We start from the raw sequence: 71,449 nt of genomic DNA, 5'->3' as shown, positions 1-71,449 counted from the left end.
CAGTTCTTTATAGGACGCTGACAGAAGCACAAGCCTGTCTACTGAGCTTCCATCTGGCAGCTTCTAAATGAACAGATTTACAATCTTGATCATGCCCTTTTGGAAACTGCATTAAAACAGTAATTCCATTAATTTAATTAATTCAATTAATCTCGCAGCACTAATTGGGACATGGTGAAACAATCTAGGACAGGCCTAAAGCAATAAAACATTTTTTGAAACTACATAATCTCATTTTACTTCTTTAGAAATGGGTCAATTGTTAGAATTGTTTTAATCAAGAAAACGTTAAAACTGTCCCAATCACACTATATTCACTCCATTGGTGGTTCTAGATGCATGGCCACAGGGGGTAAAATCTGATTTGACCCCTAAATTGCCCCTGTCCAAAATATATTTGCAACATATGCTGTTTCTTCCATTTTGATTGCCTATTTTTTTTTTTTTTTTAACTTTTGAGATACAATTAATTCATTAACACACAGAATTTACTGTGTAAGCTTTTTAAGTTACATTTAAGTGTTTAAACATGGGGTGAGAGATAAAATATCACGTGCCCTCTCTATGATTATTGTGGCCCCTGATGCACCCTGTAGCTCACCTAATGTTCATACTTAGTCAGTCTGTTTTGTTTGCAGTAACTGCAGCAGAACCTTCCAGGTTAATTTCCGTTAACCGTCAACGGAAAAAGAGCTTTATTTCTGAAGTGTTTGTGTTGTTCGTGTTTGCGACCAAAACACTTGCACAGAAATCATGTCGTACACTGGGGAGCTCTGGAGTCGTGAGTAGGGACGTGTGAGATGGACTGGAAGGATGAATCTCACCAGAACTGAGCAGAGCACTCCCAGGGCGAAGCAGGCGATGAAGGCTTTGACTCGGGTCCCCCAGCCCAGCGTGGTCGCGTCACTCGCCGCCTGGAGAGAAACAACAACGACAACAGCGGCGGCAGGGCGTTATAACGACTATATAACAACCCAACAAACACTTATTGCACAAACCCAGGCCTCACCCAGCCGCTCTGAGCTCTATAAACTAAGTAACGCGGCGCTATAGCTCGCTCTGAGAGAGAGAGAGGGAGAGAGAGAGGGAGAGGGAAAGAGAGAATAGCCGGTGATAGTTAGGCAGTTTAAGCTACAGTGACTTAACTGTTACTGAGAAAGAGAGAGTAACTTAGCTGCTTAAGAGTCATCAGTTTAAGCTACAGTACTGAGAGAGAGTCCTAGTATACTATAAATTCTGTGTGTAAGTGTGTGTATGTGTGTGTGTGAGTGTGTGTGTGTATGTGTGTGTGAGAGTAGCTGGTTTTAGTTAGCAGTTTAAGCTCCAGTACTGAGGGAGATCCGTAGTACAGTAAGTTCGTTCACCTGCAGCACGTTCAGGTCGTCGGTGCCGTTGTCCTGCCCGCTCAGAACTTTCTTTAACTTGTCCATGGGTGCAGCGATAAGAGCGATAAAAGCTATTTAAACAAGTAAAAACTACAAAACGCGCTTTTAGCTTCGCCAAAACGCCGCCTGTATCGATTCGCTCTTTTCCTGTTTCAATGTACAACAGGTGAATGTGATAACTTCCGCCAGTAGCCACGGCCAACGTGCAGGGCGACGTCACAGCGCACGTGGGGCGAAATGTTGTATTTAAAAACAAAAATATAAAATATATAAGTAAATAAATTTTAGCTTAGGTAGAATCTACAATTAAAAAAACACCAAGAAAGACTACCATCACAAATAATACTAAAAATATAAATTGTAATCATTTATTTATTTTACTTTTTAAATATTTATTGTTAATATGATATATGAACCACGACTGTGTTAGAATTTTATTTTTTTCACAATGTATTACACAACGTAATTATGCAATTTTTTTATTTATAAACATTATTTTTAATATATACAGCTCTGGAAAAAAATAAGAGACCACTTAAAAATGATGAGATTGTTCCTAATTAAAAACCTCTGAAATATAATCAAGAGGAAGATGGATAATCACAGCCATCAAACCAAAATGAACTACTTGAATTTTGCACCAAAAGTGGCATAAAGTTATCCAAAAGCAGTGTGTAAAACTGGTGGAGGAGAACATGCCAAGATGCATTGAAACTGCCAAAAAATGATTTCTGAACTTAACTTCTTCTTAACTTCTTAACTTGTTTTCTTTGAATTCTCTCATTTTCTTATTTGGAATTTGGGAATAGTCTGTAGTTTATAGAATAAAACAACAATGTTCCTTTTACTCAAACATGTACTTATAAATAGCAAAATCAGATTCAGAAACTGCAGTGGTCTCTTAATCTTTTTCAGAGCTGTATATATTGGTTTTCTTAAAACTGAAAACTATTCTGAGCAGTATGAACAAATAAGCCAGGCCTATGTCATTGAGGGGAGAATAAACAGAATAACATTACACCCATGTGATAGACTGTGTATATTCATGCAGCCAGAATAACAAAACCCCTGCCTAATATTATTATGTTGTCTTCCCTTATACAACTAAATCAGCTCTAGTCTATCATGGTGGAATGGTGGACTACACAAGACTTCTAAAGGTATATTTAAGTATAAGTAAGTGTTTCTCAATTTTGGCCCTGGTGCATTCCTTCCTTGCACATCTGAATAAGCATTTTCATTAGCTGATTAGTTTGGTCAGGTGTGTTTGAAGCAGAGAACGCAGTAAATGTGCAAGGAAGGATGCTCCTGAACCACATTTAAGAAACACTGCTTTACAGGCCTTGGCTGGTATACAGGCTTGTTGTACAGGTGATACAAAGCCCCTTTTCTCTGCAGTAAAAAAGTTATTTATATTCTGAAAACTTAGAGGGCTTTGGAGACTCCTACAGGACACTTGGAGAAACAGCCTATCCACTCTTTACTCTCCACTCCGCTGTCTATCCACTTATTAATTATAGATCAGTAAGCGGAATCAACTCAAATTCTGTAGGTTTGAAACTATACATAAAACCTGACAACCATAATAAAAATGAAAGGTTTGGACAACAGGAAACGTTTGATAAATAAAAAGCTTACTTTTGTTTTTAAAATTTATTGATCTTATTTCAGAAACTCATGAACAACTGGATTAAACATTTTATGCATACAATCATACAAGAAACAACGTAGAAAAACAAACTGTTCCATATGATGGATTAAATTCAAACGATTTGCAATAGAAGATAATGGAACTGGCTATAAAATGTTATGGTCTGATTTCTGGTTCATGAGTTAGTCAATATTTTATTTGTGATTTTGCATCTCTGATCTGCATCATTTTCACTACTATAGGCTACTAAATTCCAAAGTAATCCCATTACAACAGGAAGATGCAGAAATATCCACATGTGTACTGGACAGTCAGTGATCGGCACAAACACTAGTGTGTAAAAGTAATCAAAAGTTGACAAAGTTTCTTTAAAATCCAAATTTCTCCATGTCTATGAAATCTCAGATGGGTAAAAAAATTCAGTGACTGTGATGGATCAGGGCACTTTGACGCGAGTGGATGTCCAGTACAGAGGTTCTGGCATGGCCACTTGTTTGCGACACGTAGGGCAGGTCTGCTTTGTCCACAGCCATTCCTCTATGCACTGAAACACAGAAAACACAATGCACTCAGTACTTCTTATAGAACATTTTGTACAAGTCTATATGAAAATTAAACAACAAAGATTAAAGGTCTCATTCTATTGTTTTTTTCATCCATTTTAAAAAGTCTAGTTGTATGATAGGATCTGGGCTCTTGCTCATGAATATTCATACAGACATATCGCCTCTGATTGGCTAACAGCACTGTGAGGCAGCGAGACAGTCTGAAATGTTTTAAAATAAAGACATTTTTACACTAACAACAGTCTAATGCCCTGCTAAGTACAGTTCAGCCATTGACCTAGTCTTAGAGTCTCTGTAAAATGCAAAATCTATTTTTACTTGATTTTTACTTTTAACTAGTGTAAACAGAACTATTTAAAAAATATACCTACTTATCTCAGTTGTACTTAGTGGTGTTCCACAAACAAATTCTAACCATTTGTTTCTTAGCTCTGAATTACTGGGCAAAGCATATAACACTGATGTGTTATTTGCACAAATAAAACAGGAACTAACGGCCATGCTGTTCCTAGAGCTGTTAGCTCCTGTCTGACGAGACAACGTCGCTGCAGCTCTGCCTGTAGGCGGTCACAAGCCAAGGTGGGGGAGGCCATGAATACTAATTCACGGGTTGACGTAGACATGGGTGTTTTTTTCCTGATCAACTCGTTTTTTCTGAATGTTTTCTTTTACTAGCTACTGCAGACAATGGAGGCTGAGGAACAGTTTCATATTGTCCTCCTATTGTGCTTTACAAAGAACAAGAAAAAGAGTTAAAAATTGTAATTCTGCTGAAGTGTAGCATAATACAGGAGTTTTAGTTTAGTTCTACAAAACAGAGTCTCAAGACTGGAGCATTAATAGCATTACCCGCTAACAGCGCTAGCTCTTTTGCCTTTCAGAGGTGAGTATTATCGGCCTGTACCCTGCTGCTAACCCCGGCTAGCACTGCTGGATCAGCATTAGCATTATCCACTTAACGTGCTAAGAGCAAGCACTTTAACGTTCATAGGTGGGTATTATCAGCCCTGTAGTCTGCGCATTTACCAAGTTAAAACAAGCTATGTGGGATAAACCACTAGCTGATATCGCCCAGGCTTTACTGGAACATTCAGGATTCCATATTGTAGTTAGCGCTAGTGGAAATCTGCAAATCTAAGCTTACAGTAAATAACTCACCCATAACTCACCCAAATAAACAGTTTTCAGAAGAGAAATCTTTGTAGATTAATGTTCACCGCTCATTTGATATTAAAAGAAAATGTTGTTTTTTAAGAATTGCAGTTTAAAAGAGACCTGCTGAATTAGAGGGAAAACATGGCAACACCCATGTTCTTTACTAGTGTAATGTGGTGATGTAAGGCTTGGATGGAGCTGCTTAACTATGAAAACCCATTCCATGAATCTCACTATGCTCTACTGTTGCTGAGCTAATCTTTAGACCACATTAAGTTTGGAGGTCTGTAGTGATTGGCACTGCAGAAAGTTGGTGACCTCTGCACACTATGTGCCTTAGCATCTGCTGAACCTGCTCTGTCATTTTACATTGACAGTGTGAGAAGCTTTCCTTCCCAGTCGCTTTCACTGTATTATAATATCACTGACAGTTGACTGAGGAAAATATGTAGGAGTGAGGAAATTTCACGACTGGACTTGTTGCACAAGTGCTGCATCCTATCAGGATACCACCCTGGAATTCACTGAGCTTCTGTAGAAGCAGTCTGCATGCGTGTTTGGTTTCATACACCTGTGGCCATGGAGATGACTGGATCCTAAGTTTTGTAGTGAATATTTTTGGAAATATAGCAAATAAATTTGCGGGCACTAAGATGCTTATTTGTTTAAAAAATTGTTTGTCTTGCCCAATTCATCAGACTTTGTTAAAGGCAGTAACAAAAAGCTTCCCAGTCTGCCACAATAATTCTCACCTGCTGTGCCCATGTCAGTTGTAACCATTTTACTTATGTTGCTTATTAATTTTGACAAACAATAAATGCTGGGAGCAAACAAATCTATGATTTTTACTTAAATATAAATGATTTAAAATAAAACAGTTCTCAGTACCCAGCTGTTGCAATCTATTTGACTGAAATAGAGAAGAAAAAAAAACGAGTCAATGGATAAAAATTAACCTATATTAAACACCACCACTAGAATATGGATCAATGAGCTACAGTAAAACAGCTACACTTTATCTTCACTGCCCCTCACCCAACTCAAACCATTTTGTTATTGCAAAATAAAAGTTATACATAAATGAATTGTAACATGGAAGTTAACAGACGCAGGAAGCTTTTCAGTCTGTTACCTCAGTGTGGAAACTGTGTGAGCAGTGCAGCTCTCTGATGGATCCTCCTCCTTTGCGTAGATCATCATGGCAAATTAGACACAGACTGTCTGCATCACTCTGTAAGACAAAGCATCACATGATCAGTTACCTCACACTCAAGTATATAGTTTTAACTATTTAAATCATATTTTGTTCTTTATATCATATAAAATTATTTTTAAACATATGTATATGAATATATCATGATATATGGACAGATAATACATCAGGTGCCATATTCACAAAAGCTTTCCTAAGAAGAAACTTGCAAAAGATCTTAAGATAAAAACTAAGAAAGTTCTAAGAAAGTCTTAATTATTTTTTAAAGTTCCCCTTAAGATACTCTTAGGACATAGCATTCTGCATTTCACAGTTTCTCATAAAAATGCAATAATAATAATAATTTTATTATTAATTATTATTATTATATAATTATTATTAACAGGTCGTGCTATAAATGGTGAATTGAGATATTGCACATAGAGCACTAGAGCAGTAATAAGTATATTAAAGACAGTTTATTGAACAAAGAAAATTATATATATATATATATATATATATATATATATATATATATATATATATATATATATATATACCTTTTAGAATTTAGATGCTCTTAATCATAGTGATTTACAAAAAAGCGCTTAGCCATTCTCTTGGACATATCTAATACTAGTATGGATAGACCTCCAATTCTCAAAATATTGAGCTCAAATACTATCAGAAATTAGCCACACAAACCCTAATGCTAGTGATACAATTCCTAATGTCAGAATGCCAGAGATTACTAATCAAAAGAGTTAAAGGAACAATCAGTAATAAATGCCAGCATATATGGAAAATGGCTAAAGAGTGTTAACCTAACTGCGTGCTGTTGTGTTCTATACCTGTCAACCCTGACTGTGGAAATAATATTAGGGAAATGGCAGTTTCGGAAGGTTCGGAGACCACAACCCATACAGATTACCATGGCGTACCACACAGTTCAAATAACTAATATTTCTGCTGATAAGAAAGAGTAGCTAGTGCTTAAACTTAGCATTTCCTTAATATCTGATGATGCACCCTGATCATGTTATGAGTTACTACAGAATATACAATCCTTAATTGTCCTTTAATTAAATGGTCCATTAATGTACATACTTTGCTGAGTATAATTCTGTGTTTTTGAGTATGTAGTTTTGTTCGTTTTGTTAATTTATGGAATACTTTCAAAATATTGAAAGCAATTAAATCCAACAAACCTACTAGATCAGTCTGTTTTAGAATGCATATATTAGATATTGCAGGGACGATTTACAATGTTTCCTCACTCTCACAACTGCATGCATTAGGGGTTATCGGTTGAGCTTATAATCAGGATTATAGTTAAATTGTTTTCGCCCATTAACCTTAAACTGTGCATGAATTATGACCAAAAAGCCCACGTCTGAAAGTCATTTAGGATAATCATGCAAAGCATTCACTCGCTGACAAAATATGTCTGTTTACACTTGAAATTATTCTCTGCCAAAAAAGCAGAAAATGGGGTACAAACTAAGTCCATTTTACTACAAATGTTGCATGAGTGGTTTAGCTACGATAAAAGCTGGCATAATAAAATCATATTTTTCAGTGACTGTCCATTTAAAATGCAGTCTGTGTTAACATTTTGGACAATGGCATTTGGCAAATGGTAGTTAACAGAAGTGGAAGAGGACATGTAGAGGTCTGGAAGATCAGAAAAAATCTGGGAAAACCAGCCAGAATATTATGATGTTTCTACACTTCACTGGTCATACAGGATATGTAGTTCTATAGTTACAGACTGTATTCCTTCTGTTTCTCTGCATACTTTATTATTCTACTTTCTCCCTGTTCTTCAGGGGTCAGAACCCAACAGAGCAGCTATTTTCTTGAGTGCTGGGTCATTCTCAGCAATGCAGTGACACTGGCATGGTGGTGTATGAGGTGTTAGTGTGTGTTGTGCCGGTATAAGTGAATAAGAGAGTCCACTCTATTGGCTTCACTATCTATCTGCTGAATATTGTAGTTGTAAAGTCAGAGACAAAAGCTCATTATTTGCTGCAATGGACGCTGCCCACAGGACTGGATATTTCTTGGTTGGTGGATTATTCTCACAACAGAAGTAACATTGAGGTGCTTAAATACTCCAGTCTGATCCACTCATACCAGCAAAACACACACTAAAACACCACCACCATGCCAGACCAGTGTCACTGCAGTGCTGAGAATGACCCACTAACCAAATAACACTAGTTGCTCTGTGGTGGTTCTGTGAATTGGACTGGTACATCTCTTTTTAATAACTGAAAAATAACCTTAAAATCTAGGGAATCCAGAATAAAATTAGGCTTACAAGTGACATGACATTGCGGCTCCTGAACCGCGCCTTTCTCTCAGGTGGCTCCAGAACCTCAGGTATGGTCGGGATGGTACTGGGTCGTCTTTTATACACACGTCTGTCTTCATCCTCTTCGCCGAAATGGTCATGGTGCTCACTGCCGTCTAACCTGTGTCTAAGGTGGGCTGGGGCAGGAGCCATGGTGGCTGTGTGCAGACGGGTCAGATGGGTCAGGTGGGTCAAGTGCATCACGCTCAGCTGAGCCTTAGAGAGACAGGAAAATGTCAGGGTTTAGTACATTACTTGTAGGCATATGGAGAAATTAACATTTATTAATAATGGTGGCCCAATATGTTTTATTTATATTTTAAAAATGAACAAAGACAAGCCCAAATATTTCTTATACTTTGACTTCTGAAGATATCCTGTGGAATCTGACACCAAGATGTTATTATTATATTAGCACCCTGGATCGCTGTATGCTGCTATGTCTCAGGCAGATATTTAAATGATTACAGGTATAGTCTGATTAGACACTGGGTCTTGCCACAAGAGGGCATAAAATTGCTACCCCCACTCCCAGTTAAAACGCTTCTCAGAATCTACTTTTGGATAGAGTAATGTCCAAAAACTAGCAAGGGTCAAACTTAAACAGAAGGGCTAAGCTAAAGCATTAGTCAGTAAACAAAAAGCAGAGGTTATACACAAAAGGCAAAGAAGATAAAGAGAACACAAGGTAAAAGAGATAGAAAGTAGATTTATACTTTAATACTGGGCACAGAGAAAAGGAAATGAGGGGTATTTATACAGGGAAACAGAGGTGAGAACAGTCAGACTTATTAGTATGAAGGAGAGTTTGTGTGACGCAATGGCACGTGACTGGGAGAGACCAGGGAGAGAGCACAGCAGAATTCTGGGTACTGTAGTTCTGTGTCAATGAAAAGTTCATGGCAGGCAGACAGGAAGTGGCTGGCCTGACAGTGAATGCAAGCTCCAGCGGACCAATCATAGCTGCGGCTATCTGCATTGCGCTACACAGTGTAGTGCTTCAAGCCTGCATTTAGCTCTATCCGGATGTGATTAGTTTTCGTAGGAGGACATCTGTGAAAAATATTTCTCACTTTTTTTCAGTGATAAAACTCTTGTATCTGGACTGCACTTGAAAAACAGGAGTATTAGTGAGTTTTTTTGCTTTCTCGGTCACATGACATCGCATTCAGTAGCTCCTCCATTTCCACTCGCTGTTGTGTTTACGTGGATCTCCGTGGAAACGTGCACCCAAGGTGTATTTACGGTGTGTGGCAGTGAACAAATAATTATTTTATTAAACGCAAGGTGACGAAACTCAGAGATGTGCGTCCGGACAGGACTAAAATTACCATGGACCATGGAGGTCATCGAAAAACAGTAGGTAATTCAGCCTGTAATTTTGTACGTGGTCATTCCAGATGGAAATAAAATCGCAGAGGACCCTTCATAAAAGAGAATATTATTAGTGTTTATGCTGTGGCACCAAACACTTCCCCAACTGCTGGTGTAATGATCTGGGAAGCCATTGCATATGACAGTCGGTGACCCCTAGTAGGTATATGAAGAAGACTACCAGCTGGCATTTTTTCAGCAGGATTATGCTCACCCACAAACAGTAAGGCTTTTACAGATATGTCTTCTCCAGAGTGCAACACTTCCTTGGCCTGTCCAGTTTTTCACCAATTAGGGATGTATGGTACGAGCTCAGAGTAATTGTAATTTTTTTAAGGATCACTTTGTATAACAAAGAATAATTGAGAGAAAATAGTGCATAATTTTTTTGTTTATTTATCTTAAATTTATTTTTGTTAAATTACAGAAGTACAGATTGATCACAGCACGGGCTGATCTGAAACTATGATTGTCAAGATGCTCGCAGTCCACAGTAAAACACATTGTTTTGCATCCTACTGTGACGCAATAATACATACACCTGTGTTGCAATTACAGTTAACAAAGTGTTTATAGGTGTGTTATAAAGAATTATGGCCACTGGGCCAAAGCTGGTGATGATGTAATGATGCTACATGTAGGTGCTTCTAATACTGAGGTCAATATAGGCTATTCCTGGAAAACATGCACACAGACACACACACAGACACTACAATCTTTTTACAGCCTATAAGACCTATATTGTTTGTCTTGTGGCATTTCTGTCCATTTTAAGCATTTTTAGCACTATAAAAGAGATAACTTAGAAAAAGTGTAAAAACTTTGTAAAGAAGCACAGAGTGTCTAATAAAGGTGTTCTATTGATGGGAGACAAAAACAATTCTAAGGCACTCTTTTAGGATTAAACAGCTTTTGTAATATAATGACTATTGTCAAATAATTGAAGACTCAGCAAAATATATATATATATATATAACATATATATAAATAATATAGAAATGTATGTAAAATAATCTGAGAGAGGCACTATACATAGATCCTATATAAAGGATACATACTACTACAATTATTACATAAATCCTAAAAATAAAACTTTTAAAAATATTGTTAAACTCTAAGCACCCACACTTTAACACCGTACTCTAATTACAACATAACTTCCATATTAGTTTTACAGTAATTACTTAATAATTTTTAGCAGAAACATACTGCTATGTTTTAATTTAAACATGCTTCTGCTGTTAAAAAAGAGAACTTTGAAAAGATTATATTCCTTTTTGGAGTCATTTTGGAGAGCATTTCTACTGGACCATTAATCTTGAAATTTGGACCCAATGTATAGAACATTCACGCAAAAAAGTGAAATACATAATTCATATAGATAAGGCTTTGTAAGACAGTGACCGTATGATCAGAATGTTGCTGACCGGACATGGAAGAGAGGCCCTACGTTTGGCCAATAGTTGGCCCGGCCTGGGAATATCCAAGCTCCTCTTCCTCGCCGCCTCCTCTTCCTCTTCTTCTTCTTCCTCCTCATCCAGCTCCTCTGGGCTTTCTGGCTCTTCATCGTCAGCAGGCCAGGCTGTGAAGATCTCTTCCTCTTCTTCCTCCTTCTCCATGACTTGTCTGGGAATCCCCAGGCCTGTGGAACCGTGGAACAGGGTTCTGAGGTAGGAGGTGCTAAAGGTGATAGAAGGTAGCTCCAGGTAGCGCAGGGCAGGTAACTGGGTCCACCTGCTTCTGACCAGTCCTGGTTGTGCTGATTAAGCCTCTGTAATGAGATCCCTCAGCTGCTGCTCCTCAGCCATCTGTCTGCTCCTGCAACACCGAATCAAGTGACTGCCTGCCAATCCCTAACTAATCTTTTTATTATTGGAGAGAGAGAGAGAGAGAGAGAAAGAGAGAAAGGTGGGGAGGTGACAGTGAGACAGATGGGGGAGGGAGAGAAGGCCTGAGAAGGCCCTAAATCCCTCTGGAAGCATCCAGTTCAGGGAACATCCAGAAGTACCAACTTCAACCCAAACAATATACAGCTCTGGAACAAAAAAGGCCACTTCAAAATGATCAGTTTCTCTGATTTTACTATTCATAGGTATATACTTAAAATGAACATTGTTGTTTTTATTCTATAAACAACTGACAACATTTCTCCCAAGTTACAAATACAACAAGTATTGTCATTTAAGAGCATTTATTTGCAGAAAATCAGAAATGGCCAACATAATGAAAAAGGTACAGTGCTTTCAAACCTTAAATAATGCAAATAAAACAGGTTCATATTCATTTTAAAACAAACATGCTGATGCTTTAAGAGTTAAGAAATCAATATTTGGTGGAGTTACCCTGATTTTTAATCACAGCTGTCATGCATCTAGGCATGCTCTCCTCAAGTCTTTCACACTACTTTTGGGTGACCTTATTCCACTCCTGGCACGAAAAGCAATCAGTTCAGCTTTGTTTGATGGGTTGTGATCATCCAGCTTCCTCTTGATTACATTCCAGAGGCTTTCAATCAGGTCTGTAGATTGACCGTCAACGTATTTGAATATCAGTCAGCAAACGCAGAATGACATCAAGTGATCTATAAAAAGAATGGCAAATGGCTGCTGGGGTGAAGTGCATGGAAAGAACAGTTCGAAACAATCGCTTAGAGGCAGGACGTAAGATAGAAAAAGGACCTTCTTCAATGAGAAGCAAAAAAGTTTGCAAAATATCATAATATTTGAACTATAGAGGACTAGAGTAAGGTCATCTTCTCCAATGAGATCAAATTTTCGTCTTCTCCGATCAAATTTTCAGCTTTGCTCAACACCAGGGCTTCACATGTTTAGATGGAGACCTGTAGAGTTGTACAAATGTCTTGTACCCTCTGTAAAATGTGGTGGAGGATCTTAAAGGATCATCACCTTTCTTAGTCCACATTTGGTAGAAATGCTCTACAAGACCTGCCTGATGTTTAGGAAATGCCAACTTCAAGATCGTACTGTTATAGGCACTTGCTGCCTATCACATAGATTCTACCTCTGTTATTACCAGTTATTACCATTGGAATCAATGTTATTCACAGTGATTTTAATGTTATGGCTGATCGGTGTTAACTACAGTGAAGCGGTCTGCTAATTAGATTAGAATTAGATTAAAAGTGTGCTGTTACAGGTCATCCAAGGTATATGCTCAATAATACAGCAGCAAATAAAATAAATGATCAAAAATGAATTAAAAAAATTAAGGAACAACAATCCAAACAACATTTTAAAGCCTCATGTTTATTTACAAAACACAGAAGCCCCGACGAGCATGGGAAGCACAAGTAAACTGGATTATCACTTAAGTAGACACAGTAAGCACCTTATCCAGTGTGAAGAGAGGGGCCTAGTCTAAAATTAGACCCGTGTCCTGTCTCACATACTGCATAGAGGCTTATAGACTGCATATTGATTAAGCCTTTTATTTATTTATTTTTTTGTATGTTTTGAGTTGTTCCAGTATGTACTGGCCATTTTATCAGAAACATCAAATCCTACACGTGCACATACCTGTTTTTGTTCTTTTTATGATATTTTTATATTGTAAATTTAATATTGAAGACTATATTACAACTATATTAAGACTATACAGAAACACATGCAGAATTATTTTGTAAATAATATGTTTTATACTTTAGATTTTTCTAAGTAGCACATTTCGTTTTAATGACAGCTGTGAACACTCTTGGTATTTTAATCTCACGAGGAAGAGTCACCTGAAATAGTTTTCTCAGCGTTTTGAAGGAGTTTCTGGAGGTGCTAAACAATAGTTGCTGCTATGATGCTGTGAAGCTACAGCTCATCCCAAATCACCTCAAATTGAGGAGAGGACAAACACTACATAAATCCATATGTGTCCCTTAACTTTTAATGTATTTAATGTTGATCTACAATGTAGAAAATAAATTAAATAAAGAAATAAAGACATATTGAAAGACAATATCTCATATTGAATGAGAATGTGTGTCCAAACATTTATCTGGTACGGTATATTTCTTTATTTTTATTTCTATACATTTTTTAAAATATCTTGTAGCAAATACAGATTTCTAAAGCATTCTTTACAGCAATATTATGCATATTATTCCTTGTCCTTTTAAAACAATATGTTGGGATGGGTGGTGTATCCTAGCATCCCAAATGTTCCTAACCCTCTGGAGAGCAACACTGTCTCAATATTGTTCAGGTGGTGAACTATTCCCAGCACTGCAGAGACACGAGTGTGTCAGTGACTCAGCAGCACTGATCTTCCTTCCACACAAATTTCGTTTGCTCTCATTCTCCCCTCTAGATGGCGCCACTGACCTTTGCTTTTGAGTACTGTACTGGTTAAGCAGGGTTTTCTTTTTTTTTTTTTTTTTTTTACAATTCTGAGAGCTTTAAAAGTGTAAAACGAACACACACACAATTATATTATTAAGCACAGTGTCTTATACATTGACCTAATTGCAAAAGTAAGTTATAAAAACTACTTAGAACACAAAAAAATAGCATGTTTCCTATGGGCACTCTCTAACAATAAACTATATAAAAACTATAAACCATGAAATAAAAACATTAAAATCCTTCATCATCTAAAACATCTGGAACATTCTACAAGTCACATCTACAACAGGAAGTTACATCCGTATGGATCTTCTGAAGACCATGGGAAGACCAAAATTAAGGTCCCTCATTTATTTTTCTATATATATGATCTTATTGTAACTATGACTGAGGAGCTCAATCTCAACGCTCATTCCTGTTACCTAAATTCATTCTTAGATCTTACTTGTTTATTTTTAAAATACAAATTTTGGAAAAATCACTAGAATGTGCCCAGTGTCCACATGCTATACGTATAGTTGCCATTTAGCTATTTTTCATGCTTTTGCAAATTCCATGCTAAAAACTAATTCCTGTTACTTTTATTCCTGTTACTCAAAACATAAAAAGACAGAAATGAGTGCTAGCATCAGGAGTGTTTTTTTTTTGTAATAAATATTAATTATTTGAACATATAGTCAACATTTCTTTAAAATAAAGACTGTCTTGAAAGAAAATTAAAGCAATTAGTGGACTTGCTTTTAAACATGCTTTTTAAATGTTACACGAGTTTAGTAACCCTTCTAGTCTTCGGTGTTAGAAACCTTGTAAAAAAAATAAGTAAAGCTGCCTGAGATCACTGCCTGACCAGTACATGTTTTGAGTAGTTAAATATATGTGTTATTAGATTTAGAGTTGGAAAAAGATAAAAAAAAAAAGTTTGATTTGAAAGAGTTACAACAAGCAAATGACACCCATTTGATGGAATGGCCCAGATAGAAATCTGTAAACATACAAATCCCAGATTTAGAAACTTAACAGTGCAAACAGTCCTAGGGTCATTACTACTGTGCTTTTTGGTCTATCATAACTTTCGATCACATTTATTCAGACTACATATTTTCACATTATTTCCATTTTCATTTTTTTTGTTATAAATGAGTGCACCTATTCATGGCAGACCGCATTAAAGTGTCTGTTTAACTTCCTTAAAATAAAACAGTGTGACGGTTGTAATGTCACTGATGTCAAAGGTTTCTATTCTTAAAGGGACATGGCATAAGGCTTAAAAACACTATAAAAAAAGAAAACTATATAAAATGTGCAAAAAGTTATTTAAAGTGACGGTTAAATTTTATCTGTATTTGTAATCATTCAGAGTAAATCTTGTAATCTGTATTGTTACACAGTGTTTGTATGAAATTTAAACAACTATCCAGATTAACATATAAGGCACATTGTATTGATATATATATATATATATATATATATATATATATATATATTTATCCCCTAACAAGCTTAGTCAGTAAACTGTCTGCTGTGCAACAGTGTTCCTGCCAGCTCATAAACTGACTGGTGCTTTTATCTCTCAAAAGTCTTGTGACTGAAAGAGGAAGCACTGTCCTTTGTCATTGAAATCCATCTTAGGTGAATTCAAGAGGTGTTTTCACTGAAAAAAGTGACAGTCATAAAATGACAGTACACAGAGTAAAGACCTTAAATCTAACTGAAACCAGTTTTAGTGCCCTTTCTATGAAAAAACATATACAGTGGTATAAAGAAGTTTGGGCACCCCTTTTAATTTTCCTTCATAAATCATTGGTTGTTCAGATCAGCAACTTCAGTTAAATCTATCATATATCAAAAGAACACAGAACACAAGGAGAGGCTGTGTGGGAGAGTAATGCAGAAGAAGTCTTTTCTGTGCACACACCACAGTTAAGGATCACATGAACTCCAGTCAGTATCAGTATTGCGAACAATGTTTGAAAATTAGTGACAAAGTTGAAGTTGTGCCAGAGCTGGATACTTCAACAAGACAACGACCCTTAACATTGCTCAAAATCTACTAAAGCATTAATGCAGAGGAACAAGTACAACCTTCTGGAATTACCATTTCAGTCCCCAGACCCGAATATTATAGAAAATCTGTGGTGTGATTTAAAGCGAGCCATCACACCTGTCTGAACTGGAGATATTTTGTAAAGAAGAATGGTTCAAAATACCTTCAACCAGAATCATTGGAAACTATAGGGAGCATTTAGAAGCTGTTATTTCTGCAAAAGGAGTATCTTCTAAAAATTGAGGGTGCCCGAATGTATGCACCTGCCTAATTTTGTTTAAATAATTATTTAAATAATTCCTATAAACTTCATTTCACTTCTCAAATATCACTGTGTGGATCTGCTATATGATAAATTTAACTGAAATTGCTGCTCCATCAACCAATGATTTATAAAGGAAAATCATAAAAATGATCAGTGGTGCCCAAACCTTTTCATACCACTGTATTAACCACCTTATTTAGCTTTTGTTAGCTATTTTTATTTGGATAAAGTTAAAGGCACTTAAATAGAGTTTGGTTGAGCATGAAAGTTGCTTTTGAACCCGGGAGTAATGAGTACTGATTTGTAGTTCTCCTGAAACCAGTGCAAACACTTGTCCAAAGCTTTTGAGAAACTACACACAGAAAATTAAAGCATGTAACTGCCCAATGAATCCACGGTCCCGATTTTTTGTGCGTGAAAACAAATCAGTGACAAACAGCCCCTCCATCAAACAAGCACAGAATCTGTCATAAGTGTGGACTCAGGACAGATGTGAAAACACCCTAAATGAACAACATTGTCTTTCTAAATGTAAAAAAAAATGTCTAAATTAAAAAAAAGAGGTAAAACAATGATATATTAATGATTTTCCCAAAAGGGGAAAAGTGGTTAAAATGTGGTTATTTGTTGATTTTTTCTTTTGTGTCCATTAACTCAACAGTGTAGGCTACAGACATTAAATCATCAATGGGCAGACTGCTGTAAACTTCCCTGAGGGCTCTTCTTAAAAGAGTTTTGCATTGAGTCCAATAACCAGCTGAGTAAATTCATTTCTTGAGATCCCAACAAAGTCTGCACAGATGACATTGAAGCACGTTTTCTGGCAGCCGGGGCGCTGCTGTTTGACCCAGTCCATCAGCAGACTGTAGGCCCTGAGGGTCATGGTCTTCATAGACTGCCCGAGATGGCGAAGGACATACCTGGTATCTTCCGTGAGGTTTAGACCAGCTACAAAGAAACAACCTGTTGTGCACAAAGACATGTAAAAATAAGGGTTGTACATTGTAACTAATGCTGGGCCCTGAATGTCTCTTTTAGCTCAGGCCAATCAAGGCTACATTATAATGGGTGCCCCTGGTGGCCAATCATGGTTCTGAACCTAAAAACAAAAACATTTTATATAAAATAAAATAACAGCATTAAAAAAACATAAGCCCATGTTATAGACCATTTTCTTTGAGTTCAACCAAAAAGGGCCCAAGAAAAATGGTTGGGCATCAGGTTGAACTGTGACACTGGCTTTTTTTTTTTAATGCTATTGTTTTATTTTATATAAAATGTTTGTTTTAGTTTTTAGGTTCAGAATCATGATTGGCCACCAGGGTCTCCCATTATAATGAAGCCTATAAGAGAGACTTTCAGGGCTCCTCCTCTTTCCTAACCTGGAAAAAAATCCTGCTTAGCCAAACCCGACATCTCCATTTTGTGTTCTGTTTGTTACCTTAGTTTTGTAACAGTTATAATTTTTCTTTGGGAAAAGTAGGGGGTGAGTCTCCACTGCCCTTTTCTCCTGTTTTGCTGGGTTCTTTATTTTAGCATTGATTTTTTTTTACACTAAAACAACAGCATGCTATCTATCTGTATGCTGTAACTATTTAACAGTGCATCTAATAAACATTTATCTTTTGTTTTTACATTAAAATAATATAATATAAATACTGGTGGACTCAGTAAACTGCATTGTTTATCATGCTCCCAAAACATTATTTTTTCAGAATTAAATTGCTCACAGATAGTAATCTGTGTTGCAGGTGAAATGTTATGATGTGGACATTTTTTTATCATATATAAAACTGTTTCCAATATTGATATTTTACGATATATTATCCAGTCTGAGCCATAACATTCACCATTTATTCCCATGTGAAAACAAGTCTGAATGCCTAAAGCCTTCTAACCACACTGTTCGTAAATGATACATGTCTTTACCTGTAACCAAGAAAACAGGTCTGACTTGTTCATAGTGTTTCTAAGCACAGCACACCTGGTCTTCCCTCATTCTCTTTCCTGTCCTCCAGGTACGAAATAACCATACTGGGGTCCGAGTCGTTGGCCCACCAATAATCCCAGGCTGGCCACAGTTCCCTATGACCAGAGCCAGACGGGTCAGCATACGAGAGAATAACCTGATAGCCTCGAGTCCAGCACTTCTTCAGTGTAGGTTCTTCCTGAAGGGAAACATGAAGGATTATGAGGAAGTTATGCAAGCACATCAATAAATAAGTTGTTGCTTTAATAAAAACATATGGGAGTATAAACAGATACCCACTGTTTTGGGGCAGAGTTTCTTCTCGAATAGGCTTTTGAGAAAGTCAATGAGTTTTCTGTGCTGGGTTGGATTTACTCCTTCAAAGGCAGAGAGAGCAATCATGACCACTTCCTTAGCATGCTGTTCTAACCAGAGGCTTACGTCAGTGAGGGCCTCCTTCAAGAAGATAATTACACAGTGAATTGGCTTTCAAGCAAAAGGTAATGCAGGAATATGTACTGCTCAATGCTATTTTAAGGACGCACAGTGTGATTCATACAAGCATCAAAACAATGTCCACAGACATATTATATAACTATTGTATTATCAGTACAGTATTGTGAATATGGCTGTTCATAGGCAAGAACTTGATGATGCGGTACATTTCATTATACAGGGCTTACAATTCAATATATATCACAATATGCAGAACAGTTTAACAATATAACACGGCTATGTAGTGGGCGGAGTTTAAACACAATACAAAAATAATTACTGTCCGACATAAATTTGTGCATGTAAACTAATAATTAAATATGTATACAGTAGTGCTGGGCGGTATGCCGGTTCATACAGTATACTGGAGGGGAATTTAGAACCGGTATGCATTTTTCACATACTGCCATTCCGCTAGAGGCGCTCCGGAGCACTGTGTAGAACAACGCCACCAAAAAATCGCAGTAGCAAAGCTACAAGCTAACACACTGTAGTTTAGTTCAGCTCTAGTGGAGTTGCACACTGTCCTGCCTGGTGAAACATGAGAACAGAACTCTTCTAGCTTCTGCTGCTGCTCCTTGCAATATGAGTAACTATAGCCCTTTTAAATATATGAATACTGTACCTTAAAGGATATTAATACATACTGAACTGAATGTATTTATTTACTGGAGAACCAAGGGATAAAAGTGATAAACAGCTGCTTAAATAATTTAATGCGTCTAATGGATTAAATAATAATATATTGTACATTGATATTAAACTTGTGTCTTACTTGTGCAATAGACATTTTGAGAAATATCTGTTTAAATACTTACCATTTTAATATTTTAAGTTTGTTTATAGTTTTTATGGAACTACTTAAAATATTTAGTTTTGCAAAGGAAGTCACAAACCTATATATAAGCCAAAATAGATATAAATAATAATAAAAAATACAGTGATATACCGTAAAACTGTTATATAAATATATAGATATAGATATATAGCTCTTGCATTTAACTATGTAAAATGGGCAATAGCAGTACACACCTTCACAGTCACCAAAGAGTATATCCCATGAGCAAAGTAAAAGTTTTGATCAAAATCATTGGCCTTGTGAGCAATCCTGAGGTCGAGAAATCGAATTCCTGAATCCAGTTGGGTGGAAATAATCAGCTCCTAAACAGAAGGGTAAAGTGTATGTTATGTAAAACATAATATACATACCAGAAACATAAAACAACTTTTATCTCAATCCAGAAAAAAATAACAGCTAATGCAAGGCTAACCCAAGGCTACGAACTGTACAGTGGGCTAAAAGGGCAGCAGTCATTATCTGTCTAGACTGTAGACAGAATCTAGGTTATTTTCACCCCAAACAATGTCACATTTTTGTAGTTTATACTTAACCCTCATTTGTGTGGACATTAGCTTGGCTAATGCTTTTTGTTAGTTGTTTACATGCTTCAAAATGGAATTTTATGACTTATACACAATTTGTATATTCACAGATGATTTTGCTATAAGAACACAAGAGCCAGTTTGAGCCTGTTGAACCACATACAATTTGCATTAATATTTATATTTACTAAAGGACCATTTAGGATTATATTTTCTACAGTAACTCATAACATGATGAGTTTAAACATCGAAAACTCTTGTCAGCAGAGCTTCAGACAATATGTTCGTATTTGATCCGTGCAGGACTGTATGTCACAGAAATCTGTGTGGGCTGTAATCTCTGAATCTGCCAATCTCCATTACCCCAGTCCCATTTTTATCTACACTCAAGCACAGTAAAACTGTTATATAAATATATAGATACATATATATATCGCTCTTGCATTTAACGATGTAAAAATGGGCAAAAGCAGTACAAACCTTCTATTTTTCTGCTGAAAAGGTAATCACTGATCTTCAGTAAGATTTGATAAACTAGGTAATTTACCACCACCACTAGCATAGTAGAGACATTGCAAATGTATGTACATATATATTCACTGATTAGCTACAGAGTAAGATTCGCCATTGCTTGTCACTGTGTGTCAATCTGGCAACCTGCATGAGACTTCACACACTGGCCCTTGTTTATTACTGAATGATACTCAATCATTTTTGCTGACCTTGATATCGTCCATTGAGTTTGCTTTCATGTTTGTTTAATTAGACAAATGTTTTACCATTATTTTAGCCAGTCATGCAAAGACCAGTGAATAAAAAATGGCACCTCCATACATACAGAGTGGACTACAAAAAACATGGCTGACCATTTTGAATTTTTCATGAGGATCTTATTCTTTTTCAAACATGGATTTTGATTTTCTAAGATTACCTCAATATTTTACCATAACATTATGGACAGCTTAAGCTTTACCTCAGTTAAATATGAAGACAATATGAAAATTATTTAATCATATTAATCAGATATTTTATCTTAATTTCTGTATAATAATATATTGTAAATTGATATCAAACTTGTGTCTTACTTGTGCAAAAGACCTTTTGAGAAATATTAAGAAATACTTAATATTAATATTAAGTGTCTTTAGTACCCTGAAAAAGAAACAAATTAGTAAGTAAAATTGTGATGTCACTAATGCCAAAGGTTACTTTTTTAAGGGGCGGGGTTTTCCCAAGATGACAGGTTGCACAGAAAGTTCATCGACATGTTTAAACAACCTGATATATATATATATATATTTTATAAAAATTGCGAAATTAATCATTTAAATGACTAAATTGATAAAAAAAAGCATCTTCAAACTTCAATAAAACATATATTTTTTACCATGTGAAAAAGGTATTCAATGTAACCAAGCGGCATTGCTGACACATCAAATAAAACAATATGAAATGCACAAAAAGTACTTTAAAGTAAAGGTTAATATGCATCTATATTAATAACATAATCTTAAAAAAAATACTGTGCTGTGGACACAATAAAAGAGGTCCTTTCTTACGGTCACTGACAAGACTGTACATCAGAGGCTGACCTTAGCAGACAGCAATTATTATGTATTACTATGCGCAATAAAACTGTCTACTTTTTTACTGCTGTATTACTCTAGTATGTAATCTTCACTATGTAGCTTAGTTTTTCTAAATGTATATTTTTGTTGGAATAATATCTTTCCAACAAAAAAAATAGTATTTCTTTTTGTGAACAGTACCTCGTCTCATTCAATGTGTTTTTTTTTCTTTTTATGATTTTTTTACTTTATAAATTTAATATTAAATATATGTGCACATGTGGAATTATTTTGTAAAAAACTGAATATGTTTTCTACCTTAGATTCTTCTATGTAGCCACATTTACAGTGCCCTCCATAATTATTGGCACCCCTGGTTAAGATGTGTTCTTTAGCTTCTCATAAATTGAGTTTTGTTCAAAATAATATAGGACCACGATGGAAAAAAAGAGTAAAATACAACCTTTAACTCAAGTGAATTTATTCAGTAGGAAAAAAATCCCACGTTAAGAAATAATTATTTAACATCAAATCATGTGTGCCACAATTATTAGCACCCCTGATGTTAATACTTTGTACAACCCCCTTTTGCCAACAAAACAGCACCTAATCTTCTCCTGTAATGTTTCACAAGATGGGAGAATACAGAAAGAGGGATCTTTGACCATTCCTCTTTGCACATTCTCTCTAAATCATCCAACGACCTGGGTCCTCTCCTCTGCACTCTCCTCTTCAGCTCACCCCACAGGTTTTCAATGGGGTTGAGGTCTGGGGACTGAGATGGCCATGGGAGGAGCTTGATTCTGTGTGCGGTGAACCATTTCTGTGTAGATTTGGCCACATGTTTAGGGTCATTATCTTGCTGAAAGACCCAGTGACGACCCATCTTCAGCTTTCGGGCAGAAGCCACCAGATTTTGTTTTAAAATGTCCTGGTATTTTAGAGCATTCATGATGCCATGCACCCTAACAAGGTTCCCAGGGCCTTTAGAAGAGAAACAGGCCCACAGCATCACTGATCCCCCGCCGTATTTCACAGTGGGCATGAGGTGCTTTTCTGCATACTCAGCTCTTGTGTTACGCCAGACCCACTTAGAGCATTTGTTGCCAAAAAGCTCTATCTTTGTTTCATCTGACCAAAGCACACGGTCCCAGTTGAAGTCCCAGTACCGCTTAGCAAACTCCAAACGTTTGCATTTATGATTGTGAGTGAGAAATGGTTTCTTCCGTGCATGCCTCCCAAACAGCTTGTTGGCATGTAGATAGCGCCTGATGGTTGTTTTGGAGACTTTGTGACCTCAAGAAGCTACCATTTGTTGCAATTCTGTAACAGTGAGCTTTGGAGAACTTTTTATTTCTCTTATCATCCTCCTCACTGTGCGTGGTGGCAAAATAAACTTGCGTCCTCGTCTAGGCTTGTTTACCACTGTTCCAGTTGTTTTAAACTTCTTAATAATTCCTCTGACAGTAGATATGGACAGGTGTAGGCGAGTAGCGATTTTCTTGTAGCCATTGCCTGACTTGTGACGGTCAACACACATCTGCCTCACTTGAATGGTATGTTCCTTTGTCTTTCCCATGTTGAAGATAAATGGCCTCTGTGTCACGTCATATTTATACCCCAGGGAAACAGGAAGTTGTGAATTACTAATTAAATGTTCCTACATACTCTGATCAACTTCGTAAACTACTGTAGAAGTGACAGAAATACTTTTACTAAATTTATTTCCTAAGAATTGTTAGGGGTGCCAATAATTGTGGAACAGGTGATTTTATGAAGAATAATTATTTCTTAGTCAGGGATTTTATTTCCCCCTTAAAATTTACTTGAGTTAAAGGTTGGACTTTACTTTTTTTCCCCATCGTGGTCCTATATTATTTTGAACAAAACTCAATTTATGAGAAGCTAAAGAACACATCTTAACCAGGGGTGCCAATAATTATGGAGGGCACTGTATGTTTGAGGACAGATCTGCACAGTCTTGTGTGTCTCCATGAGGGAGAGTCATCTGGAATAGCTTTTTCAGTGTCTTTAAGGAGTTCCTGGAGGTGGTGAACAATAGTTCCAGCTCATCTCAAATCGCCATCTCAGTTGATCTCACACTTTTGTGTTTACTGCATAATTCCATATGTGTCCCTTAATTGTTTTGATGTATTTGATATTAATCTACAATGTAGATGTACATCTAGATTATATATTATTTGTATATTTCTTAACATTCTTGTGCTGCTGTAACATAGCAGATTTCCCTGCTGTTGGATTAATAAAGGATTATCTTAAAAAGCACATTTTATTGATGTTGACCCATTAGTATGTTGACCCATTAGTATATCTTAAATGTTTGTCAGATTAAACCTACTCAGGCTGCCCACCTGAGTGGTGCCCCAGTTGTTCACACAGGGGCGGATGATACAGGGCACAATGTGGTCCAGCACTTTCAGGATCCTGGGCTGGGACTGCAGAACTGAAGAATGCTGGTCCAGGCAGTAGGTCATGGTATCATGACTGCCTAAAACACACACAAGAAGACAGTTTGAACACTTTAAATCCAGTTTTAAATGTCTGTATCTGTGTAGAACACTGGCGGCTCCAGTCACAGGATGCTGTGTTCAGTCCTACCAGGGATGGCGAGATCCCACAGAGCAGCAGCGTGGAGCTGCGCAGGCAGCTGTGACATCCAGTCCGAACAGCTGGAAACACCCCAGTCCCCTGTGCAGTCCCCTAAATCATCCATAGTTTATCAGATTCAGCTGTAGTCTGAGAGAGGAGAGCTAAAATGGAGGAGGAAACAGCAGCAGCAGATACTGCAGACAGCTCCGTCATTTCCTCATTCTCTCAGGGTAATAACTAACTCTCCCACACAGACTGAGGGTCACCGCGGCACTGCTGAGACTCGGACTCGCTTCATGAACAGCTTCAGAGAAAGAGAAGCTGTAAAATATACCCGAGCTGAGACTAAACCCGAGCAGCTGCTGCAGATCAGCTGCTGTGCTGTAGTGTAGAGTTGTGGGCGGGGCTAAGAGCTCCTGCCCTTTGCTGCTGTCTTCCTGTAGAGATCCAGAGTGAAACAAGTGGGCGGGGCTAAACACTACAAATAACAGTACACATAACACTACATATAACAGTACACGTAACACTGCACATAAACGCTTCTCTCATTCTTTTATATATACTTTACTTTAGTTTTACTTTATTTCAGTAATACAGCTTAAAATTTGAAACGCATATATTACACACAGGGTGTTCTATTCTAAGCGTTCATTTCTTTTATTGTTGCCAATTATGGGTTACAGCAAATGAAACCCAAGAATCAGTGTCTCAGAAAATCAGAATATTATAAAAGTCCAACTGGTACTTTTGCCAATGTGCCAAGTCCTGCTGGAAAATGAAATCCGCAGCTCCATAAAAGTTGTCAGCAGTGCTGTAAGCTTTTCTGGGAAAACACTTAACTGAATTTAGACTTGATAGAACACAGTGGATCAACACCAGCAGATGACATGGCTCTCCAAACCATCACTGATTGTAGAAACTACACACTAGATCTCAAGCAGCTGCAACTGTGTGCCTCTCCACTCTTCCTCCAGATTCTGGTCCCCTGATTTTTAAATGAAATGCAAAGTTTACTGATGATCAGTGATGGTTTAGAGAGCCAGTTTATTTGCTGGTGTTGCTCCACTGTGTTATATCAAGTCCAAAGTCAGTGCAATGTGTAATACATCTATATAATGAGTTTCACATTTCGAACTGAATTACTGCAATAAAGTTACTTTGACAATGTCATATATTTTAGGACACAATGCAATTCAGTGTTGCTATAACAAACATAAAACAATGAATATTTATGCACACACATACCGCTCAGGTTTGGAATCATTGTAAAATGTTATTGAGCTCAATGGAAACAGACATGAGATTAGCAAATATAGCAAATAAACAGGACATGCAGACATTTTCAGAGTAAGAAATGTTGATTTCAATGAAAATGATGACTGTGCATTTCAAATTTTGCAGCAATTTTATTCATTGTTCAGTACGGCAATTCTTATATTTCCTTTGACTTTTATTTGATTGCAGACATGATAATCCACGATATGTCATGTTTTGTCTGTTTAACTTTGTTTTATTTATTAATATACATATGTCCCTGCATTTCAGGCCTACAGCACATTCCATAAAGTTGTAATGAGACTAAAGTAATAAGGTTTTAGTCATTTGGGGGTCTAAATATAATGACAAGCATGGGCTAGAAGGGTATAAACCTTCAGGGACAGTAGCACCTTGTAATAAATAGAATAAACTATTTTATAATTGCCTTGATTTTAGAAAAACAATAAAAGGATAAAGAGAAATATACTCTTCATTTTCTTAAATTTTATATTATTATTTTATTTTATTATTCTTAAGTGTTATCAAAATCCCTTTAAAAACAGCACAGTGAAAAGATCATGGCACATATGGCAAGTTACAGGCCCATAAATGAATACAATCCTACCAGTAAATCACATGACATTCACAATGTTTCTCATTCAAACCACTGACTTACATAAAACAGGAATGCAATGATAGATACAATACAATGTTTCCTTATTCCTTTCCCATGGGAACAGCTAAATATACTCTGATACACAGTTCCAGTTCTCACAGTTCACACAGTTAACAGTTCACACACTGGAAACAAAACTACACCGTGATCAAGTGTCCATTATAGAACTGTTAGTATTAATTTTTTTTTCATTTTTTAGTTACTGTAAACAATTATGCTTAAAAACAGTAATCACTAGTCATTTTTTAAGAAAAAAGAGTTTGTTTTAATATTTAATAATTAATAATTAGTAATTAATTAGTAATTAATACGCTTCCACACATGTAGCTTAAAAATATTTATTCAGTCTACCTGTATGTTTTTTCACCAAATTGATAAAAATGCTACCTGAACCGAATGATTCTATATTAGTTTGCATATATGACCCTCTCTTTTTTTTCCTTAGTGTGATCTTCAGCCAGCAAATGCGTATGGAGGAATTCCTTTCACTCCTAAACCAGAGACCTGGTGAGAAAAAGCAGACATTAATGTGTCATATATAAACCTTGTAAGTCTGTTTTTGAAACAGAAGCTGGCCTTTATATTGTTTAAATATTTCATGACATATGAAAACTAGTGCAATTATATTACATGTTCATTAATAGGGCCAATATGTATTAAATGTTTTGTACTAACTCATAAAATGATCAGGATAACATGTCAACTTTAAGCTTTGGCATTAGTTTGTTAGAGAGAAGAAATCTATTTGTGTCAATTCCCGAATGCTATTTTCACACCTGTTGTGTTCAAATTGCTTTTACTAACAAGTTATCCGTGAACAATATTGCTTAAGAGCATAGGTCTGGACCAGCTCACTTCTTCCAAGTATATGTCTGTCTTGATCGTTGATGTGCATACTATCTATTAGGCTTGCCTAGGCGACTTTTAGTGGTTGTTACTAAAATTTCCAAATTATAGAATATCATTAGAGCACCCTGGGTTGGCAGGTATGAAATACAATAGCAGGCAAACACAGCATGCTGCAGCCCCAGCATCCTTCTAAAAAGCTTCCTGATCCCAGATGAAGAACAATGTGAGTTAATATTGTCAACACAGTAGACAGCTTGAGACTGCTTAGAGCCAAGAAGAACGATAAGCTGGATATTTTTTAAACCTGAACAGGTAAATACTGAGCTACAGGGATGGATGGATGGATGGATGGATGGATGGATGGATGGATGGATGGATGGATGGATGGATGGATGGATGGATGGATGGATGGATGGATGGATGGATGGATGGATGGATGGATGGATGGATGGATGGATAGATAGATAGATAGATAGATAGATAGATAGATAGATAGATAGATAGATAGCCTCTACAAACCTAAGTGTATGGAAAGCATGGATCGCTCTCAGTAGCTGATAAGTAATAAGATGCCACCTGTGCAACAAGTTCAGTCGTGAAATTTACTCACTGCTAAATATTTCACAGTCAACTGTCTCTTGTAGTGATTGCTATAGTAGTGACTGCTACAGACATCCAAGCCTCACATGGCCTTCAGAGAGATCAGTCTCAAGAACAGTAGAGCCAAGAGAGCTTCATGGAACGAGTTTACATGGCCAAGCAGCTACACCCAAGCGTTACATCACCAAATGCATTGCAGGTGAGCGGATACTATTGGCAATACAGTCTATTTAAGATGGGTAAAGTGACCCAGGCTAGTCCTGGCTAATGAAGTCCAGGTACAAGTATACAGCTGTTTAGGTTCCAACTTCACAGTACTTGTATTCTACTATTCTACTAAACTAAACCCTGCAAAACACTAAAGTGCATACCCTAAAAATACAGCCAGCTTCAGGCTGTTGGGCTCGTGACTCCTCGTCCATGCCTTTATAAGCAGACGTGACGTAAAGGTCAGTGTAGTCTTTTCCTCCGAAACAGCATGACGTGGTTTTCGCAGCGGGCAACTTCACTGTCTGCAGTCTGGTTCCTGAGAATACAAACAGCCGAGAAAAAAAAAACAGTCTAAGAAAGTATAACAGAAGCTTATTTGAAACTGCACAGGTCTGCATGCAAATACATACCTGTTTGTGGATCAATGCGAATCACCCTTGCTCCACTGTAGCAGGCCACCCATAGTTTACCCTCTGCATCAATGCACATGCCATCAGGAATGCCTTCATCTTTCTCCAGGCGGTAAACCATCCTGCGATTGGCTTATGGGACAAACACAAAGAGAGTTTTGGGCCAATTTCCTTGATACTGATTACTGTTTAAACTTATATAACGTATATAGCAGTTTCATATCAGCTCCCAAATCGTTTGTATCAGATACGCAATAACTGAATAAGCCTGCAGTTTGGAGGTGCTGGATCCCCAACTCTGATATAACAGCTAACAGAAACCTGTGCTAACCAATATCACACCAACATCATAACTTTTTAAAACTTGCTCAATTACTACATTTAGCACCACTCCCTCTTTTGTACCCTTACCCCTTGTTTTCGAGTGTAATGGGCAAGGGGTGAAATCCTCCCCCTAAAAATTGGGAAAACCCTTCATGCACCCAATTTAGAGATATAGAAGTTGGTTAAAATTACATCCAGCAGAACCTAAACAGAGCTGGAAAACGTCCCGGTTCCAAAACCCACATAACAATCCTGACTGATTTTATTTACACCCCCAATATTTACATATGAAAAAGGCCCCATGCTACGCTAAAAGCTAATAAAAGCTAATTTCCAATTTCTACTTAAAGTGCTAATGTGCATATTATTCATAAACTCTCCATAAAAGGAAAATCTGTGTGTTCCATTCTGGGTGTAAAATAACAGGGTTTTAAATTGGCTTGTAAAACAGCATCTGGGAATTCTTCACCCCAACCAAAAGTCAATTATGTTTTATGCACATATCACATTAGCACAGCACATTATATTAATAGATCACCATTTACAGGTAACTCACATATGCCTCCAGTCTGTATGTCATAATCAAAGGCATCCACTGTGTACTTCAGACTGTCTATGTAGTAGAAGAAGCGATGGTCTGGGGACCAGTCCAGTCCATTGGAGAGGTCCACCTGGTCAAAGTGTCTGACAACAGAGTGGTCAGGATGAAGGGAGTACAGAGAGCCCTGCTTCATCTCAACCACCGCTGGGCGCACTTCAATACCCATGGTTCCTGAGGACAAAAAAAAAGCTTAATTCTAGATAAATAAAAACAACAACTTTGACAACAAGAATTATAATGATAATAAGAATAATAATACATTTAATTTATAAAGTGTCTCTAACATATATAATATTATAAAAAAACATTCTGTAATAAGAAAGTATGTGATATTCTTATAGTATTCATGGCATAATATCTTTCTTATAATTAAAAGATGTTTATTAAAAGGTGTCAATCAATAATTTTTTCATTCATTTTAAAATGTCTTGTGGTCTCTAGTATGAATAAATGCCCTGTGAGCTATTTTTTTTGTGATAAAAGTTTTCCGGCATAACACTGCTTTAATCCAGTTGAGGAGTGGGCGGGGAGAAACAATAGAATTTCAGCTCTTTTTCAAAAATATTCATACATGCAAACATATCACCTCTAATTGTCTAACAGCATTGCTAGGCAGCGAGACAGACAACTGTTAGAAACATTTAAAGATAATTTTTTTTTCCACTAATAACAGTATTTGCGATGTCATATGTTACTTTACAGCATGTGTAATGCCCTGCTAAGTGCAGTTCAGCCACTGACCTAGTCTTAGAGTCTCTGTAAAACGGCAAATCCACCGGAGATCCTATGTAAACATATAGTTACACGCAGAGGTGGGTAGTCCAGGTCCAGAAAGTAAAAAAAGGGGATTTTTACATTTAACTAGTGTAAAAAAAAAAATAGAAAAAAAAATATATACCTACCTATCTCAATTGTACTTCACTGGTGGTGTTCTATAGACAAATTCTAATCATTTGTTCCTTAGCTCTGAATTACTGAGCAAAGCATATAATAGTGATGTGTTATTTGCACAAATAACACAGCAATGAACTGCCATGCTGTTTGTAATTGTGTTAGATCCTAGGCGAGACAGTGAGTGGTCGCGAGCCAAGGTGAGCGAGGCCATGAATACTAATTCTCACAGATTGACGTAGACACGGTGCTTTTCCTGATCGACATGAGCATTTTCTTTTACTAGCTACTGCAGACAATGGAGGTTCAGAAAGAGTTTCATGTGCAGCATGCATATACAAGTCAGGGAGACCTATAGTATTTCACAAAGAACAAGAAAAATTGGATTTTAGTGGAAGGACACCTTTAGGAACTACCACATAAGACGCAATATGTGATAATGTACAAATAATTGAGCTCATTGTAATTTGCAGTTCTGAAAATTTTGATTTTGTCATTTTAGTTCTCCTCCATGTTTAAATGGTATATCCTCTGTGTGTAAGGCAAAACCGCCTACTCTTCTCTGATTGGCTAGATGAGGCACAGGGGCCATAATCATTTGCCTAAAGTTGAACTGCTGAATTTTTCACCATATGGTGAAGCAGTTCTCAACGGCATGCAACCTATAATGCACAGCAGCATGTGGCAGTGCTCTCTATTGAATTGAATACGATGCATCAAAGAATAATACAAACTAAACATGTTCCGTAAGAGCGATAAAGCTTAGTGAGAAGCAGGACCAGAAGAAAATGTAAGTGAGGAATAATATAGGCAATATTTCAGGACCACCTCACACCTGCAAAAAACCTGCCAGCAGGGTCCACCTTCCCATCGTTAAAGCGCGTGTTGCCCTTGTCCGTGTCCACGTGTTTAATGGTGGTGATGGACCTCTTCTGCCAGTCGACTGCCGCAAAGCGTGTACCCTCTCCGATTATGTAACCTCCTGACCTCCGCGGCACCACACAGCCCACATACGCCTCTACAGAAACACAGAGTAGAACCAATTACATATAATGTTTTAACCACTTTAAGCATGGTTAACACAGTAAGTAAATCATGTAAGGCTGATTAAACTTTTAGGGTCAGGGATTAAACTTCATCCTAAACAATCTTTTTCCAACTATCTATCAAAATGATCTGCAGTCCAAGACTAGGTTTAGTCCCTGTCTGGAAAACTGCCCCTATAACTGGTGGGGTACAACAGGTACATTAGAGTTGCATGATACTGGAAAAAAAACCTAACATGCAGTTTTTTCTCTGCAATATATACAGCTCTGGGAACAAATAAAAGACCACTTAAAAAATGATGAGTTTCTTTAATTTTACCAAATTGAAACGCTTCGAAATATAATCAAGAGGAAGATGGATGATCACAAGCCATCAAACCAAACTGAACTGCTTGAATTTTGGAACCAGGAGTGGCATAAAGTTATCCAAAAGCAGTGTGCATAAGAATGTGATTAAAAATCAGGGTTATTCCACCAAATATTGATTTCTGAACTCTTAAAACCTTTTGAATATGAACTTGTTTTCTTTGCATTATTTGAGGTCTGAAAGCTCTGCATCGTTTTTGTTATTTCAGCCATTTTTCATTTTCTGCAAATAAATGCTCTAAATTACAATATTTTTATTTGGAATTTGGAAGCAATGTTGTCCGTAGGTTATAAAATAAAACAACAATGTTCACTGTACCCAAACATTTACCTATAAACAGTTAAATCAGAAGAACTGATTCAGAAACTTAAGTGGTCTCCTTTTTTTTTTTAAAGCTGTATTTTACATTAACAATATATACAGGGATTTTTTTTTACCAGATTTTCCAAGATCTTACTAAATCTAACATCTTATAAATATTAATTACGCACCATCTGGACTTTTATTGGTCCATTCATAATACAATTTGGAAAAACTGGAAACAATAGACTGAAATGATTGAAACATTTAAAAACAGCCATAAATGTATTGCTTAATATAAAAACAGTATAGGTTTAGTAACAACTACAAGTATATGAGGGCAGCAGCTGTATTTTACACAGTAAGAGCAAACAGCTGGTAATGTTGGCCAGTCAGTATGGGCTTGCTGGTCTACCAGCACAATAGCGGTTATTCATACTGTTTTTTTGGCTGGGTCAGGTGGATCATGCTTAAAGACCAGCTAAACCATCAATCTCAAACAAAAACATACTGGTTAAATTCTAAGCACAACCAGTTTAACCAGCATGAGCTGGCCTTGCTGTCAGCAGCGTATGTAAAGGTGAATTTCAGTTTTATGGACTTTATGGATCACAGCAGAGAGCACACAGTACAAAAGATCATGTGATCTCTGAAACTCAGGCCATTCAGTCCCGGGGTCAGCTAATAGATGATTGGCAGATACCTGTGGGCATGCTCTCAATCTGATTGGTCAAAGAGCTCCATCTGCTGATCCTCAGGCCGTAGATGTCCACATAAAGGAGAGTGGAGTCCTTCTCCTCCCAGACTGGACTCTCTCCAATCTCACTGGGCTCCTTCACTACACACTCTACTTTAATGTTCGACATGGTGTCTGGAAAAACAAAAAGAAAGTATATTTTCCAGTATTGTACTCCATCTGCACCACCTGCATCCTGATTAATATGCAAACACTGTGGATGTGATTCTGATCCAAAAGGTTTTTACAAGATAAAATGTGAATAAACACAAATATTGGGTTAAATTTTAATATTACATGCCTTTGCATCTGCAACATCATTTCATTATTACAAATATAGAAAAATACTATTGTTCATGTTAAAGAACTTTTTTTTAAATTATGTTTTCTTGTGGGGAGTGGGTTCATTGCCATGTCGACAGTGTTGGCTGGTTAAATTAATTAGTTAAATTATTATGTGGGCAAAAATGAAAAAAAAAAGCACTTTTGGGGTTTGGCTGAGTAAGTAAAATTTGTATTTTTTGCATGTTTGTCACTTTTAAATGTTTCAGTTAAATATTTTTAGTAAAAGACACATGTACACACAAAATGCAGTTTTTAAATGAAGGTGAAAAGAATCTAAAATTACGGGTGCCGCTATCTTAAATTTAAGTCAATTGTCGATCACGAACATATAGGATAGTTGAGCAGATTGCAGAATTAATTCATTGGAAATGCATGAATTCCAGCTGTTGCTGAAAATATCTGGTTACTGTCAATATTAGAATGCAAAGAACCAACAACAAATTAAATAACATTGCTCAAAAAGTTCTACTAGTTATGCTCAACAGCTGATTATTGTGACTTAAATTGGGATGTAAACAGTGGCTTTTATTAACTTATTGTGCAGTTTTTTAAGTTCTAAAAGCCTCCTTTTAAATGTCAGGGCTCTTGTCAGGGCTCTCCGGAGTACTCCTTCAATCAAATTCATGTAGTGGGCACAACATTATATTTTTGGATAATTTAAGTTTGCAACTGGAAACTTATAAAATATCTGTTTTATTGTCAGCCATATAAACGTGCAGTAATATAAATGTGACCAGCCAGGACCCAGCCAGCATATAGTCACACTCAGCACAAAACATAGTAACTTGCTTTTGTAACCTTTAACACTGAAACCAGGCAGATAACTATTATACAACACATACAGTGTATCACAAAAGTAAGTACACCCCTCACATTTCTGCAGATATTTAAGTATACAGATATAAAAGTAGTCTGTGTGCAGCTTATATAACTGTAAATTTAATCGTCCCTTAAAATAACTCAATATACAGCCATTAATGTCTAAAACACTGACAATAAAATTGAGGACACCCCTAAGATACTACACCACTAAATGTCCAAATTCAGCACTGCTTGTCATTTTCCCTTCAAAATGTCATTTAACTCGTTAGTGTTACTAGGTCTCAGGTGTGCATAGGGAGCAGGTGAGTTCAATTTTGTAGTACAGCTCTCACACTCTCTCATACTGGTCACTGAAAGTTCCAACATGGCACCTCATGGCAAATAACTCTCTGAGGATCTTAAAAGATGAATTGTTGCAATACATAAAGATGGGCAAGTCTACAAGAAGATTTCCAACACCAAAAAATGAGCTCCAGCACAGTGGCCAAGATCATCCAGCGTTTTAAAAGAGCACGGTCCACTCAGAACAAACCTTGTGTTGGTCGTCAAAAGAAGCTGAGTGCACATGCTCAGTATCATGTCCAAATACCGTCTTTGAAAGATAGGCGCAGGAGTGCTGTCAGCAAACTATATTTTCATTGTGTCAAAATTTTATTTTGTCAATGTTGTACCATGAAAAGATATACTTAAAAATCTGCAGAAATGTAAGGGGCGTACTCACTTTTGTGATACACTGTATATAAACTCCAACAGAAGGTTGCAGCCTGTGGAGAATGACTACACATTGATGGTGAGTGAGAGGTGGGAGGACACACCCAGTATGCAAATAATCTGACCAACATCAGTTGAAAACCCTGTTTAACTAAAGAATCAAACGGAGCCTGTGCAAAGTAGTTGGCTTGGCCTCAACTAGGGTTAAACAACAATTTGTGAACAACACAGATTATTTAGTTTGACCAACTTTTAATGAGAAAATTAATACAGTTAGTTAGGATGATTAGTTTCATATAGTTTATGGTGCAATTCAATCATTTTTGTTCAGCTGACTTAAAGTTTATTTTTTTGTTACAGTGTGTGTTATTCTGTTCTGTACATTTAAAAAGTGCCATTTTAAACAGCAAAATGTGTGTCAAACAGAAAATGTGTTTAGAGAGAAGTATCTGCTGCTGTTCACTCCGGCTCACTCCGCCGTGTTTGGAAGAAGCTTGAAGTTGGCGGGGTGGGCGTGGCAGGTCTCAGGCAAGTGTTTAGGATACCTGTTTGTCCAGAATCAGGTGACCAATTACGCCTTCTTATAAGCCCCGCCCACCAGTGAAAACTGTGCCAAAACCCAGAAGCAAAAAAATGAAGAAGCAAACGAGAGATTCCAGAAGCAAAGGTTTTTATCAGCAAAATGATCCACTAAAACCCACAATAAATCCACAAAAACACAACAATCAAAAGCAAATACTGACAAAATCCAAACTCAAACAAATTTTTACCCAAGTTACCAAAATTTAAAAACAAATATTTGCTATATTTTTTTTTATTTTGAATTTGCAACATAAACTTTTCCTTTTTGATTCTTAACATTTTGATTTCAGATTTTATTTTATGTTTTATGCAAAACTCCATAGGTTTCCATTTCATTTTGGCACGTATTCTGCATGTTAGTGAGGAAAAGCAATGCATCTTGTGGTTGCATTTACTTTTTTCCCTCTCCATAGAAAAGGTTATACTATCTGTGTGTCAGTTCAAATGAATGTGCTACTCGTGTCATTTAAGTGTGTTAGCAACTGGACAGAGAGACTGTAACTATTGATACTAAGTAGTTATATAAATCAGTTATATAAATGAGGGGTTAGAGGGAAAGAGAAAGAGCTGACAAAGCAGTAAAGAAAGAGAGAGAGAGAGAGAGAGAGAGAGAGAGAGACACAATGAAGTGACAGATAAGCAGTCAGGCGTTATTTTTAAAAGAAAGCGAGATCTGCTGAAGTTAATAATATGATCTAAACCTCAGATTAAACCGGTTTCAGTTAAACTGCAGACTGATCTCTTTTTTTCTGAACTAAACTCTTCAGAGCTGAATGATCCTCTGTGTTTATGAAGAGTTAATAACGATCATGTGATTTCTTCCTGTAAACAATGCACACTTCACACGGGCTAAATTACAGCGTTAGCGGGGTTTAATCCTCACAGAACCGCTGCAGAGTAATAAAGGATCAGTGTTACCTGGATCAGAGAGACTCCCGCTGGCGCTCCGCTCCGAGCAGAACCGACTGTTTATAGGGGAGAGTAAAGTTCACCGTGATCAGAGAACAGAGCGGGGGGAGCGGAGCGGAGCGCCCCCTGCAGACTGAACTACAGAACACACACACACACACACAGACTGAAGGATCTCCCTGCACAAATCACCTCAAATTCTAGTGCATCTCAAATTTTATATAATTGAAAAGTTACTTTATTTCAGTAATTTTTAAGTCAGATCAAAACGTGAAACATCTATTTTAAGCCTTTATTTATTTTATTGTTGATGATTATGGCTCATAGTAATTAAAACCCAGTGTCTTAGTGTCTCAGAAAATTCGAAACCTATTGGTACTTTTGGCAGTATCCAAGTCCTGCTGGAAAATGAAATCTGCAACACCATAAAAGTTGTCAGCAGAGGAAAGCAGGAAGTGCTGTAAGCTTTTCTGGGAAAATACTGCACTGATTTGGACATGATATAACATCTAAACCATTAAAATTAATGAATGGTAAGAATGCCCCTAAGTTGATATCTTGCATGTTATTTTATTTTTATATTTAATTTTGGTAATGTATTTTTGTTGTTTTTTGACTGTTTTTTTGTGATCATCCACTTGTCAGTTTTATTTCAGTTTTGTTTCAAAATACTGTAATAATCTTTGTTTCTGTAAGCCTTTTCATATGTTAAAATAAAAAGTAAAAAAAAAAACTCCAAAACATCATTGATTGTGAAAACTTCACTATTTTCTTTTAAAGTCAAATGAGTGGAGAATGTTAATCTACACAGATTTCTCCTGCTGGAAAATGTAATCCACATCTTCATAACAGTTGTCAGCAGAGAGAACCAGGAAGTGCTGTAAGATTTTCTGGTAAAACACTGCACTGACTTACAGTACATGGTAACCAATCAAATGTCTTACTCCTTGATATGATATGGTACATTTACCATATATATTTAATAAACAAACATTAGCTTAATGATTTAGTTATTAATCCCGAAAACTACTGCTATTTAGTAGCACATTTATAATATATTACATAAAAAATAAACCCAAGTTAATATTCACTTATTAATCCTAAAGAGAAATTTGATTTTAGATATTTTTGTTAGACATTCATCTTATTAGATTTTGTGGAGTGCCACAAGGTTCTATTTTAGGTCATATGAAGTAATGCAACACAGTTTTAAAATAAATCAGTCAACTTATTTATCACATGTAAGGTTTAATTACACAGTTAATCAGTGTTTTACATTACACACATAAAGGCTAAAAAGCACAGAAGATTAATTTACACAGACCGTACAGTTTTTGTGATTTAGTTCAACATCAGCAAACAAGCTGAACTTCATAAAGTAAAGTAAGAAACAAGTGCAGTGTTAAAGACTTGCTGAATGTGGAAATATAAAGCATAGTGAGCAAGAGATACTTAATCCAGTTCCTTCTTTCTTTTGTTCTTTTATTTAAGTGTTAACAGAGCCGCCTAATCCACCCCACATACCCATTAAGCAGGTCCTTACAGAGTCCTCCATCAGAACACAGGTCTTGCTGAACCGTAATTCAGGTTTAACCCCCAGGAACTGCCATCAGCTGCAGTTTAACACACTGGGATCAGGGGGCGGGGTCACTGTTTGGCAGCAGCTGCTGTCCAGCTGAACAATGCATCATGTAGTGCAGGGCTTCACTTTTTGGCAGCAGTGGATTTAGCACGGTTAAGACGTTCGACCAGAGCCCGGTCTGTGGTGGGAGAACAGCGGGACAGAATGGTGCTGATCTCTCCTTCATTACGCCTTTCTATAGCAGCATCCGCAGCCCCCTCCATATCACTGAGTCAGGACAGAGAAAGAGACAAAAATACAAAGAATTACATTACTTTACTTACTTACTACATTACTTACTACATTACGTTAGCCTTGTTGTATTCAGCCACAATACAGCAAAGATATAAACGAGAAGGACTTTAACATATCCAATCATGTGGATATTTAATTCATATGACCAATACAGAGAGATGAAAGTAATATACAATAATTAAAAACATACAGTACCATTCAAATGTTTAGAGAAACTTTACATTCAGAGTTTTGTCATTATTTAAAAGTTTTTTTGCATTGTAGTGTAATACAAAACTATAAAGAAAACATAAAATTAATTAGTAAACAAAAAAATGTTAAACAAAACAGAATATATTTTATATTTCAGATTTTTCAAAGTAGCACCTCTTGCTATTAGACAGCTTTGTACATCTTGGCTGGATTTTCTCAGTCAGCCTTATGAGGTATAATCACCTGGAATAGCCTTCAGTTAACAGCTGTGCTGAACTTGTCAAGAGTTTATTGTTTTAATTTTTTGCCTCTTAATATGTTTGAGATCATCAGTTGTAAAGTTGTGAAGAGGTAGAGTTGGTGGTATACAGTCAATAGTACTCAAATAAACATGTGAACAAAGTTCTAATCCATATTATTGCAAGAAATACTCAAGTAAAGAAAAATACTTTAAGAAAAATACTTTAATGAAGGTCAGTTAATCCAAAACATTTCAAGAACTTTAAAATTATCCTTAAGTGCAGCTGCAAAAATGTTATGATGAAACTGGCTGTTATGATGGACTGCCCCAGGAAAGGAAGACCAAGGGTTTCCTCTGTTGCACAGGATGAGTTCATCAAGAGTTACCTCAGAAACTGGAAGTTAACAGCACTCCAGACAAGAGTATAAAAGTATTTTATGTATGTGTTTTTTTTTTTGTACTTTTTTGTACTTAAGATGAATTGTGGGTAACCGAGGGCCAAACAGGACAGATCAGTCGTGTCTACTACCTGTTTACAGCCTAAGCTCTGGAATGCTCCATTAGTTTGGTTTAAGCTTGATTGCTGAAGAGAGTGGATCACCATGACCAGAATGAGAAAAAAAACTGCATTTCAATTAATTACATATGACATATGTTTAGCTAAAACACACCCATCTCTCAACATTGTTCTAACATAATTGTATTTCTTTTTTTTTTACATAAATTGACTTATGGAAAAGTCATCGACTTTGACAAACAGGTTTTTCGTTTTCCGATTATATCTCAAAATGATATTTCTTATGTCCTCTAAAATTTCCCAACCACCAGATTTTAACTAAAAAATTTACACAGATTTTACCTACTACTTACTCCTCTAAAACAGTACCACATGGCTTTTATGTGATTATATTTTTCCAAGAATAATTATGCACATAATCTGTTTTTATAGGGTGTCTAATTGCTTTCACATGACTGTATGTCCATTTATGAGGCCATGGCATTTTCTTCTCTTTCAATAGTTGAAACAAAAGCAGAAATAAACAGTTCGCCATGTAGAGAATCTTCATCCTGCTACATGTAAACGAGTGAGCAAGCATCACATTTAAAAGTCCATGAGTTGCTTTTACTTTGAACAAAATAAATAAATCAATAATAATAATAATAAAAAAATTAAGACAAACTCTCACCCTACTGCTAGGTGAGCTTTGACCTTCTGCTCTGGAGTGACCCTGGACACATATTTCTTGGCCTCGTATTTGTTGTGGTGTTTCACACAAACTTCTACGAAGGGCTGCAAACAGAGACAGAAAAATAAGCAAAATCACGATGACGGGCAGCTTTTATATCAAAGACATCTAGTACAAAGTCTATGCTTCTTTTTACCAGATAGCCAATGGGAGATTTCTTGCTTTTGGCAAATTTCTCTAGCTCCTCCCAGTCTTCTTTCTCAGCTAGAGCAGTCAGCTTTAGCCACCAGAACCTAAAAAAACAACCAAACATTTACACAACTTAGACACACTACTTCACCACATAAAAATACATGCAGTACTGTTTCTATCTTATTAGTTTGTTTATTTGAAGACTTAATATCCACTTAAAAGTAACGAATACATTTTTTTATAGTTATGAGACATTTAGAGACCTACATTTCAATATTCAGATTCCATATGTAGTAAATTTATCCCAATATATACTCAATATCCTAATAATTAAACATATTAATTCAATTACACCTTTAGGTTATTTGACACAGTAAAAACAACAGTTACATGAAACATCAAAAAAATATATAGCATAAAATCTGAAGATTACAAAGTGCTAAATAAAACAAAATATTAAGTAAAAATAAATAAATAAAAGCAAATACTACTATTTCTAATGTATCTATTGTATATTTGCAGATGTATATATATATATATATATATATATAGATAGATAGATAGATAAAAAGATACACATAAATTGTAGACATACATAAATCTGAAAATATTGGGAAAATAAAATTTTATGAGTGGTATAAATACAAACCACTGAATGTGACAAAAAGAGGAGATATGAAGTAAGAATAAAAAAAAGAGTTGAAGGTGTTGTACCTCTTGTCAGGCACTTTGAAGTCCTTGTAGAGCTGCTCAGCATGTTTGTGAAGGCCTACAGCCAGCAGAGTACGGAGGGTATCGTGCAGGGAGAAGCCCACCAGAGACTCGCCTTTTTCCTCCTCCAGCTTCTTCTGGAAACGCAACAGACGCATTTCCTCTTCTGTGGCCTGTGAGAGACAGAGTGAGCAAGAGAAACAGGAAAAAAAAGTGAAAGAGAATTAATTTACACTTCACACATCTTAATTTGGCTGAACATGTTTTTTTTGTGTGTAAAATACTGTATTCGTATTTCTTACCTTGGCAGCAAACTCATTCTTTGCCTTGTTATATTCATCCACAGCACTCTGTAAATGAGCTACACGGGCCTCTAATCTCTGTTAAACAAACAAACACATGTTTTTAGTCGGTTTAAAAGAAGGAGTGTATATTTTAACAGGTGATTTTGACTTGCTATCTGGCACACCACAAACAGTCTATTTTCACCCTTTGCACCTACGCCGTTTGAATAGAAAAGATGCTTATGTATTTCTATACGCCGATAGTCATAGTAGTCTGAAGGTGAGGTTTGTTCAGGTAAATTTCTTGGTGTTGCTGTCTTGGCAACAGAAAACACAGCTGCGCCACTGACTGATTTAAACCCTGACACCAGTCAACAGTCAGAAGTTCATTAGGGCTGGGTATCGCTTAAAAATGTGATATCGGTACCGATACGATACTATACTTTTTAATACCTTTTTTTAAATTAGAACCAAAAAAAAAATAATACAAAAAGTGATGAATATTCTTACACATTGTATTTATTTAACAGCCAAAATGATTCTTTTTTTTCAAGCTGGCATTTCCCTGTAGTTTTGAGAGAGGGACAGTAATAATAGTGCAATGTGGTTTAGGTGTGGGAGACTATATTCTTTTAGAGTGCACAAGTGAGTGAGCAAAAGACCGTGTGAGTGAGCAAGTGAGAGACAGCGCGAATGAGTGAGAGAAAGCACATGTGAATGAGCAATAGACAGCGTTAGTGAGTGAGATACATTGCAAACGAGCGAATGGTGTGTGGACAATTTGAATGATCCACATTTTTGTGCGTCAGGGCGCCGTCGTGGCTTTGTTTACCTCACTGTCTAACACATCCATGCAAAGTATCAAAAATAGGCACCGATTTTTTTTTGCCTTTTGGTACTCAGTAGTACAGAGACATTTAGGTTGGTGCCTTTTTGGTATCGAATTTCAATACCCAGCCCTACTTCTTGCTGTCATTTTGCTCTGCTGAGACGTACAGATGTGCTGCACCGTTAAAATATCAATCCACTAAAGTCAGAGCACACGTGGCTCTTATAGAGACACACTGATTTATTTCACATTACTCCCAAATTGTACCCCTGGTTAATGAAGAGAAATAGTACACGACTTTTGCGCAGAGCAAGTCATCCGCCATACCAAACACAAACTGACGCCCTTAATCAAGCTGCACACTGCATGGTAAACAGTTTGCCTATAGATCACTAAAATAAGGACCCTAGTCTTTTGACTAAAAGGTATATTACTTGTAGACTAAAATGTACATTTTAGTCATTTAGTATTTCTCTAATTTAATGCTAATTTTTCAAAACAACATCTTTAAATTAAACAAAAAAATAAGTAACCTTTTTTCTTTACATACATTTCGCATTTAAATTTTTTTTCAATTGAATTATTTTTAAATTCTCACAAATTTTATAAAATTTTATTAATATAATAACTATCAGTGTGTACATATAATATGGTTTCACTGTGACTAAGGTTGTACTTTAAAAAGTTAAACTCTGTTGTTCATAATGTAGTCACTTGTTGCCCCTTAGTTTTATGCAGTTAATTATTCAGAAGCATTTGAAATGCTACTAAGGTGCTAACACTAAAGATGAAACAAATTTGAAACAAATCATACTGAAGTGTAAATGATCATTGTTACCAGGCTTCTTATTGCGGTAATGGTTTTCCGTTTTTCAACAAGATCCACAGTTTATATACGGCCCCTTACCATAGTGGTTCAGGCTATTTTGATCAAATGTACGTACTGACCGAACACAAACATCTAGTCATAAGCTAGATTTGTGCTGGTCACGTTACATTAAAAATTGTAAGTTGCTTACATTATTATAATAAGTTTTAACTTGTTCGTGAAAAGTGTGAAAAATGTCACAGTTCTTGTTTTTAAATATTAGTTTTTTGTTTAGTATTCACCTTGTTTTCAACTTGTTTTTGTGTTATTTTGGCCTTTTTTATGACAAAAGACTATACGTTTTTAAGTGTTTTTAAGAATGTCACATGATATCTCACCTTTTCTTTGTAGCTAGCTTTCACGTAGAAATTTCCCAACTCTTGATGATCGTCATCTTGATTGAATAAATCCTTTAGAGTGTCCTGTTCCTGATGTTTACAGAACTGAAACCCAAAATTATCCAAATAGATGAATACATAAATACATGAACCAAACACAAAACTGTATAATCCATCTGAACTGAAATAGTGTATTTTACCTGTCTATAAAGGCTGAGAGCCACCGGCTGATTCCGCAGAGTCATGAAGAAGTCTCCTCTGTTCATCTCATTCTTTAGATATGTAACCACTGTATACACTGGGGGCAGAAGAGAAAACACACTTTAATAAAATCAGCACATCAGTGTGTGTGTGTATGGATGGGCACAAGGTTTGTGAGGGTTCTATTTATCTGGATCGATCATATTTCTATGTATCCTTCTGCATAAGCTGTGAGGTGTTATCTCGTGAGTGAGGTTGAACACTGGCAAACATGCTCATGGCAAGGAAATGTAAATTACGGCAGTTGGGAGGGAGGTCTGATAGTTGGTGCAGATGGACAGGAGATTCTATTTCCAGGTGTGCAGGCATTTAACTTTCCTAACCTAGAAATTACCAAGGTGGACAGTGCTGTGGGTGATACTGATAGTGACCGGCGACGTCTGGCTTAAACTGCATGTGTTTTTACCTAGGTCTGTGTCTCCACTTTCAATGGCTTTGCTGAGGGCCAACTGGCTCCTCTTCATCTTCAGCAATAAAGGAACCTGCTCCCCAGAGCGAGGCTCAAACTCCAGCAACTGAATAAATAAATGAAAGAAAGAAAGAGAGAAAGAGAGAGAGGCAGAGACAGAGACAAACAGAAGGGTCTGAAAACTAAATGGTCTGACATGTCAGACAATACAACGAAACGTAACCTATTATTTTTACAAATTAAACAAAGGCTCAATTTACCTACTTTTCAATGATTTAATTACTTTTTAAGAAAATCAAACATCTCTGTACAACCACACAAGCAGCAAAACAAACTCCTTATATTTTAGTTAAGAAAAAGTGTCAAATATGAAAATCAATGTCACATAAAAGAGTTATTTACAGGTTTCCAACAGAAACACAAAGTTTATCTACTGAGATTCCCTCTGACATGGTCTATAGAATTAAACACATTAATTTGCTTAACCTCACAGCACTAAGTGTATTGTGTACCTTTATAGCCAGTTCTGTACGACCACACTCGTAGGCTTTAGTCGCGATCTCAGAGTAAGAGATTCCAGCAGCTTCACCCAACTTCAGACTAATGGTTCTTGCAATGACCTCATCACTCTCCTCCTTCTGCTGCACCTAAAAACACACACATAAACCCTATGTACTTAACACTGACATACATATATCAAGATACAAACCTGCAACCTTTTAACACGTGCTTTACTTTACCACACACACACATACACACCTTGCAGCAGGCCCAGTGTTTCAGGACTCGACTCACTCCCTGGTACTCTGGGGTCTTCAGATAGCGACAGATCTCAATGGCCAGAGGATATAGTTTACGGTACACTAATCTAAGAGAGAAAGTTAGAGAGGATAATAGAAATTAAGAGAGAAAATACGATACATCCTCAATATGACCTGTGCAGCCAATTAGTTTTAGATGCAAAAAAGGAAGAAATTGTAGTGGTTTCTAAATGAAAACTATCCACTTTATTTTGAGCGATGACAAGAAGGGAGCCATGTTTGTTTACTTTGTGTTGGAATTTTCCAGTGAAGAAATTAGCTTAAACAGTAGTGTTTTTAACACTACACAAAAAAGATTGCAGTGTAGAGGAAGCTCCATTTAACTTGCATCCACAGAGGAGGAGCTACTTTTTAAAAAACCCACCTAAATGTCTATTCGTCCATACAGTAAAGCACACACCCATACTTCCTCACTCCCAGATTAGCTCTTTAGTTAGCATAGTCTCCAACAGTCTCACAGCACCGCTACATTTGCTTTACTGGAGCTTCATAACAGAGTTTCCCTCCACAGAATATTAAAAGCAGACGTTAGGACAGATGCAGCTCCTCCTCTTTGTGGTGTCCCCACATATTCTCTCAAATTGCTGTTTAATAGCCTGCTAAACTGTTGTGTTTCTGTATCTATTTTATGATTAGTGTCCACATCATTACTGACTCAAATCAGATTTTTTGCTCAATGTGGCTCTGATCTGATTTTACGCATGCGCTACGTGCTTCTCTCTCGTACCCACACATCTCTTGCTGCAGCTGTGCAGCTATAGCTGTAAAAACTAGGTTGCTTGCGTATTGCTGCGTGGTTGCTACTGTATGCCAGGTGGTTTCTCTGGTGTTGCTTAGGTACCCCAGGTGGTTGATGTGGTTTCGTTATTGGTTTCTACGAGGACGCTATAGCGTTGTTAGGTGGTTGCTATGGAGTGGCATAATAGGGTGCTATGGTATCCCCGGTGGTTGCTATGGTGATTTTGCTAAAAAGATTTAATTATTTTTGCTATTTCTAACACAAACTCTACAGTGACATTCACACAGAGACGGGCATGGTCTCACCGGTCTATGAGCACTTGAACAGTCATCTGTTTGAACTGTGTGTGTGTGAGAGGGATGCCCACAGTGTAGTCCCTCACTGCGTTTAACACACGCAAGTCTCGGCACATGATGACAAACAGCTCTGGAGGGAAATTACTCAGGAAACACTTTCCAAACGAGGCCGCCTACAATGAGAGAGAGAGAATGACAATGAGAGAGAGAGTGAGAGACAGATACAGAGATAGAAAGAGAGAAAAGTGAGTGAGCTAAGTTTTTAATGGAAGTACAGACAAGCGGTTCTGAAAACTTCTCATATCAAATACAAAATCATACTGGTTTAAATGTCAAATCACAAATACGAGTAAATAGTAAATAAAACACAGTCCCTCCTAGTAATACAACCACAATATTTACAGGTTTAAAAATACAGAACAAAAGACTAGTCATGCTTAACATACACTATTGTACCGTTTTAATATACAAGTATACAAGGTATGAATATATTACCTATGAATATGCAGACGCATAATTGCTGATGTCTATGTACTTTTCAAACAACTCACCCTCAAGAGTGTTTTCTGTGTCTCTGCCTCTTGCTCATGTCCTGCTGCCTCCACACACTGCCTCACAGCCTCAGCTAAAAGACCTTGCTCTTTTATCTCTCTCAGATACTCATCCGCCTTCTGACTCTCTTTCTACAAACAGAAATGCAGATATATGTTGGTGTCTGTCAGACATTTCAGTGTGGTGTGGATGTAAGCAATGAGCTGCTGTCCCAAAGCTTTTGTCCATATAGTTCTGTGGTAGCATATTTATGCCATATGCCACATTCACCTCATATTCTTTGTGGGCCTCCAGCAGCAGTGCTCCAGGAGCCATTGACGCTATCTTGAAGATCTCCTCACAGGAAGCTACCAAGCAAAAAAAGGAACAATTAATAGAAGTATTAGTATTACCATTGATAAAACAGGACTTACATCACAATATATTGCAATATTGTAAGCAAGGTGATATATTGGGACTGTGATATATCCAAACAACAATTGTAAACTAGTGATTAAAAAACACATTTTTAATTTTTAAAATGAATACAGTATTGCAAAACAAAATATTATGATATTTCATGTACTCATATTTTCTTACAACCCTAAAAACAGCACAGGTCATTACCAGCCAGTATGTGTGTGGGTGTGTGCCAATGTTCTAACCTGGCACTTCCTGCAGGAGTTCATGGTTTGTGCCGTTGATGATTCGAACCCCATCCATTTCTGGCACCAAAATAGAGTCGTCCTCTAGGTGATACGAGATGGTATCTTTACCTTCTCCTACCACCAGAAGGTGTCGATCCCACATGATTACCACAGAGGGCTGCCGACTCTTAGGCCGACGACACCTGGAGAGACAATTGTGCAATTGGTGATCATATTATTACTATAATCCGTAATATTAGTGTTAACACCAAATAAAAGTTAACTATAACTATATGCTTTAATTCAGGTATTATATGAATGGGCTTCGGCCTGTTATCAACTATTAGCAAATAATCCAAAACAGTTAATTCACTATTCTGGGCTTCATAAAAAATGTCTTCCAGCCAGACAATAAACAAATAAAGAATATCTATGTTTTTACATTTGGACTATTTTTATAGGATTTTTCTAATAAATTTGAAAGACCATTTTACAAATTCAAATATCTCAATTCTGTTAATAGTTGCGTCTTAGATTAAGACATATTTGAGTCTGGTCTATGAAAACAAAATCCAAAATCTATTACATAGGATTTTTTTGAAGACTAGAGACGGTTAAATAAACATAAACATAATCCATATTTTATACCCTATTCAATTATAAATAGTAATTAAACAGGTGTCCAATTACTCATGTCCATATGGCGTGTGTGCAAATGAACACATACTGATGAACTAATATGTTTATAAACAAACAATATATGCAATAAGATTAAAGTTATGTGAAAAGATGCAATACATATAACTTAAGGCTGAAGTGATCAAAACAAATAGGATTCATGTTCACCTACCAGGCCATCTGTTTGGGTGGATTTCTGACTTTTGTCTCCACTTCACTGAGCTTCTCCTGCACACAGTTATAAAGAAATTACAGTCACAAAAGTGACCAACATATTCTATATTCCATATTCTATAGTATATAAACTCTATTTATTACACACCTTTAGGTTGGCGCTGCCCATCCACACATGGCCAGAGTCAGTAAACAGGGCCAGATACTTGTAACTGAATGACACACACATGTGCACTATACTGGAAGCCTGTGGAGAAAGACCTGGAGGGTTCTGAAACACAACAACACATGAAATAGTGAGAATACTAGGTTCTTTTTGTATACTGAGGCATAATTTGCCCCTAAAATTTGAGGTGAGTTAAGTCAGGGTCACACGTGATTTTTACCACGATTTTATCCCTAAAAGCTTGGTCTGATTAAGCCTGTGCTGGCAGGCTCTAGTCTGCAGATTTTTTGGTCAGTGGATGTGGACAGTTGGAGTAATCAAGTAGTGTTTGGCGGGTGCAGACTCCAGTTTGAGCATGACAAGCATGCTCTAATCTGATTTTTTAGACCCGATTCTAAACATAATCCAGTATTGTACACTGGTCAGCAATTCCATCTGCAAATGCAATTGATGCTGTTAACGATGGGAGCAGCTTGCTGTTGTGCTTTAATTTTAACTTTTTTTTTTCTCCTAGATAATGCGAGGCACAAGTTTTGGGGTGTGTTCAGTTGTGTTCAGCAGTGGGTTGGAGGTGGAAAACTCAGTAGGTCAGGATATATGTGAGAGTGGCGGATCTAGGATTTTTGGTTCAAACGTTTAAATATAATTTTAAAAACTTACATAGTAAAATCTATGGTGATAAAGTTTTTCACAAAAAAAATCTGCAATCAAAATTTTAAGAATCAAAAGGGAAAAAAAGTGTATGATGTAATTTAAAAATATATACCAAATATTCATTTTAAATACACTTGCTTGCTTCATTATTCTTTGCAGTTATTTTAAAATTATTTGCGTTTGGATTTTGCCAATCTTTTTTTATTTTTGTGTTTTATTTTTGTGTTTTTTTTTTGTTTGTTTTCTGGTTTTGCTGCTAACGTCTTTTGCTTCTGGAATCTCTTGTTTGCTTCTTCTTCTTTTTTTGCTTCTGTATGTACACAGTCTGCTCCGGCCCTTAGAACTGACAGTGTTGTGAAATGATGAGCCTGTTTATTATCTACTTGTGTACTATACCCAAGGCTTCATTTTATAATAAAAAAATGTATATATGAATATCCGGTGTGTCTTCAGCAGCTCCTTACCACAGCAGTGCAGGCGGTGTAGTCCAGAATAAAGAGATCACCACCATTTGCCACCAGCACTTTACTCTGTCTGTCCTGAGTAAGGACTGCCCAACAAGTGGGCGCCCCCTGAAGGCCTGTGGCACAATAATACAATACAATGAAAAAAGGCCAGATTTTAGACTAAAAATAAAAATACAATGATGTCATTTAAATAAATTTACAAATTTAACCACAGATGGATTCAGAAATAAATTGAGGAAGCCACTGACAGGGTACCCACCTGGCACCTCAGGTAACCTCCTAAGCTTCAGGTCGTCAATATTTGTTGCCAAGGTAAAGCGGGATGCACCAGTTACAATGGCCACACCAGTTCCATAGGGTGAATGAAACACCTTAGCCTCCACAACCTGACTTTGTCCCACCTCCTAATTAAAGAGAGAGATGGAGGTCATCACACACAGCTTAATAATACCCTTGACTCCAGAAGAAATGTTGTGTGGGTGTCTACAAACTTTTGCTTTGTTTTGCATGTGGCAGAGACAGGGAGAGAAAGAGAGAAACAGAGAGGGAGAGAGAGAGAGAAAGAGTGTGTGTGTGTTTGTGTTCTCACATTGCCCATGCTGAAGTGTCTCTTGAAGCTGCCAAAAAGATCATAAATAAGAACAGTGCCATCTTCCTGAATACACAGGAGGTCATCACACACTGTCCACCCCAGCTGCCTCACTACACCACTCTTCCACTGCAAAGAGAGAAAAATACATGAAGATGTAATAAAAATATGTATATATATTTTTTTAAATAAGGAAATCTAATATTGCCTCGATAACTATTGCTTGGTTATTCAATTATTTACTAGTAAATTAATGTAATCATGTTTAGATCATTCTAAACATCTAATCTAATCTATAAGCTATTATTAAAATATGTTTAAAAGACAATTTCATTTTGTAGCCAACATATTACAAACTCAGAAATTCATATATTATATAGATTTATTACACAAGAGTGATCCATTTTAAGTGTTTATTTCCTTATGCTTGATTGACTGACTTTAGACTTGATAAAACACAGTGGACCAAAGCAGCAGATGACATGACTCTCCAAACCATCACTGATTGTGGAACCTTCACACTAGACCTCAAGCAGCTTGGACGGTGCGTCTCTCCACTCTTCCTCTAGACCCTGCTTCCTTGACTTACAAAAGAAATGCAAAATCTATCAAAAGATTTTACAACACTTCATGCTTCCTTTCATTTTCCTGCAGGACTTGGCAAACTGCCCACACTGCCAAAAGTATCAAATGGTCTTATATAATATTCAAATTTTCTGAGACACTGATTTGTATATATATTTTTTTGGCTATAAGCCATAATCATCAACAATAAAATAAACGCTTAAAATAGATCACTCTGTGTGTAATACATCTATATAATATATGAGTTTCACATTTTGAACTGAATTATTGAAAAAGTAACTTTTCAAGGATATTAAATTTTTTTTAGATGCACCTGTATTATCTAGATTTTTTTTAAGCTCATTTATTTTATAAGGTTTTACCAGAAAACTGGCCATAGTCACTCCAGAAGCAGAATAGATCTCCAACTGAGGTCGGGAACTAGGAGAGCGGCGCTGTGGTTCCTTCAGCAGAGCTAAGGGTAAAAATATTAAGCAAATCAAGGCAAGGCAAATGTATAGCATGGGATTCTTTGCTATATAAGGTTGTAGAAAAAAAAGGGGGAGAAAAGAAACTCATAGGCAGAGTTGAACACAAAGTGTATTTTTTCCAAAAATGTCTTTTCAAAGTCGTGTAGTGTATGGACTCATAATTTTTAACCAATACATTTTCATGATTTTTTTCATGACTTTTCCATGCCTTCAAGTCAAACATGCAGACATGGACAATAAAACAAAAAAATCTAAACTATAGATCTAAATTATAGCTAAAACTATAATTAAAATTGATTATAGTAGGTCTAAAATGAATCAGATAAAATGGTGGCACACAATCTTTAATAATAACATTTGTGTCAGATCCTAAGAGCTCAATTTTATAGGGCTAAACTACTGAATTAACTCTGAGCTGACGTATTTTTGTTTGCTCAAAACTGATTTTCTCCATCGATAAACTGAAACACGAAGATTTGCAGACCAAATTCCAACAACTTTTCAAAGCGTACTGGCAATTTTTCTTTTTTACAAAATTTATCCAGGCCTGGATAAATTCCATGACTTTTCCAGGTTTTTCATGACCATACGGACCCTGTGGACAGCATAAACAAACTCATCAACTGATCTGGACCATAGAAACCAACTAGATGTGTGAAAACGCCCTGAAAGGTAGGTGGAGCCAATGATATGGTCAGTCTGTGCAGATACAAAATATGCAGCGTTAAATAATATGAACTAGATATTGAGTGTCCGTCCAATTCTTAATAATATATAATACATAGTAAATAACTGATTAAATAAAGGGTAGCTACATTTTATGAAACTGTCAATTCTGACTTACCTATGGGCCCACCATAGGGAGCTGCAGCCAGTAAACAGTCTCTGAGACCATCCTTTAGATTCCAGCCCATCTCATACAACTCAGTTTTCCTGTATGATGAGAAAGAAATGGGATAAAAGCTGTATATTAAAGAATATACTGAATTAAAACAACACACAGCACTCCCACAGCCCTGAGTTCTTCACTCACAGCCTGTCACATGACTCTCGAGGCTTCACTCACATGAAACCTCAAACACACAGCTACACAGCACTATCATAATCCTCTATACAGCACAGCACTGTTCCAGAGCGGGAGGGTTTTCGGTTAAAACACCGCTGTTATAGTTAAATGTGTTGAGTTATAGTGTCTCTGAGCTGTAGTTTATCTGTATTAGCGCGTCAGTAAAGCTGCTGGTAGAGGAAGGGTTAGTCTGTCGCTCTCTCTACCTGTAAAACGCTTCTCCCAGCGGGTTCCAGTTGGCCGTAACAAACGCCATGGTTTTCTGTGTGTGTGTCAGCAGAAGATTAACAGGGTTTAATGTCCAGTTAAACCGCGTTATTTACTATATTTAATTAATGTATTGCTGGTTTCCTCGCCCATCATTGAGCAAGCCTTCTTCGTCTTGTTTGGTGTGTTTTGGTGGTGCAGTTTCAGTCAGTCGTACGTTTGCGCCCTCAGCTGGAGGAGTTGCAGCCTGCAGTGTGAAGGCAGGACACTTGGGCCTGATCCCATTTCTCTTCTCTTTTGTACACTGCCCCCTTGTTTTCTAGTGTGAAATCCCCCCTCTAAGAATTGGGACAACCCTTCAAGCACTCGATACAGGTATATAGGTTGCCTCTGGAGCCCTAGTTCTGCAACCTATCTGCTGACTTACAATGTCAGTAAACTTTAGGGTATTGTATGTTAATAGAAAGAGGTCAGGTGGTGCAGAAATTAATTATTATTAACCATTCCTTAATGTATCCTTAATGTATCTGTAATAAGTTTTCATTAATTTTTACTTTCTTTCCTCCGTTGCACCATTTAAGGTGGAATGGAAAGGTTAACTAGCTAGTTAGTTACTGAGACAAGCTACTAGCGATTTTTTACGCTAGTTATGAAGAAAATGGTGATAAAACTTATATCTAAACTAAATATATATACTACTTTATCGTGACAAAATGTATTTATTAGTTAATGTATTTATATATACAATTATTTATGCATTTATTTATAAATACTTGCATTATTTTTCGTCCTCCATATACTTGCTGTTTTAAGTAAGGAAAGTTTAAAAGGTATAATTTTAGGTAAAGTCACTCATTACAATGAGCAAAGATTACTGGCCTCAAGTCTTGTTACCTTTTATTCAATTTATATGCAATGTCTCTACAAAATTGTAAATAAAATAAACTCCTTCCCAGGAGTGGCCAGCCAACCAAAATTATTTCCAAAGGCATACCTGTCAAATTTTAGATTAAAAAATAAGGAATATTTTCCTCTGTCCGCTTAAAGTTGTCCCACCAGCCCAACGTAGGTTCAGTATCCCTTACATTTTAAGACAGGTTTACAAAAAAAATCTAAAATAACGACATGTGAACCACTTACACACAATTAGATTATCAGAATCTGAAATGTTGCGGACATTCCAACATATGTCATTCTTTTAATACAGCCAAATTAAAACACTTTTCCAAATATTTTTTTAAAAGTTAAGATTTCATGTCTTTTTGGCATAAATGCACTCTTTCTTATAATATATTTTTTATTTATTTAATGGATTTAAAATTGAACAAAGGGTGCACAAATTCTGCAAACTGAATCTTTTGATCACTCCACCCCTGATCAGTTTAGTTAATTTTTAACATTTCTAGTTCAAGCTGTATTTTTTTTATTTTAAAAGGTTTAATCTGTGTGTTTTATTTCAGAGACGAGTATTTTTAAGCAGCTATCAGAAAAATCTCATCACAGTTTACATGATTAGCCTACCGTTCCCTTTCTTTTAGAAAAATCGCTGTATATCCAGATATGTTTTAACATCAGCTGCTCCGACTAGCTGCCTGTGGCTTCCCCACACTGACCCTCCTTTGCAAGCTGATTGGCTGTTTCTCCTGAAAGGCGGGACTTTCTCCTTGAACCGGCTGCACGATTGGTTAAGAGACACAGAGCAGTCAGCTCCCTGTCTCCTCAATAATATATATATTTTTATTTTAATATAATACGGGACATTTACGGGAAAATACTAATACGGGAGGACAGCGGGAAAGAGGAGTAAAATACGGTAGTTTCCCGGCCAAAACGGGAGACTTGACAGGTATGCCAAAGGACATGGACAACTCATCCAAGAGGTCACAAAAAGAACCTAGAACAACACTTAAAGAACTGCAGGTCTCATCTGCCTCAGTTAAGGTCAATGTCAATGATTCAATTATAAGAATTTACAGGTTGAAATGGTATTAATGGGAGAGTTCCAAGGCAAAAAACACTGGTGACCAAAAAAAAAACACCTCGCCCGTCTCACTTTTGCCAAAAAAAAAAAAAAAACATCTTGATGACCCCAGGACTTTGAGTAAATATTCTTTATGTTTTTGTCATATTTACCATTATGTTGAATTAATGTTAAATCAATGTAAAATGGATGTGCACAAACAAATAATTGTTTCATTGCATTAGCGATAAAAATAATTAATGTTTTATTATTATAATTAATAATTAACGTCCTTTTGCTACACTGGCGGTAATTTTATTAACAAACGCTAGTAGCCCTAATGAGCCAGCCAGGAATGTGCAGCGTGATTTAAGATCAAGTAGTGGAGATGTTTTCATGTTTTGAACTGACAGTATTGGGGAAAAAGTATAAAGGTATTAAAAATGAATAAAATGCTGGATTTTCTCACATTCTGTGTACATATAAGAGTATTTTATCTACGTGTAAAATTGATAAGCAGTTTTTTATGGAACTCCTTTTCTGTTAAAACTTCAGATTTTAAACATATAGCTAAAAATGAAGCAGAAGCAAAAACGAGATTCTAGAAGCAAATTATCTAATCAGCAAAATCCACAAAAACAATTAAAGCAAACACTGGCTTAATCTAAACACATTTTTTAAAATAACGGCAAAGAAAAATAAATTAAACATGTATATTTAAAAACATTTGATATATTTTTCTGTTCTGCATTTGCAACAAACATTTATCTTTTTTAATATTTGTATAAAACTTAAAAAAAAAAAGATTTTCACTGTATAAGCTTTTTTAAAAATTACATTCAACTGTTTGAACATGTCGTAACTGGTTAAATAAAACTTCACTTCTTTGAATATTGTGCCCCCTTGTTGGCCAGAAAAAAAGCACTATTTTGCTACTAGTTTTAAGAACCCCGTAAATCAAAGGATCCAGTAATTCCCAAGAGGATAATGTACACAGAATAATGTTATAGGGTCCTGATCTTATTTATTTATCAGAGAACCGATAGAGGCGGTTTTTAAGACCGCGGTCATTCTCGTCATTCTGGCCAGGATTCCAAATATGGGCAAACTGAGGCTACAGACATAACATTGGCATTCCCGCCAAAATTTAAGATTTTGAAAAAGGGAATGTTCCATTTCTGCTGATTGCTGGGGGAACTGACCCCAACACTCTAACTGTTTTAATTTAATAACTTGTTTAATTTTCTGGTGCAAAATATCTCTGTTATGTATAAAACAACTATTAGATTATTTTGTTTCTGTGTTAAAGTTGTAGAGGGGCTGTATTTGAAATGGTTCTGGTTGTGTAAGTTTTGGGCTCTGCTGTAGTTCAGCCAGTGTTTTGGTGACCGCTGTCTCGTTTTTTTTTTTTTCTTATTTTGTAGCTGATTTGAGGTCTAGTTGAAGCTTTAGGGTCCTTATCGCTTCTAAAGGAGTGCTGTTCACTCCGCGGCCGAGTTTATGAAGTGATTCTGCTGCTGATCTCCGCAAGCCGACCCCCGTCCAGCCCGAGAGATGGAGAACGATGCCGGGGTAAATCTGATAACGGCTGAGGGACTAGCTGCGTTAGCTCGGTTAGCTGTGTTAGCTTAGCTCGGTTAACTGTCTGACCCTCGGAGCTAATGGCTGATTCACCGAGCGGTTATAAGGAGTTAAGTTAGTTAGTTAGCTGCGCTGGGTCTGATCGTGTTTCTGCTGTGAGCGCTGGTCTGTAGTGATCCCGTGTTTCAGTAAAGTAATTTACAGGTTATCTAAGATAATCTGATAATAAAGGCACTGTGTTTGAACAGTGTTAGCTTTTAGCAGGCTAACCTTAGCACTAGCGTTAGCCGATTACGCGCTATTGGGGTCAATCTCTGATTATTACCGATTAATAAAATGTATCGTTAGCTACTGCCGTTTCCCCTGAAGCATCAAAGAGGAAAATCTTATTTAACTGACTAAGAGAGTTATATAACGGTAACTAAACCCCACACGGCACACTCTCAGTTTATCTACCGTTTTCTCATTTTAACTGGTTAAATCATCCCTTCAAAACTGTGGGGAACCTTAGTTAGCTAATGTTAACTAACTAAATAACTAATTAAATAACTGGCTTTTACATTGAGTGAAATGATTGTTAAATCAAGTAAAATTGAAACAGTTTAGTAAAAAGAACTGAGTGTAAAACACAGAGGGAACAGATAGTAAAAAATTATTAAATAGAGGGAATTATTTATTACATTATTAAATAATTGACCTGACTTAAAATGAAAGAAAACAGTTTATTACATTATTAATTAGTTTATTAAATTAAGGGAACAGATTGGTAATCTGAGAAAAGATTTGTAAATTGAGGTAACAAGTTAATGTTTTTATTAAGTTAAGAGACAAATTCTTAATTTAAGGGAATGATTTATTAAATTGAGGGAACAATTTATTAAATTATGGACACAGTTAAATTTAGGGAACAAATTCTTAACTTGAGGTAATTATTTGTTAAATTGAGGGAACAATTCATTATTGAATTAAATAGATTCTTAAAATTAATGGATATATTAAAAGTAACTTGTGAGATGCTTATGAATTGTGTTTATGACTGAAAATACTTTGCACATCAGGATCCTCTAATTGAATGTTTTCTTTCCTGAATTTAGACCCAGAATTCAGCTAAATTAAGTGAACAACTGGAACAGTTTCTTAGAAGAGGACTAAGTGTTAAACACAGAGGAAATAGATTTTAAAATGAAATTAAATTGAGGGAATTATTTATTAAATTATTAAATAATTTACCTGACTTAAATCAAAGGAATGGATTGTTATACGAAGAAAAGATTGGTACATGTAATAGTTTAATACATTGAGTAAATTATTTATTAAATTGAAGGAATGTTTTTATCGAGGGAACAAAATGTTAAATTGAGGGAACATATTCTTAACTTGAGGGAATGATTTATTAAATTGAAGGGACAAACTTTTTATTTGATGGAATGGATTGTTAAATATAATTAATAGATTGAAAGTTACTTGTGAGATGTTTATAAATTGTGTTCACATCAGGACCCTCTAATAGTTTCCTTTTCTGAATTTAGACCCAGAATGTAGATAAATTGGGTGGTCAATTAAAACAGTTTATTAAAAAAAGGAGTGTTAAACACAGAGGGAACCGATTGTAAAATAAAATGAAGTTGAGGGAATGATTTATTAACCTGACTTGAAATTAAAGGAATGGATTGTTAAACTGAGGAAACAGTTTGTTAAACTCGGAGAACGATTGGTAAATTGAGGGAACAGATTATTCAATTGATGGAATGTTTTTTATTTAATTGAGGGAATAAATTCTTAACTTATGGGAACGATTTATTGATTTATTTATTTAAGGGAACAATTCAGTATTTGATGGAATGGATTGTTAAAATTAATGAATATATTAAAAGTTATTTGTGAGATGTTTATGATTTTTGTTAATGACTGAAAATACTTTGCACACCAGGACCCTCTAATAGGATGTGTTTCGTTTCTTGGATTTAGACCCAGACCAGCTCTCCATCCACCAGTCCGGCTCCTGTCGAAATAAGTAACACTCTGCACCAAGCTTCCCATACCGGCACAGTCATCCCAAACCGGATCTTTGTAGGGGGGATCGGTGGTAAAGTAAGTACAGGCCATAATGTGTTCTATACTGGATCTGTAAATCACTGTATAATTTCATGAACAATCATCAGCATTGAAAAAAGATGCTCTTATGTGGACTGTTATATCACAGAATATTACTTTTTAAATGATTAACATATTAATATTCCCATCTTCAATATTTATTATTCAATGTATAATATTCTTAATAATTAAAAAATAGTGGAATGGTCTTAAAATCACAGTAATATTGTTTATTGCAATAATTTCTGAAACAATATATAATTAAAAAGAATTATTGTCATGACAAGCCTAGGCCTAGTGTTAAGTAACCAAATGTATCTAATTACTGGAACTTTGAAAACCCTGTGTTGTTTTTTATGGAAGTCTGTAAAATTTTAGAATCCACCTGGTGTCTGCTGGATATCTGTGGAGGTATCTCAATAACTATTTTTTTAACTAATTTCTGTTTTCTTTATGTCTTTTCTCTGTTTTCAGGCTAAGGAAAATGATCTAAGGTGTTTTTTCTCTGAATACGGAGTGATCAGAGAAGTGAATATTGTTACTGATCGAGACGGAATATCAAAGGGGTCAGTTTCTTTTTCAGTACTGCTTTATGCTATTTGTCATTAAGTTAGGCAGTAAAGCATTAAGTTGTGATACTTAGTATCATCTCTCTTCTTTTTTTGCAGATATGGCTTTGTTACATTTGAAACTCAGGAAGATGCACAGAAAATTCTACATGATGTAAGTGTTTGTGTATGTGTGAGAAAAAGAAAGAGATAGCTGTTAAAAATACAAAGTGTGCGACTATAAATTTTCTGGCTATTCAATGGGAAATTATACTACAACTTCTATTGAAAATTGCTTATTTAGGATCCTGTATAATATTAGGCTGCACAATATGTTGTTTAAACATTGTCATCACTGTGTGCACAAGCACGGTATTCTCATTGCAGGACATGAATGTAGGTTTGATGTTTGGAAAAATCTGTTTTTTTTTTTTTTTTTTTTTTTTACTATTTATAGGTATATGTTTGAGTAAAATAAACATTGTTTTATTCTATAAACTACGGACAACATTTTCCCCAAATTCCAAATAAAAATATAGTCATTTAGAGCATTTATTTGCAGAAAATGAGAAATGGCTAAAATAACAAAAAAGATGCAGAGCAAAGAAAACAAGTTCATATTCGTAAAGTTTTAAACGTTCAGAAATCAATATTTGGTGGAATATCCCTTGGTTTTCATACATTTTGGCATGTTCTCCATCAGTCTTACACACTGCTTTTGGATAACTTGATGCCACTCCTGGTGCAAAAATTCAAGCAGTTCAGCTTGGTTTGATGGCTTGTGATCATCCATTTTCAATTTAGTAAAATCAAAGAGACTCATCATTTTTAAGTGGTCTCTTATTTTTTTCCAGAGCTGTATATTTCAGAATTCCAAAATATATTCTTTTTTTTTTTCAAATACTGTGCAGTCCTTGTATCATAATCTGCATTCCATTTAAAAGAACAATACTATATATTATATATACAGTATTACATGCAACCGATTGCATGAGCCTGACCAGCCCTAAGTTCATGATCAAAGATGGTGGCTCTGCATATCAACAGTAGTAATAGCAGTAGTAGTATACAGTTTTCTTCTGTCTATTAATCGACTGGAATGGCCAATACCAATTATCCGTATTACCTGGAAAGCAGTCAGCTGCGTATTTCATAATTTCCAGCTTCCTCATGTGACATCTGAGCTTAATGGAACACAGCATTAGTACTGCAGCTGTGCTAGAGAAGACTCTGTTCTCTGTAATGAAATTATTTGGATTTAACCAGAAAACCCCAGACCCATTTCTGAATAATGATGTCAAATTTCACATTTGAATCATATACATTTAATGAGCAGCTCAATTATGCTGGTTTCTTTTTGTGGGAACATGACTGTAAATATTTTAAGGTTAAAATCTTGATGTCATAAATGACACAACAGTTTTATAACTATTATTAACATTTTGTACTACAAATCCAGTCAGAACTAGGCAGATGGAACATAAAACATATAATTAAAGCATCTTAATGGTTAAACTTGTTGAAAAAGACCTGTAGAAGCACAAATACACTTTTAAAAGGAGCTAGTTTTATCCCAGGCACTCCTACATTCTGTAAGTTACCGGTAGGTCAGATTAACAAATTCACACTCACACGCTGTCCTGTATATGTCACTTAAGAAATTTTACACAGCTTTTAAAAAGTCTGTGAAACATACATCACCATAGGCTCTTTTGAGATGACACGGTGTTGTTAACTATGATCAGTATGTGGGTGAGCTTATCTCTCTCTCTCTCTTTGTTTCTTTCCCTCTTTTTCTCACAGGCTGACCGACTTTCTTTTCGTGATAAAAGGATAAACGTGGGCCAGGCATTCCGCAAACAACTGAAAGGACACTGTATGTCATTGAATCACATTGTTAAATTGTTAAAAACTGATTTATCACACATAAGACCAATATTGTCTTAATTATTTTTACTTGAAAATGTGATGATAATGACCTAAAATAGTCTAGAACCTGACTGTATGACTTCTGCACGTTCTGTATGTAATCTATATTCTGTTTGTTCTTTAACAACAGACAGCTATACTGCGGATACTCAGGGTTCATCTATGGCTTATCAAGCTCCTTTTGGCACCACATACCTGACCACCCCTACTGGATATCCCTACACCTACCACAATGGAGTGGCCTACTTCCACACACCAGAGCCCAACACACTGAGCCCCTCACACTGGCATGCTGTAAGCCCAGTACACACACACACACACACAATTTTTTTTTCACAAGGCGCTAATGCACAGTTACTCACAGTTAATTCACAGTTCATCAGAACAGATAAAACAAAATAAATCATCAGTGAAGCCTGTTCAAGTTTGGACAGGCACTGCAAGGCCTCAGATCTCATAAATGATCAGTATTCATAAATTATCTGACTCTTTAAACCTATTGCTAACACATAGCAATCATGAGTGCTTTTAAGCAACTGTAAAGAGACCAAGATTTTATTCACATTACTGAATTGAAGTAACTCACATCTGAATGTTTTCCATAATGAGACAGATCTGATTTTTATAGGGCAGTGTGAACAGGTCAAATCTGACCTGTTTAAATCAGGTTTCAGTAACTTTTATGTATGGTCAGACACGTATCCTACTTATGAGATGGTTAGAACAGTGAAATTGAATATTATAAATGTTATTCATGTAAGCGTACATAGTTCTGATGTTTTCTGTGTTTGTTTTAGTTACTGTGCGTGTTTGTTTAATTGATGGTCTCTTTTTTTTGGTTGAAAGGTGGGACTTATCTATGTTTATAAGATAAGATAAGATATAGGGAATTTGCAACAGACAAATGGTTATGCATTATGAAAACCATTCATATTTCAAGTGGCTGGTATTATTAATATTCATTACTTCTCTACATCAAGATACACACCTGAGCCAACTATCTAGGAAAACAATAAAAAATGATTAATGGGGCTTGAAATGTGTATGTAGCAGTGGAAAAGTGTTTGCCCCCTTCATGATTTCTTATTTTTTGCATGTTTGTCCTTAAATGTTGCAAATCATCAAATTTAAATATAAGTAAACACAAAATGCAGTTTATAAATGAAGGTTTTTTTTAAAGAGAGAAAATACATTCAGACCTAAATCCTAACCTTACTAGTGTGCTAGTTGCTGAACACATATTCTCACAGCAATGTTCTGAAATCTAGAAGAATGCTTTTTTTGGACAGTAGAGACAGTTACTCCAACAAAAACAGAATAAACTTTATTAAATACCTTATGATTAGGGAAGAAACTGAATAAATGAGCATGTTGTCCCAATACTTGTATATATAAAATATATGCATAAAGTATATTTTTCCTTTTATAGCCACCCCACACGATGTCTGGATCGTCCGTCATGGTGACCCACTCTGCCTCTTCCATCTGCATCCCACAACCCTACCACAATTCACAGGTAACAGTGCAAGTAATGAAAGTGATACATCACCTGGAAATCAAACATTTTCAATGAGAGAAAACAGGTTCTTGCTTTTCCTCAACACTGCTCCACTGACTTTGGTTCCTACTGAAGATTTGTTATTTTCCCTAATAGAGGTAACCACGTTTTCACCACAGGAATATCGCACCCATTGTCTGCAAAACAATCTCTTTGCAATATCCAAACTGCAATAAAACATTTATTATTCGGTTCATTATTTTAATTAATTATTTTTACAGAACAATTTCTCCATGGAATCCAGCTTATTTGTTAAAACAGCGTATCTGCAGGTCCTTTAAAAAGTCTTTAAAGGTCTCACATGAATTTAGATACTGTATTAATTTAGATACAATACTGGAGGCATGGGCATTTTAAATTCAACAAAAAAAAGCTAAATTGGATAACCCTAATAACGGTACACTTAGGATAACCCTAATAACTGCACCACTCGACCCCTGGTTACCTTTTCTTTAATAAAATGGTTTGCTTGATAGTGCAGGTGAATCCAGCCTTAGTTCTCCTGTTGTACTGGTACTGCATAATGATTTTATCGCTTGCAGTGTAAACAGTGTGTGTTTGTTATTGTGAGGATGCAAAAAATAGGTCTTATGCTGCCTAAACCATGTTGTGAAGGTGCGCGAGCAGCTAATTTACGGGAACAGAACTGGGGTGGGTTTCCCGAAAACGATCAATCTTAGCGAATAACGAACGAACTAACGAATGACGTGTGTAAAGAACGAGCCAGTTCTGCGAGTGTTTCCCAAAGAGCTTCGCAACGTGAAAATTAACGAACGAGGTTAAAGAACGTCTTTGTTGACTCCTCCCCCAAAACAGCGCACTCAATCGATCCACAAATATCGATTCAACACTGCAATATGCAGTATTTATTCACTATTACACCCTAAAAACGTAGAAATGTGTTGTAATTAACAACATTATACTCCTAAAGATACATATGACTAAATAAATACTCGACAATCCAATCTATTTTAAAACATTAAACTTATTTTTTACATTTTTAAAACTATTATTGTTGATATATATTATATTAATAGATAGTATACTAATATTATTAATAGTAATATTGATAGTAATATTAATTTATTATTATTCTAATTATTAATATTATAAAAATAATATAATAATACATATACGTATGTTCCTGTGTGTGTTTGTGTGTGTGTGTGTGTGTGTATATGTATATATATATATATATATATATATATATATATATATATATATATATATATATATATATATATATATATTACATTTTAAACCAACAGAAATATGTTTTGTACTTTATACTGTGAAGCTCCAGCTCATCCTAAATCACCATCTCAGTTGGGTTTAGGTCAGGGGATTGTCAAGGCCATGCACCTTTTTGTCTACTAATTCCATTTGCGTCAATTAGTTTTCATGGTTTTAATATTAATCGACAATGTAAAAAAAAAAAAAACATGGAATGAGACGTGTCCAACTTTTGACTGATATTTGCGAGCTGACACACCCCAGAGTAATTAATGTCAAGACTTCTGTCATCGCTAATCTGGATTTTAATAATTTACTTGTGCGTTTGATTGGCCAATTCCAATAGGCCCAGTTAGACTACAAGCCACAGTTGGCATTATAATATAATATAATATAATATAACTTATTCACTCACTTACTCACTCGTCAACCGCTTTATCCGTTAAGGGTCGCGGGGGGTGGGGGGGCTGGGGTGCTTGGTGGCTGGAGTCAGCTGGCATCGGGCTGAAGGCAGTATACACCCTGGACAGGATGCCAATCCATCACAGGGCAGACAGACACAGACAGACACACAGACACATTCACTCACACACTCACACCTAAGGGGCAATTTTTATCCGACATCTAATTAGCCTGAACTAATTTCTTTGGACTGTGGGAGAAAACCGGAGCACCCGCAGACACGGGAAATAAAATAATATAATATAATATAATATAATATAATATTATATTTATATAGTAATATAATTTATTATAATTAATAGTAATATAATATAATATAATAATATTAATAATTATATAGTAATATAATTGATTATATAATTAATAGTAATATAATATAATTGCTTCAAACACGGAAATTATAATTTTTCTTCCTCAACATTGGTGGTCCCTGGTGTTTAAGGTGCTGAACTGCAAGTCGAGATCCCCTAAAGAAGCTCATTAAAAATAACGACTGGGTTAGGGCACTCGTTAATCTGCGAGCGAGTTTACGTTGTACTTTAGTTACGTACGGGTTTGGGAAACACTCTTTAATTAACGATCAATCTTAAGTACGAGTTAACGAAGTTCTTAGCGTTACGAAGCTTTCGGGAAACCCACCCCTGTTATGTTATTTTAGGGCTATACAAATCAACACATCTGTGTTTTCTGTTTGTCAAGATAGCAATACGCCAGAAATTTACCTGAACACATCTCACTTCCAGACAACCACACCCATTGACGTGTATATATATACATATTAACAAGCGCCTTTATTACTTAAACAGTGTGAAAAATAGACTGTGTGTAACATATGCACCTTGCACAGGGTATACGATAGGACACAGAGAGAGCAATAGACACATGAATCTTATGGTGTGTAATCGTTCTAATCCTTATTTGCTCTTTCTCTGCTCATTTCTCTATCAGGCTTCTTCTCAGTATGTGCCTGGACACGTGCCATGGACCATTCCTCAGGTAGAGGTGTGTGTTCTTAAATGCATTTCAAGACTGTTGCATTGTGTCAGTCATTGTTTTTTTTTTTTATTTCTGCATGTATAGCCACAGTCCAGTCAGAATATTATGACCACCTCTTTGTGTTTACACCCATTGTTTTTTCAGCTCCTTTAAACTTTGTAGTTAGTAGAGGACTCTGAAATACAGACTGTAGTCCTTCTGTTTCTCTGCATTATTTATTATCCTCTGTTCATCCTGATAAATGCAAAGAGATTAAATACAATTCTGTTTTTATTTTTCAAACTGAACTAAGACGATACTGTAGGCATCGGTAGTACAGTAAACATAAACGTTAGGGGTGTGCCATATCATATCATATGCAATAATAAAATGTAATTTTCATTTTGTTGCAGTAGTGTATTCTTAATTTTTTTAACTGTCATATTTTTTATATCTGTCATTATTGTGAAAATACCATGAAATACAGGTCTGGGAAAAAAAATAAGAGACCACTTAAAAATGATGTGTTTCTTTGATTTTACCAAATTGAAAACCTCTGGAAGATGGATGATCAAAAGCCATTAAACCAAGCTGAACTGCTGGATAAAGTTATTCAAAAGCACAGTGTAAAACTGGTGGAGGAGAACATGTCAAGATACAAGAAAACAGGGTGATTAAAAAAACAGGGTTATTCCACCAAATATTGATTTCTGAACTTTTAAAACTTCATGAATATGAACTTTTGGAAGAAATGTTGTCTGTAGTTTATAGAATAAAACAACAATGTTCATTTAACTCAAACACATACACATAAATAGCGAAATCAGAGGAACTGGTTCAGAAATTGAAATGGTCTCTTATTTTTTTCCAGAGCTGTACTGTGATATTATTTTAGGGCCATATCTCCCACCCCTACTGGAGACACAGAGAGAAAGAAACAGACATATGTAGCTCATGGATAAAAGAGTGTAATTATTATGATCCTTATTTGTTTCATGATAACTATTTTTTTCTTGTTCTTCTCAGGCTTCTTCACAGTATGTGTCTGGACATGTGCCATGGACTATTCCTCAGGTAGAGGTGTGTTCTTAAATGCATTGGAGAAAGTGGCTTTGTGTCAGTCATTGGTTAAAATTTAGTTGATCTGCATAAATGTACACAATCCAGTGAGAATATTGTTTCTGCTCCTCTGAGCATATAGGGGCACTTTGTAGTTATATAATGGCAGCTATTATTTGGGAAGTTGGTAGTTGGTAGGAGTGTCTAATAGAGTGGACAATGGGTGTTTAAAAAGTCCAGCAGCACTGCTGTGTCTGATTCACTTGTGAAATAATGGACAGTGAATGTAGAAAGAAGAAAATGGTCATGATATTCTGACTAGATTTTTGTTTGCGTTAGACCTCCGTCCCTGTGAATCCAAGTTCTTTATCATGCATCCAGCCTGCTGAGGTAATGTACCAGCCCATGGAGATGCCAGCAGAGAATTGGTGTTTCCAGTCAGCCATGCCATTAATGGAGGCTACAATTCCCGAGGTAAAAAGTAGTAGTCTCATACACTTAGTATTGGGAAGAAACTGGTGATGTGATACGCATGGTAATACAGGAGTTATGATTAAATGTAATCCAAGATATTGACATACAACTCTGGAAAAAAATAAAAGAACACTTCTGTTTCTGAATCAGTTTAGCTGATTTTGCTATTTATAGATATATGTTTTAGTGTTTTAATGAACATTGATGTTTTATTCTATAAACTTCGGACAACATTTCTCACAAATTCCAAATAAAAATATTTTCATTAAGAGAATTTATTTGCAGAAAATGAAAAATGGCTGACAACAAAAAAAGACAAAGAGCGTTCAGACCTCAAATAATGCAACAAGTTTACATTCTAAAGATTTTAAGAGTTCAAAAATCAATATTTGGTTGAATAAACCTGGTTTTTAATCACACTTTTCATGCATCGTGCATTGTTCTCCTCCACCAGTCTTACACATTGCTTTTGGATAACTTTGTGCCACTCCTGGTGCAAACGTTTAAGCAGTTCAGCTTAGTTTGATGGCTTGTGATCTCCCTTTTCATTTTAAATTTGGTAAAATCAAAGAAATGTAACATTTTAAGTGGTCTCTTATTTTTTTCTATAGCTGTATATATATGTTTTATATATATTACGATACTAAAAACTTAGTTTTTAATTTTTCTTTAAAGGCCCTGGCAGTTTACTGCAAAATTTTGCACTAGATTTTATACTATTTCCGATTATTGACTGGACCTGAAGAGCTTAAATGGCAAAAATAAAGGGAAAAAATGTTTGACCGGTACTGTACAATAAAGTACAAACTGATGCTGCTTTAATTTTCTTGCCATAAATAATAAGTGTGGTTGGATATGTATTAAAAAAAAACACTTTTTTTTCATATTTTTAAATTGATACAAGGTTCACATGCGTGCTAACCCGTGAAAGGTCTATGTTTTTGAGTTGTGTATCACCTCTGCTGACAAACAGAGACATGCACTTATATCACTTTTGCAGTAAGAACGGACAAGACTTGTTTTTTCTCTTATCAGGAGCAAAGATTTCACCCAGTCAGACGAAGCTTCTCCCGCTCTGCGGCCCACTTAAAGCCCAGGTACCACCACGGCCATCGTTACACTCACCTGCACAAGAACTACCGCCCGGATGTGTACCAGGCATTCCCAGCATCCCCAGCTCCTGCTTCTTCTCCTGGCCTGGAGATGCCGATATAGAGACCTTTTCCCAGCTCCTTTTCTGTGTTCACACTAAGCTCTAACCACACCTTACTCCAAATCTCTGACCAACCTAACCCTACAGAAATAAGCTTTTACCAAACACAGACTTAGACCTTAATAAGTCTATACTATAAAGAACATGCTCTCTACCAGGCCTACACTACAGCTGGTCCTGACTGTACACACAGAAATACTGCATCTAAAGACAATCGAGGTGATAACAGTCTCTCAACCAGTAAATGTGCCTTAAATAACAAGTAATGACTTTTGGAAATAACTATATTATGGCAGATTTATTTGAATTTATAAGCCTGTTGAATTCATTTATTAGGCAACCTAGACTATTCACTCACTCACTGTTGTATGTAATATCTAAAATAATTGTTTAATAGTAATAGTAATAGTAAAACAAGAAAGAGCACAGTTTAATCTGTTAAAAGAGACTTTTTGAAAAAAAAAAGAGGAATATGTTCCCTCACAATATAACCATCTTTGTAATGTCATTGCAGCTTTGCAAAGATGTCATGGAAGTGATATTATAAAAAATAAATTTTACATTTACTAATTTGAGTATCAAAAATGACCTTCGAAATTAACAGTGAATTCAGCCCTGTGGAATATACTATGCATAAAAAATGAAAATATCTGGGTTACAATATATTCAAGATTTGATTGTACTTAATGTTCAACTTAATGTTTCTATTCTTAAACCAGTGGTCTCCCTCCCTCCTCCTGGAGATTTACCTTGTTAGAGGTTTTAGCTCCAATCACATCAAACACAATACATTTCACATTTACAACCAAGAAGTTCTGTACACAGATATCAAATCGATCTGGTGAGGTGGATTGAGGAAGAAATGAAAGTCTAGTAGTTCTCCAGGAGCAGGGTAAAGACCACTGGCTTTTAAACTCACTGTGCTAAACACAATGTTGAGTAGTGCATAGAAAAAGATGTTCAACTACCAGACATTCAGTAAATGCCAAGTTAGCCAGTCCATATGTTTACTAAGACAGATTCCATAAACTACCAGTGCCTTCAGGAAATAGTGCACATGCTCTGGATGTTACTGCTTTTCTACTTTTATACAAAAAGAATGATGTCATCGCATTCTTTTTTATATACTTTATAGTTTTTAAGTAACTCTCGATATTGCTATACAATTTTCTTACATCACTGCAGTCACACTAATCTAAGATCAGCTCCTCCAACCAACCACACTTACATATTTAATAAAACAAATTAAACAATCTATCTATATGAAAAATTATATCTGCATATATGTAGTCTGTCTTTTTAGCATTCCGGTTTAGAAATCTACTCATTCTGACACAAACAACTATCATCTGTGTATTTGTGTTTTTATTTGGACTGACCTAAACTGGAACTGTCGTTGTTTGCTGTAACCAAAAAAATAAAAGTGAAATTCAGCTTAAAAACATGTTTACAACTAGGCTTTAAACTTATAGATTCTCTCTTGGTTTGTGGGAGAATTTTATTTTTATTCAATTTTGTTGTTACTGTAGACTTTTGATAGTCAGTGTTGAGTCGTGTTCTGTTAAACATTTCCAGTATTACTATAATTGAACATGTTTGTTTAAAATTTAGCTCAGCTTTATTGCTGGGACATGTTTACTTCTTCTAATGTTGGTTGTTAAGTGTTGTTGTTAATAAAAATAGTTTTGATTCAATGGCCTGAAAACCATTTGTTTGCATTTATACAGTGGCAAAAAAAGTATTTTAACCTTTAGGAGCTTTTTTTTCTCCATTTTCTCCCCAATTTACAATTACCCCCAATTACCCAATCCACTCATTAGGACTCCCCCTATCACTAGTGATGCCCCAACACACCAGGAGGATGTAGACTAGCACATGCCTCCTCCGATACATGTGACGTCAGCCACCGCCTCTTTTCAAACTTCTTTTGATGCAGCATTGCCGATTAGCATCACAGGGTGCTCGGAGGAAAGCACAACAACTCGGTTCTGATACATCGGCTCACAGACGCCCAGTGCTGAGCAACATCACCCTTTGTGATGTGAGGAGATGTGGGGAGAGAGGGCCATCTATCCACCCAGAGAGAGCAAGGCCAGTTGTGCTCTCTCAGGTGCAAGCTACATGAACAGAATTCGAATCAGCGATCTCCTGATCAAAGTGGCAGTGCTAAGCCCGCTGGGCCACTCGGAGCCCTAAACTTTTAGGAATTTTAATGGTTTTCTGCATAAAGTTGTCATATCTGTTATGATCTTCATCCAAGTCAAATACAGTGTGCTCAAAATATTTACTGAAAACAACCACAACAATCTTCTAGTGCTTGTGCAAAATGCATGTGAACCCTTGTGTTAATGATCTCAAAAAGAATCAAGTGTGAGGAGTCCTGCTCGTTTTGAGGAGTGGACTAGAGTCACTATGACCAGTGTTGGGCACGTTACTTTGAAAAAGTAATTAGTTATAGTTACTCACAGTGACGTGCAGACGGTATGGCCCAATTTGCTTGGGAAAAAATAATATAGGCAAATATGGCAACTAGGGTTGTCATTTATGACCCAACATCACGATGGATGGTAACCATCGCGATGCCACGCCCACTTTTTTGTTTTTCCAGAAATGCACTGACCTTCTTTAGGTCTCCTTCACCTAAAACTTTAGCAGGGATTGTACGGAAAATTATCAAATCAGGTATATGACTTAAATGAATTAGAGTGAGGGATGAAAATTAAAATACCCCACTGCTACAAATATGCCTAACTGGCATATTATTATATTATTTATTATTATTATATTATTATTAAGATATTATTATTTATATCTAGGTTACAGCTTGTCTTCAGCTTTTTTTTTCTACATGTCTGCATTCATTTTAAACATTTCATGTTATTCACGCAAATAAAATAAGCCTGCTCGTTGTGCGTCGGGAAACTTGCTCATTGTCAACCAGTGTTGGACACCTTACTTTGAAAATGTAATCAGTTATATTTACTAGTTACTTCTCCAAAAAAGTAACTGAGTTACTAATGGAGTTACCCCACTATAAAAGTAACTAGTTACCAGTAAAAGTAACTATTGACTTCCTTTAAATTATGTAATTTCTATATTATTAGAAAAATAACAAACAAAAATAAACCCAAAATGTTGACAAAAATATAATCTAACGAATTTCAAAACATAAAAATGAAAAACGTTAAAATGGTATTAATATAACATAACATAATATAACAGCTGGATCAAACAGTTTAGTCAGTCATAAGGAAAGCGCTATCTACCTATCTATCCTCCCCCTTTCTATATACCCTCCCCCTTTCTATCTCCCATCTACCCCTCTTTTAATCTATCCTCCCTCTTTCTATTTATCTATCCTTCCCTTTCTATCTACCCTCCCCCTCTCTATCTACCTATCTACCCTCCCCCTTTCTATCTACCTATCTGCCCTCCCCCTTTCTATCTATCTATCCTCCCCCTCTCTATCTGCCTATCTTCCCTCCTCCTCTCTATCTACCCATCTGCCCTCCCTCTTTCCATTTACCTATCTGCCCTCCCCCTCTCTATCTACATTTCTGTCCTCCTACTTTCTATTTACCTATCTGCCATCCCCCTCTCTATCTACCTAGCTGCCCTTCCCCTCTCTATCTACCTATCCACCCTCCCCCTTTCTATCTACCTATCTGCCCTCCCCCTTTCCATCTACCTATCTGCCCTCCTCCTTTCTATCTACCTATCTGCCCTCCTCCTTTCTGTCTATCTGCCCTCCCTCTTTCTATCTACCTATCTGCCCCCCTTTTTCTATCTACCCATCTACTTCCATTTTAATATATCCTCCTTCTTTCTATTTATCTATCCTCCCCCTCTCTTTCTACCCTTCCCCTTACTATCTACCTATCTACCCCCTTTCAATCTATCCTTCCCCTTTCTATTTATCTATCCTCCAACTCTCTATCTACCTATCTATCCTCCCCCTCTCTATCTACCTATCTGCCCCCTTCCTATCTACCTAACTGCCCTCCCCCTTTCTATCTATCTACCCTCCCCCTTTCTATCTAGCTATCTGCCCTCCCCCTTTCTATCTACCTATCTGCCCTCCCCCTTACTATCTACCCTCCTCTTTCTATCTCCCATCTACCCCTCTTTCAATCTATCCTCCCCTTTCTATTTATCTACCCTCCCCTTCTCTATCTACCTATCTACCCCCCCTTTCTATCTACCTATCTGCCCTTCCCCCTTTCTATCTACCTGTCTGCCCTCCCCCTTTCTATATACCTATCTGCCCTCCCCCTTTCTATCTACCTATCTGCCCTCCTCCTTTCTATCTATCTGCCCTCCCCCTTGCTATCTACCTATCTGCCCCCCCTTTTCTATCTACCCATCTTTCTCTCCCCTCCTTTCTATTGATCTGCCCCCCCTTTCTATTGATCTGCCCCCCGTTTCTATTGATCTGCCCTCCTCCTTCCTATTGATTTATTGATCTGCCCTTCCCCTTTCTATTGATCTGTCCTCCCCCTTTCTATTGATGTCCTCCCCCTTTCTATTAATCTACCCTCCCCCTTTCTATTGATTTGTTGATCTGCCCCCCCTTTCTATTGCTCTGCCCTCCCCCTTTCTATTGATTTGTTGATCTGCCCTCCCCTTTCTATTGATTTATTGATCTGTCCCCCTTTCTATTGATCTGCCCTCCTCTTTTTATTGATCTGTCCTTCCCCTATTTATTATTCTATTGATCTGCCCACCCCCTTTCTATTGATTTGTTGATCTGCCCCCCCTTTCTGTTGATCTGCCCTCCCCCTTTCTATTGATTTGTTGATCTGCCCCCCCCCTTTCTATTGATCTGCCCTCCCCCTTTCTGTTGATTTATTGATCTGCCCTCCTCTTTTTATTGATCTGTCCTTC

At 36.3% G+C, this 71,449-nt stretch overlaps 6 protein-coding genes across 8 annotated transcripts in view; 1 reads left to right on the top strand and 5 right to left on the bottom strand.

Moving 5' to 3' along the window:
• Positions 1 to 1,582, bottom strand: part of sft2d2b (SFT2 domain containing 2b) — a 9,744-nt gene extending 8,162 nt beyond the window's left edge. Inside the window, exons 1-2 of the mRNA XM_007243193.4 lie at positions 1,365 to 1,582; positions 825 to 914 (exon numbers count right to left, since the gene is read on the bottom strand). Of these exons, the coding sequence (XP_007243255.2) occupies positions 825 to 914; positions 1,365 to 1,430 (156 nt within the window). The 5' untranslated portion in view covers positions 1,431 to 1,582. The remainder of the gene's footprint in view (positions 1 to 824; positions 915 to 1,364) is intronic.
• Positions 1,583 to 3,045: 1,463 nt separating this feature from the next.
• si:ch211-207l14.1 (uncharacterized) lies at positions 3,046 to 11,442 on the bottom strand. The gene is made up of 4 exons (XM_022673447.2): positions 11,107 to 11,442; positions 8,273 to 8,521; positions 5,890 to 5,988; positions 3,046 to 3,580 (listed from the first exon to the last, which is right to left on the bottom strand). Exons 1-4 carry the CDS (start codon positions 11,296 to 11,298, stop codon positions 3,473 to 3,475), a joined length of 648 nt encoding a protein of 215 aa, XP_022529168.1. The 5' UTR covers positions 11,299 to 11,442; the 3' UTR covers positions 3,046 to 3,472.
• Positions 11,443 to 14,936: 3,494 nt separating this feature from the next.
• zgc:112023 (PI-PLC X domain-containing protein 1) lies at positions 14,937 to 25,067 on the bottom strand. The gene is made up of 6 exons (XM_007248885.3): positions 24,375 to 25,067; positions 24,128 to 24,264; positions 19,837 to 19,965; positions 18,610 to 18,765; positions 18,325 to 18,508; positions 14,937 to 17,303 (listed from the first exon to the last, which is right to left on the bottom strand). The coding sequence occupies exons 1-6, from the start codon at positions 24,487 to 24,489 to the stop codon at positions 17,065 to 17,067; spliced, it is 960 nt and encodes a 319-aa protein (XP_007248947.3). The 5' UTR covers positions 24,490 to 25,067; the 3' UTR covers positions 14,937 to 17,064.
• Positions 25,068 to 25,751: 684 nt separating this feature from the next.
• On the bottom strand, positions 25,752 to 36,120 carry rgn (regucalcin). The gene is made up of 7 exons (XM_007248886.4): positions 36,011 to 36,120; positions 32,600 to 32,767; positions 31,019 to 31,201; positions 29,248 to 29,463; positions 28,368 to 28,499; positions 28,119 to 28,273; positions 25,752 to 26,802 (listed from the first exon to the last, which is right to left on the bottom strand). The coding sequence occupies exons 2-7, from the start codon at positions 32,760 to 32,762 to the stop codon at positions 26,752 to 26,754; spliced, it is 900 nt and encodes a 299-aa protein (XP_007248948.2). The 5' UTR covers positions 32,763 to 32,767; positions 36,011 to 36,120; the 3' UTR covers positions 25,752 to 26,751.
• A 1,109-nt stretch (positions 36,121 to 37,229) lies between these two features.
• vps16 (VPS16 core subunit of CORVET and HOPS complexes) lies at positions 37,230 to 51,687 on the bottom strand. Its single transcript, XM_049479154.1, has 22 exons — positions 51,479 to 51,687; positions 51,051 to 51,139; positions 50,099 to 50,190; positions 49,152 to 49,280; positions 48,822 to 48,966; positions 48,560 to 48,675; positions 47,424 to 47,546; positions 47,274 to 47,329; positions 46,442 to 46,626; positions 46,068 to 46,144; positions 45,797 to 45,928; positions 45,255 to 45,418; positions 44,149 to 44,257; positions 43,902 to 44,036; positions 43,387 to 43,495; positions 42,920 to 43,017; positions 42,720 to 42,824; positions 40,703 to 40,780; positions 40,404 to 40,573; positions 39,694 to 39,790; positions 39,498 to 39,601; positions 37,230 to 37,850 (listed from the first exon to the last, which is right to left on the bottom strand). Exons 1-22 carry the CDS (start codon positions 51,526 to 51,528, stop codon positions 37,706 to 37,708), a joined length of 2,508 nt encoding a protein of 835 aa, XP_049335111.1. The 5' UTR covers positions 51,529 to 51,687; the 3' UTR covers positions 37,230 to 37,705.
• Positions 51,688 to 54,604: 2,917 nt separating this feature from the next.
• LOC103028761 (protein boule-like) lies at positions 54,605 to 68,259 on the top strand. 3 transcript variants are annotated; one of them, XM_022673446.2, is made up of 11 exons: positions 54,606 to 55,011; positions 56,989 to 57,111; positions 57,589 to 57,680; positions 57,783 to 57,837; positions 59,466 to 59,538; positions 59,722 to 59,885; positions 61,021 to 61,107; positions 63,793 to 63,846; positions 64,846 to 64,893; positions 65,218 to 65,352; positions 66,388 to 68,259. In XM_022673446.2, the coding sequence occupies exons 1-11, from the start codon at positions 54,994 to 54,996 to the stop codon at positions 66,565 to 66,567; spliced, it is 1,029 nt and encodes a 342-aa protein (XP_022529167.1). In that variant the 5' UTR covers positions 54,606 to 54,993; the 3' UTR covers positions 66,568 to 68,259. The 3 variants fall into 3 exon arrangements, with proteins under 3 accessions (XP_049335110.1, XP_022529167.1, XP_022529165.1); XM_022673444.2 differs by having other exon boundaries at positions 64,846 to 64,899; XM_049479153.1 differs by lacking the exon at positions 64,846 to 64,893 and having other exon boundaries at positions 54,605 to 55,011.
• Positions 68,260 to 71,449: the final 3,190 nt, after the last annotated feature.

This window comes from Astyanax mexicanus, chromosome 5 (genome assembly GCF_023375975.1).
Source record: "Astyanax mexicanus isolate ESR-SI-001 chromosome 5, AstMex3_surface, whole genome shotgun sequence".
Lineage (NCBI taxonomy): Eukaryota > Metazoa > Chordata > Actinopteri > Characiformes > Acestrorhamphidae > Astyanax > Astyanax mexicanus.
The sequence above is the reverse complement of the archived record's forward strand: the minus strand, read 5'-3'. Positions and strand labels throughout refer to the sequence as shown.

Bases quoted from the DNA above. Each gene is read 5' to 3' on its own strand.
- si:ch211-207l14.1 (XM_022673447.2), bottom strand. From the start codon at position 11,298: ATGGAGAAGGAGGAAGAAGAGGAAGAGATCTTCACAGCCTGGCCTGCT. The intron at 8,522-11,106 runs GTCAGCAACATT...TGTCTCTCTAAG, and splicing joins GGGCCTCTCTTCCATGTCCG to GCTCAGCTGAGCGTGATGCA. The intron at 3,581-5,889 runs GTAACAGACTGA...TCTGTGTTTCAG, and splicing joins CACACAGTTTCCACACTGAG to TGCATAGAGGAATGGCTGTG.
- zgc:112023 (XM_007248885.3), bottom strand. From the start codon at position 24,489: ATGGATGATTTAGGGGACTGCACAGGGGACTGGGGTGTTTCCAGCTGT. The intron at 19,966-24,127 runs GTGGGCAGCCTG...CCTTCTGTTTAG, and splicing joins ACAACTGGGGCACCACTCAG to GAGCTGATTATTTCCACCCA. The intron at 18,766-19,836 runs GTGTGTACTGCT...ATCTTCTTGAAG, and splicing joins ACTCTTTGGTGACTGTGAAG to GAGGCCCTCACTGACGTAAG.
- rgn (XM_007248886.4), bottom strand. From the start codon at position 32,762: ATGTCGAACATTAAAGTAGAGTGTGTAGTGAAGGAGCCCAGTGAGATT. The intron at 31,202-32,599 runs GTATCTGCCAAT...GTGTTTCTGTAG, and splicing joins GATTGAGAGCATGCCCACAG to AGGCGTATGTGGGCTGTGTG. The intron at 26,803-28,118 runs GTATGCACTTTA...TTTTCTCACCAG, and splicing joins AAGCTGGCTGTATTTTTAGG to GTCTCTGGTTTAGGAGTGAA.
- vps16 (XM_049479154.1), bottom strand. From the start codon at position 51,528: ATGGCGTTTGTTACGGCCAACTGGAACCCGCTGGGAGAAGCGTTTTAC. The intron at 46,145-46,441 runs GTTAGAACATTG...TTTGCTTGGTAG, and splicing joins ACTCCTGCAGGAAGTGCCAG to CTTCCTGTGAGGAGATCTTC. The intron at 43,018-43,386 runs GTAAAAACACAT...TTCTGCCCCCAG, and splicing joins AAGTGGAGACACAGACCTAG to TGTATACAGTGGTTACATAT.
- LOC103028761 (XM_022673444.2), top strand. The intron at 61,108-63,792 runs GTAACAGTGCAA...TTTCTCTATCAG, and splicing joins AACCCTACCACAATTCACAG to GCTTCTTCTCAGTATGTGCC. The intron at 63,847-64,845 runs GTGTGTGTTCTT...TGTTCTTCTCAG, and splicing joins GGACCATTCCTCAGGTAGAG to GCTTCTTCACAGTATGTGTC.